General features: G+C 48.2%; 1 protein-coding gene across 1 annotated transcript; it reads right to left on the bottom strand.

The window, feature by feature from the left end:
* Positions 1–35009: 35009 nt before the first annotated feature.
* On the bottom strand, positions 35010–35655 carry LOC125518671. The gene is made up of 2 exons (XM_048683494.1): positions 35429–35655; positions 35010–35353 (listed from the first exon to the last, which is right to left on the bottom strand). The coding sequence occupies exons 1-2, from the start codon at positions 35630–35632 to the stop codon at positions 35045–35047; spliced, it is 513 nt and encodes a 170-aa protein (XP_048539451.1). The 5' UTR covers positions 35633–35655; the 3' UTR covers positions 35010–35044.
* Between the last annotated feature and the right edge of the window lie 36434 nt (positions 35656–72089).

Raw genomic sequence — 72089 nt, 5'->3', positions numbered from 1 at the left:
TTGTGTCATTGTATGCCATGATACCCAGTTGGGTTTTCTCTTCCCCTCCTTACTTCCCCACCAAAATTGGCGAATCAATTTGTTCAGGTGCTCACATAAGCCTCTGGGAAGTTTAAAACAAGACATGGAGTAGACCGGGACTGCCTGTGCAACTGATTTCACTAGAACCTCCTTTCCTGCTGAAGAAATAGTTTTCTCAATCCACCGTTTCACTTTACTCCACAATCTATCCTTCAAATATTCGAAAGCCCCATACTTAGATGCTCCTACATCAGTGGGCATCCCTAGATATTTATCCTTTAAAATTTCATTTGGCACGTTCAGAATTGTCTTGACCACTTCCTTCACACTAATTGGGCAGCCCTTGCTAAAGAATATAGTAGACTTCATTGGGTTAATTCTCTGACCTGATGCTTGACAATAAGTTTCCAACAGGTTTAATACCTCTGTCGCCCCTCCACCATTTGCTTTGAAAAACAGCAGGCTATCATCTCCAAACAAAAGGTGATTAACTGGTGGTGCCAAAGGGGCCACCTGTATCCCACCCATCCGAGATGACTGATTCACATTCTTTAAGAGGCACGAAAGGCCCTCTGCTGCTAACAAAAACAGGAAAGGGGAGATTGGATCTCCCTGCCGAATACCTCTACTCGGTTTAAATTCTTCCAGCTTCTTGCCATTTAGCAAAACCGAAAAGGGCACTGAGCTTACAAGATGCATGACAATGTTTACCCATCTCTCAGAAAAGCCCAGCTTTAACATGATCGCTCTCAAGTACTCCCATTCAACTCTATCGTAAGCCTTCATCATGCCCAACTTGAGTGCACAATGTCGGTGTTTGGCAGCTCGATTACGCTTCATAAAATGCAAACACTCATAGGCAACAATAATGTTGTCAGTAATCATAAGCCCCGGTACAAAAAAAGGAAAAACAAAAAACAGAAGAAGAAAGGAAACAGGCAGCGTCCCGGCCCGCACATGGGCCGGTCCAGAAGGGCGTGAAGGGGGAGCGGGGGGTGCGCGTTCGCTGCGTTCCCGGCGCCTTATGCGCCCTATAGGAGCCCCCGTTGCCCATACCGAGTTTTAATAGGAGCCGCCTACTGGTAAAACTAGCAAGCCGGCCCATTTTGTAGGGCGATTGCTGCACGCGTAGGTTCAGTTTGTTCCCGCTCGTAGCGATCGCCGTAGGGTTCACTTGCTCTCATTTTTTCGTTTAGTTTTATTTTTTCCTCATTTTATTTCCTTTTCTTCCTTTTTTGATTTTCACCGAGCTTCTTTTTTCTTTTTATTCTGCTATTGTGCTGCAGCCTTTTTTCTGGTTCAGGGTTTTCTTTGGTTCGTAATTATTTTTGTTTATTTTTAGGTTTCTCATTGGTCTTGTTTTTTCAATACATTTCTACATTTACTCATACAAGTTGTTAAATACTTCTATATATATTTAAAAAAATTGTATACCCATTTAACGTTTTCCAAATACATGTTTAACATTTTTACAAAAACATGTTTTGATTTTTTTTAAATGTGTTACATAATTTGTCCGATACATGTTGAATCATTTTCAAATGATAATTTTTTTGCACTATTCAAATATTTTTAGTACATTTTCCAAACTTATTTTAAAAATGTCACAAACACATTTTGAAACTTGCGAAGATTTTCATAAATGTGGCTTACATTTTTTGAGCTCGTTGAAGCTCCCCCAGTCGCGTCACATGGGCTCGAGCATCCCATTGCACAACTGCATCTTACACTCATCCAGACAAGGAATTTTTGGGGTCGTGGTTACTTCAAAAAATATAGTACTTGCAAATCCCTGGATACTAGATAAATCAAAAGATGATGGGATTCGTGTATGTAATAGACTGCATATCGATCATGTTCGATGTGGTTGTCTCCATAGACCCATGGTTTCCTTGTTTCTCAGGCCCCATATTCCCTAATGAGCTTGCACATTTTTCTTCTGTTCTTTTCTTGTTCTTTTACACAGTCACTCGTATTTTTGGTTCATCATCCACTCATTCAGAATGTGTGGTAGTAAATGTTGTAGTTGTTGTAGAGATTGGTCCTATTATTGGATTTAGACAAAGCAGTACCTTCAGTAAAGCTAAACCAAAGCATCTAAAGTCTTCATGTTGGCTTCTGCCTCTGTATATCGAGGTTCTATACCTTCAGAAAGAACAATAAAAGATCAAGGTCAATGTTTTTGAAGGGGCAAGTAACACGAAAAGGGCCAAGCAATCCTTAAAGATATCCATCAAGACGAGTGTGGCCACCACGCGGCCTCAATATCACTTGCTGCCAAAGCTTTTCGCCATGGTTTCTTCTGGCCGACTGCTCCAGAAGATGCCAAAGACTTGGTCAAGAAATGTAAGGGATGCCAGAAATTCAGCTCCAAACAGCATTTGCCGGCTTCTGCACTCAAGACCATTCCCCTTGCGTGGCCTTTTGCCGTCTGGGGACTGGACGTGGTGGGACCGTTCAAGACAGCACGTGGCGGCATGACTCATCTGCTTGTCGCTGTGGACAAATTCACCAAGTGGATTGAAGTGAAGCCAATCAAAAAGTTGAACGGTCCGACTGTTGTGACTTTCGTCGCAGACATCACCACTCGGTATGGGGTACCTCACAACATCATCACCGACAATGGCACAAAATTTGCCAAGGGCGCCTTGGCCCGTTTCTGTGCGATGTAGGGCATCCGACTGGACATAGCGTCCGTTGCCCACCCACAGTCAAACGGCAAAGTCAAGCGAGCAAACGGCCTCATTTTGTCCAGAATCAAGCGCCGATTGGTCGAGCCTCTGGAGCGATCGGCTGGCTGCTGGCTCGACGAGCTGCCGGCCGTCCTTTGGAGTCTGCGCACCACTACGAACAAGTCAACCGGCTTCACACCCTTCTTCCTCGTGTATGGTGCCGAGGCCATCATCCCAACTGACATCGAGTTCGACTCACCTCGCGTCACCATGTACACCGAGGCGGAGGCAAAGGAAGCACGAGAAGACGGCATCGATCTGCTAGAAGAGGGTTGGCTGTTGGCACTCAGCCGGTCTGCCATCTGCAAGCAGAGTCTACGCCGCTATCAAAGTCGGAAGGTCAAGCCAAGATCCTTCCAAGAGGGAGACCTTGTGCTCCAGCTGATCCAGCGAACAACCGGCCAGCACAAGCTCTCGGCCCCTTGGGAAGGCCCTTTCATCATCAGTAAAGCCTTGGGCAATGACTCCTACTACCTGATCGATGCCCAGAAGCCCAGGGTGCGCAAGAGAGACGACTCCGACAAGGAAACAGAGCGCCCATGGAATGCAAATCTCCTTTGAATATTTTACAGTTGATGCAGTATGTACCACGCTACCTTTTGTATTAAGTACGAAGACTTCGGGTCCCTCGAGGAGCACTCGAGGGCTACCCCTTTTTTATCTATATGATAAGTATTATGCTTATGAATGTGTTATTTCATTCCTCCACCTGAAACTGGGTTTGACCAGTCGCCCCAGGGGCTTGCCGCCTTGTAGTATGTCAGTGTTTTCTGCAGTCGGAAAAGTAATGTGCTGGCACCTAAGCCCTGTCTTGCCACAAGCTGCAGCTCGCAGAGAGACTGTTTGCTTGGCAAGAGTTAGAGGCAAGAAACAAGTGCTCACATGAAAAATGGCTAAGGACCAAAACATTGACATAGGACAAGCCGGCCCCTTGCCTCACCGACTGGCTGATGAACAGCCGGCCGTCCGGCTTCCCACTTAGCTTGCAACGTTCTAATCGGCCAAAGTACTTGTCCTCCCAAAATGGTGAAATACGTTTCCAGGCCACAGTCCGTAGAGCGGCTGTCCGTCTGGCAAGTAGGTAACCAAGGGAGGGCGGCAAAGGAAAAAGCCAAGGAGCAAAAAAGCAAGAAAAGTCGAAACTCGGCAAAAGCACAGCTTGTGCGGGAAATAATTTACAGACCAAAAGGCCCTCGGCCAACATTCAACATAGTTTGAATACACCCCGCAGGTGGAATTGTGCAAATTTAACAAAAGTTCGTTGAGAAGACTACTAAGCAGGAAAAACTACGATAAGTTGGCGGCCTAGACCAAAGGAGCAGCAGGCGAGTCCGGCAGGTTGGTGGAGTCGGGGGTGCTTGCTGGTGGAGTGGCCGGCTGGCGAGTCTCGGCTTGGTCGCTTTCAGCAATAGTCGGCGTGCTTGCACGTGACTTGGTGCTAGAGGCGCGGTCGAGTTGAGGCTGGCCGCCCGCTCTGACCTCCGGCGTGCCGTCTTCATCAACCTTGTCTTCCTCGTCTTCACCTTCGTCGCTCGATGCAATTTCCTCTGCCGAGTCTTCGCCATCATATGGGTTCAGTCCGAACCATTCTGGCGGCGCCTCGGTGTCGTTCTCGTTCAGCTCAGGGACGAAGACACCGGTGTTGGTGTACTCAGCGCCGATGCGCCGATACTAAGGGCACGCTCCACCGCCACCAACTCGGCGCTGGCCTCCTGCCGAAACGTGGCCAGCAGGGCTAGATCTAGCCCAGGATACCACGCCTTGGCAAACTCCAAGGCCCGCCACGCTCCTTCCCGGGCTGCGGAGCCCTTCCACGCCTCAAGACGGCCGTCGGCCACTTCCAACCAGTCGGCGGTCCGACCGGGGGTGCGTGGGGCTTGCCTGTCTGGCCAGAGGGCGGAGATCGCCTGAGCCCCAGCACGCTGCAGCCGATGGAGCATCCGATGGGCCGGCTGGAGACGAGCCTGAATACCAAGGAGCTGCTCGCCAAGGGTCCGAGGGGCGTTGGCAGCAATCTCCGCACCTTCTGCCCTTCGCTCCTCGCGGCGAGCCTCAATGGCCTGGTTGGCAGCGACGGAGTGACCAGGAAAGAAGTCTGCGCAAGCAAAATAATAAGTCAGGAATCAGAAGCTAGAAGCTAGCTCACCAAACAGCCGGCAGCTAAGAGAAAGAGAAGAAAACTCACCATCGACTATGTCTTTGATCTGGCCATAACCAGCGGTCAGCGCCGCCTCCGTCTCAGCCCAACCCGAGCGCTCGGTCTCAAACTCAGCCAGGAGCTGGGCTTTGTTGTCCTCTGTCTGTTTCAGGGCCGCCTTGTGAAGTTTCGCCTGGTCCGCTAATTCCTTGACCAGGCGATCACGCTCCTGGGCCACCCTGTTGCACTCGTCCTCCTTGGCACGCAGTGCGGTGTTGGCTTCGCCCAGTGGGCGCTGCAAGGTGGTGTTGGCTTCTGCAGGGACAAGAAAGAAAAGATATCAACAATCAAGAAGGAAGAAAAACAATTGCCGGAAGATCCGGCCCGACTGCTCCGCAGTCGGCCCGCATCTCGGGGACTACAGCCCGCGGGTGCGCGGACGCGCCTTGCAGAGAGAGAAGATGGAGTGCTTACTCCGGCTTTCCGCCAAGTCGGCGGTCCGTCGATGCAGCTCCCGGACATGGGTATTGAAGGTCGCCGCGCGGACGTTGTGGTAATCCTACAACAAAGCAACAGATAGAGAAGTGAGTCAGAAGCCCAGAATCCACTATGAAGTTCCAGGCCGCCTGCTCAGCAGCCGGCCTAGAACTCAGGGACTACATCCAGTTGGTGCGCTGACGCGCCCCTCCCCAAGATTACATGAATTAAAAGCAAGAAGGAAGTCACATACCCGAACGGTGGCCCGCGTCTTCACAAACGCCTTCATGCATTGCGAAAGGGCGGCCGCTTCGGCCCTAAAATATGCCTGGACGTCCTGAGCCGCCTTGACCAAGGCGCTCGTCCCGCCCCCGTGCACCCACTCTGTCGGCGCAGCACTAGTGGCCTCGGCTTCAGGGGCCGACGAACTGGCGCTCCCGACCTCCATCGGCCTCAGCGCCGATGCCGCTTTCTCCACATGGCGGCGCACTGGAGTGCGGACCATGGGAGCCGGCCCCACCACCAGCTCGCCTCCGGTTGGCGGCACCAATGGAGCAGCCGGCTGGCTGCCCTGTGCATCTGCGGTCGGCGGTTGCGGAGGCGCCTCCATCTCTGGCAAGACGGCATCGCTGCCATGCCTCTCCATGACCGGCTGCTCGTCGCCGGCTCCTCCAGCTGGTGCAAGGATCTCTGGTGCTGGCAGCGCAGAGCGCAGGGGGTGATGAGCTGCGGGGTTTGGTGACGCGCGGCATCCTCTGCCAGTTTCTTCGCCGCGGCGTCTGCGTCCGCTTGCGCCGCCTTGGCTGCGGCCGCCTTGTCAGCCTCCGTCTTCTTGGCGGAGGCTTCTTTCTCCTCCCACACCTCCCGTGCGTTCCTTTCCTGCGCCTCCCGGAGATCGGCGACCGGGTCTATACGTCGGGTATTGGTGGAGCCCTCCGCCGCCCTGATGACGGAGGCTGAGGTCGACCGCTCAAGAGAGAGCAGGGCCCTGCTCAAAAGAAGGGTAAAAAGGAGATTCAGAAGGAGTCGACAAGATAAAAGAATAAAAGTAAGACACAAGAAAAGTTGAGAACGTACGCCGACACCATCGGAGGCTGTTTGGGGGCCTTCTGGAACTTGGCCGCCTTCACGGCGGCCTCGCGTCGCTTGGTCATGCCGGCCGTGTTCTTGGCCGCAGCAGTCGAGTGCTTGGGCTTCTTGGGGTGGCTACCGAATAGCACCGCGCCTCATCGTTTCGGCCCACCACCTGGTGCGGTTGGTGTGGCTGAGGAGCTCGGACCCGCCCTGTCAGCAGGTGGCGGGCGGCGCGGCTCCTCCACCTCCTCCTCATAATCATCTGGCCAGTCCTCTACGCCGCCTCCTCCTACGGAGCGCCTGCCTTGCCACCACCGCCTGTGGCGTCGTCCTCCAGGGCGGCCGCCCCCAAGTCGAGGTCCGCCACGTCGCTCACCTCCCGGTCTGGCATGTAGTCGACATTGGCCTCTAGTTGAGAGGGGAGGATCTGGAACATAGTCCAGCTGGTCAGTCGGCAAGGGGGAGTCCGGCAGGAAAGAACCCAGCAAGAGGGAAAGAAAAGAATCAAGAGCTTACCATAGGCGGCGCATCTACGCGGGAGTACGGCCGCTTGCCGAACCGCCACACCTCCTCCTCGAGCTTGAGGTCGGCGATCTCGTTCACCAGGATGGCCACCTCGGCAGTCAACATCTCCTTGGTGCACATCCGGCACGGATCGCGATACCCGCTCATCTGGCTTATCATATGAGGCCGACCTTGAAGCGGGAGGACCCGGCGTACCATGAAGGCGACTAGCAAGTCGGACGCCTTAAGGTCCTCTGACTCCGTCATCACCTTGAGGCGGGCGATGGCGGCGGAGGCGTCGGGCGACAACGGCTTCGGCTTGAAGCCCCAATTGGTGCGGGGCTCGGCAGGCGGACCAGCCACATAAGGCGGCAGGTTGACGAAGTCGATCGCCGCGTTGATGTTCTTCACATAAAAGTACGACTTCTGCCACAGCTTGACCGACTGTATCAACTTTATGGATGGAAAGGCGTTTCTAGCACCCGGACGCCGCACCGCGATGAAGGCTCCGCACTGGGCCGCCTCGTCCTTGACGGCGGTGCCAAGCTTGGTGTAGAAGAAGGCCCCCAGAGCTCGAGGGTGGGGAGGATGCCAAGATAACCCTCGCATAGGGTGACGAAAGCCGACAACAGCACCACCGTGTTCGGTGTGAGGTGGTGCGGCTGGAGTCAGTAGAAGGTCAAGAAAGAGCGGAGGAAGCCGCTCGCCGGCAGGCCGAAGCCACGGAGGAAGTGCAAGCGGAAGATGACACGCTCACCTTCCTCCGGCGCCGGCGAGATCTCGTTGGCGGGCGGCACGCGCACCTTGACGTAGCCTGCCCGGGCAGCCGCCGCGTGTCGCGGAGGAATGTGAGGTGGTCTTCATGGACGTTGGAGCCGTCCCAGTTGCCGGAGCGCTCCATGACGGCTCGAGCTCGACGAAGACGAAGGGCGGTGACAAGCGCGCGGGCCCACAGCGGAGCGGAGAGAGGGCTCAGGAAGAAGAAGCTCGACGACGACGGCGAGCCGCGACAGCATTTCGGCGGAGCGCAGAGTGCGGCGGCGGCGGAGAAGAAGAAAGGGCGAGAAGAGGCAAGGGAGAGGAGGGCGCGCATGCTTCTACCACTCTCCTCCCCCTACTTATAGCTCCTGGCTGCGAAGCCGAGGGGGCAGTGCGTGGGATCGTGGAATTAACGCGCAGTAATGGCGCGTGGTAAAAGCTTACAGGATCCCAACTGCTCGCCTCGGCCGCAACGGATCCGCGCGCGTGCCGAGGCCCGATAGTGGCGGGCCCGACCTGCAGCAACGTCCCGTCGCGCGTGGGCTGGCAGGCCGGCCTGGCCCGGCCAGCTGATGCCGTGTGGCGCACGTGCCGCGGGCGGCAAGCCTAGATACCTAGCTAGCACGTGACATGGCTCCCACCGCGATGGTTCAACATTCACCAGTTGGCTTGCCGGGCCATGGCCGACTTCTGGCAGACGGCGTTCCAGAGGGCGGACAAGATAGGCAACCGAACCACACGGAGTAGAAAGCTGCCGGAGCACCCCGCCTTGTCAGCCACGGCGACCCACCAGCTTTGGGGACTACTGTCGGAGTTATTGGCCATGGGTAGCCTCATCTGGCACCCATGGCATTTCAAGACATCGGGGCCGACAGCGCCCCTCGAGCGTCAAAGACTGATCACTGCCTTCTTGTGGCCGGCTGGTCCAAGCGACCGGCTTCCAGAAGACGGCGGACCCCAGAAGACAGCCATGAGGCCTCTAGAGAGGCCGGCTCCTAGCAGCTCGGCCCCAAGCGCCCTCAAAGTCCGAGCCCCCATAAAACCAATAAGACGGGATGTGGCTGCAGAGAAGCCTGCCACCCTCGAATCCAGGGGTGGGTCGTGGCCACAGTACGCCGTACCGGCCGGAGATCTCCCGCACGGCGCGGCACTGTATCCCTTCCACCCGTGACATCACCCAAGTCGGAGGGGACCAAGCTCCCATGACGGGCTGTCGGTACGGCCCGTGGGCGGCGGGCCCTACCTGCCCGTGAGAAGCAAGAAGGCGACAAGCTTGGCCAGTCGGCTTAGGGGGAGGTCGGCTTCCAGCAGGCGGCCCTCCCCCCTTCCTAGGAGTTTGCGCGCCATTAACCAGAAGAGATGGGGAATGGCTACAGTGAACGCCCGCCAGGCGGCGGAACTGTAGCCACGCCTTCCCCGACAAAGCAAGGGTCATTAGGAGCACGGCTACAGTGCTTAGCAGCTAGCAGGACCCACGAGCGGCGGGCACGGCCTGTCGGCCAAGTACAAGATAGCCGGCGGGGGCCACTAGTCGGCGGGCCCCAGCAGCCAGCGGAGAAGCCGGCCACAAGAGACACTAACGGCCTAGGCCTACACCCGGCCATTTTACCATTGTACCCCTGGGGGAGGTCTATATAAACCCCCCAGGGCACCCATGCAAAGGGTTCAGATCTTTAGCCAAACACACACGTAGAGAGAGGAGAGAGCTAGCCTTGCCCTTCTTTCTCCTCTAGCAAACAGCTCAAGGAGCAACTTGTAGCTACCTGTTGAGATAGTGATCATGCGGAGACCCCGCAGTGCAGGACTAGGGGTGTTATCTCCTAGGAGAGCCCCGAACCTAGGTAAAGTTAGCCGGCGTACGTATGTATGCCTCATCCCGCTTCCTGGCACCGGCGACGTCTTACTATCCTCCACCATGATAAGCCATACATTGGCATATGTCGCACCAAAACCCCCAAAATGCACCTGCAGGAGTGTTGTTTTCCAAACTGGCAGTGAGATTGTACGCGCTTCGTATAGTAAAGACGTCGTTTTTTTTCCGTAGTGCCAAGCAATGCAATCCTCTATGTCAATCGAGGGTATTTTGATCTTATATATCTCCACTGCATCAAAAGGATAAAAAATGTTTCCAATCAGATTCTTATCCCACTCTCTTGTCACTGGGTCAATAAGTTGATTTACCCAATGGAGAGTATACATCTTCTTATATAGTTTGCTGATTTCAGACCATCATTCCTTGGAATCAACTGCTCCTTCTGAATTTGGATGCTCTTGCCGTTGCCCACTCTCCAAATAACACCCTTTTTTAGCAGCTCTAGTCCATGTTCAACCCCCCTCCAAACCCGTCCCAACTTGTTAGTTTTGGACTGATAGTTTACCCGTAACAAACTCAGATCACAGGCCGGCTTTGTTGCCCATGCCTCAGTCCCCCCTGTACGTGAGCCAAACTCAATGTCCGCAAGACTCGAGCGCCAGGGTTCACCCGATGTGTCTGCCTACCTCAATCGACATACGATCGCATCACACCGGCTTGACTCGGACTCGACCTAAGCTAGACCTACATACACATGCACACACAATCTGGTGACCACTGGCACACGTGCGCGCGCGCGCACACACACACACAGACGTCGTGGTTTATTTCGTAACAGATAATCCATGGAGTAACATGTGTAAACTGTAGTAGATTAAATATATATACTTCGACCAACGTTTTCTAGAGAAAATTACATGCGCATTTTTTGGTAAAAGATTTTGACACCAACTGTCCCATATATTCTTCATAAATACTTCTATGTTTGATTAGTGCAGTAACTCTTCTAATCTTTTGTTTGAGTAGAAAAGTTTGAGTTCGTTTCTAAATCTTGTAGGTGTTTCATGTCAACTTGAACCAAGGAATTATTAGAAAAGTTAGTATAGGTGACAAAGTTCTAGAAATACATCCAAGGGATATTTGGTGAAACCATTAATAGTCATGTCAGTTGCGAGTTGCCAGCAAACCCACGCCTTCCTAGAGGACCATAAGCGCAGATTCAAATGATATCCTGATAAATTTATTTAGTTGGCGACCATGATCATCAACAGTGTTCACCTTCGGTCATATGTTCCACACCATTCATTAGAAATTCACCTCATCCGCATAATTGACACATCGCCTACTCCAAGGAGTATGGTGAATTGACTTCAAGAGGATCATCGAGCATGGCGAGCACCTTTAAAGCTCAAGTTCCGCCTTTAGATGTCTTTAGGAACCCATTCACACTGCAAACATATTATTCCATAAGGGTTGGAAAGATTTCTACTCCAAATCATTTCTGATCCCGTATACATCCATCTTGAGTACTGCACGTTGCGGTTCCACTGGTCCTTTCATATCTCTGCTTCACTTGCCACACAACTCAAAGGCCTATCCCCCATCCTGAATGTTACAATGGGACATGACAACTCCATGTACCCATTAGAAGAACTCTCTTGCAATCTATTATGATTGCTTGCGAAGGTTATCATATCAGACGCTTCCCGAGCATGATGAGTTTCTAGTTACCGACCCCTCCTATTCCCTAGTGCCTTTTCACATTCTTGATTTATCATATCTTGCATGTCCATAACATTGCTTGTATTTTTTCCTCTCCTCTATCAGCTATTTTACGTGGCCGAAAATGGTTCGACGAGCTAACAGACCTTGATGCTGCTGCTTGGGTGAAGATGGAGCAGTATATGTGGACAGTAACTGAAAATACCCAAGTATTTATGGTTCGAGGTTGTTGGAATGTTACTATTTTGAATTCAATTCCTTCCTAAATTTTTTATTAGGATTAAGATAAGGTACATCTGTCCTTCTTGCTTCTTAGGTTGAACATGGAGCAGTATATATGGACAGTAATTGAAAAACACCAAGTATTTGTGGTTCGAGGTTGTTGGAATGTTACTATTTTGAATTCAATTCCTTCCTAATTTTTTTATTAGGATTAAGATAAGGTACATCTATCCTTCTTGCTTCTTAGGTTGAACATGTCGCTGTTCACAACAAGGCGTCCAAGAGAAGAAACACAGAAAATAAAGGCATATGATAAAACAAAAACTTCCATCTATGCTTTGTCTTTGCCTCTTCCCTTGGCACATGGATGTTCTTCTATTCCTTCCAGGAAGAAGTAAAGAAAAGAAACACGTAACAATGCACTAAACTTTCAAATTGAAAAGGAGAATTTTAGGGAAAAAACTATAATTTGAATCAGTCAGTCGTTGATCCATTGATACGAACAACTTGGCATGCAGGTAGAAAAGGCCAATCAAGCCTTGGTTGAACCTTTGGTGAAGCACATGTCTTGTTTCTGGGTGCATGGACTCAATCAACCGACTGCAAATTCGAGGGCCATGAGTGTATTTTACTTATTTTCTTTCCCTACAAGATTGGCAAAGAAATCATCTACCTGGTCATAAACTTTGTGATTTAATCATGATTTGCTAATGAAGAAACAATATGAAGACATTTTTTTTTCAATATTAGATTATAACCACTGCAAATTTATCTCCATTTTATTTCTAGCCACATGTATGGACATTTTTTTCTATGGCATGATTGCATAAACTTTATTCGCAGCCAATACTAGGATGGCTTGCTTGTTGCTATAAGTTTGTGTCAGAATAACTCTAGTAGAGTCGCCATATTGGCCCAATCGCCATAATGACTGTCAGTTTGGAGATTTTTGGGGAAATGTTAGTCTACCAAGGTAGCCATCCTGCTCAGGATTGCCATAATTGAGGCCGCTCCAAATAGAGCTTGCGAGTCTCCATATTTGAAGTTTGTGGGTCGTTGCTTTGGAGCACACACCACCCCCAATCGCTCGCGCGGGATAGAAGTTTCAACTCCAACCTCATCCTTCTGCGTGGCCATCCTTTCCTCCCTACCAATGGTACAGACGGTCAGACTTCCATCTCATCGGGAAGCAGGCCAACTAATGGCGGTTTTTGCATGCAAACTTCCCGCGGCAATTGCAGCAACATTTTCCGCCGCCTGCCATGTTTTACCCCTGTTCACAGCTATGATAAGGCGGTCACCAATCCGACCTAGCTCCCATCCACGTCGCCGGTAACTCCCCTTCCCTCCCTTTCACCATGCCGCCTCCCCCATGGTCGAACTTTGCACCACTGTCGAAGGACTACGAGAGGATCAAGATAAATACTGTCTTTCATTCGTTTCATGTCATGATTTTTTTCCAGGGTCGAACAATGCTCGTTCTATTTACAAAAGAATGAATGGCTGATTGACCAACATCTTTGTGCAGAAATCCACGCCTAAGCCTAATAATGAGTTGAATCATCATATGTGGTTTATAATTGATCCTTTTTTCCCAAAGCAACTTTGTTATACCTGTTAGCTCGTCTATGCCTGCCGCACCTACCTCAAGTTTCAGTTTCAGAAATAACGTAGTGTAGGTTCAGTTAGACACTCGCATGTTTATTTCAGCTAAGTTTTTCAGTCAAATTCTGTTAGGCACCAGGAGACCTGGGATGTGCGATCTCTGGCGCGTTTGTAGCTGTGACAGGAGTGTGCTCGAGGTCGTGGGATGGCATGACCTAGTAGTTGAGCTATTCTCGCTGCACGATCGTTAGATCTCTGAATAAAGGGAGCAGAAACAGAAAAGCTGCAACAGTTCGCAGCGCAAAACTTGCCTCGCCTCTTGAGTTCATCCTCGGCTTCGGCCTGAATCCACAACAACAATTGGCATCAGGGCCTTCAAAGATCCATGGCTGGAGGACGTGGGGGCGGCATGGCAATGGTAGCGGCAATCTGCAAGCCGTTGCCGGCAACGAGCAGCAGGGCAACGGTGGAAGCGCTCATCAGGGGGCGGGCGGCAACGAGCAACAAGGCAACGGTGGCGCTGGCAACGGCGCGGCACGCCTCGGTTCTAGGTCTCCCGCGCCCCATCGCAGGGTGTCGCGCTCTCCTCCGCCGCACTATGGATGGCATGGTGAACTGGTGGTGCGTGAGCGAGTGGTGAGGCCAGGGCGCAGACCCGCCAACGCAAGTTTCAGGAGATACGATTCCGCGATGGTGAGTCCATTGAGGATTTTTCTCTTTGTCTGACAGCGATCGTGAACGAGCTTGAGCTGCTGGGCGATCCCGTGACGGAGTACCGCGCCGTGCCGAAGTTTCTCCGCGCGGTGCCACGCAAGTTCAGGCAGATGGCCATGGCCATCGAATCCTTCATTGACCTGCGAATGCTCTCGATCGAGGAGCTGTGCGGGCGACTACAGTCCGTTGAGGAGAGTTACGCTCTTGACGACGTCGACCGTGGCGTCGACGAACTGCTCCTTACTGAGAGGGAGTGGCACGCCCGCCAGCAGCATCAAGACCGGGGCTCGTCCTCGGGCACCAAGGGACACTCTGGCTCACGACCGCAAGGCGGGGAACGGGCTGGTTGGCGCAGCGACGGTGGCAAGAAGCCCGCCGGCACGAAGCGGAAGGGCAAGTGCCGCTACTATAACATCCCTAGCCACTGGGCTAGGGAGTGTCACAAGGAGGAGCGCGATCACCAGAACCAAGGCGAGTCGGCGAACCTAGCCGAGGCGGACGTGGAGCCTCCAGCGCTTCTGCTGGCGATCGTGGAGCAGGGCGAGCAGCCAGTCCATGCCACGGGCGCGGCGGGCGAGGCGCAGGTGATACCTGTGCGCGCTAAAGCGGTCTTCCTCAACGAAGAGCGCATCGTCCCGGTCACCACCGGAGCGCGCAGTTCCTGGTCCATGGACACCGGTGCCAGCAGCCACATGACCGGGGCGCGAGACGCTTTTGTCAACCTCGACGAGACGGTGCACGGCTCCGTGCGTTTCGGTGACGGCTCACTCGCCACGATCTGCGGGAAGGGCTGCGTCATGTTCCGGTGTGCCAACGGCAACCAGCGGATGCTCGCGGACGTCTACTTCATCCCCAAGCTGCGGGCCAATACAATCTCACTCGGGCAGCTGGACGAGAACGGATGCAAATCCGTGATCGAGGGCGGGCACCTCTATGTGTTCGACCAACAAAGGGAACTGCTCGTGCGGGTCAGGCGCACCGCAAATCACCTGTACATACTGCGGCTGGACCTGGCCGCGCCGGCGTGCCTTTGACCAAGCTGGATGACACGGCGTGGTTGTGGCATGCCCGCCTCAGCCACCTCCACTTCCACACCATGAACGCCATGTCCGGGAGGGGCATGGTTCGTGGGATGCCGCAAGTGGACCACACCGACGAGATCTGCGACGGGTGCACGATCGGGAAGCAGCATCGCCTGGCGTTCCCGCGCGCGAGCCCGCACCACGCCGAGCGCGCCCTGGACCTGGTGCACACTGACCTCTGCGGTCCGATCAAGCCAGCGACTACGGGCGGTAATTAGTATTTTCTTCTGGTCATTGATAATTACAGGAGATACATGTGGCTAGAAGTTCTCATGTCCAAGGACGAGGCATTCGCGCGCTTCAAGAAAATTCAGGGGCAGGCCGAGGCGAAGCAGAGCTGTCGCCTGCGCACGTTCCGCTCAGACGGGGGCGGCGAGTTCAACTCCGGCCAGTTCAAGGCCCACTACGAGTAGGGCGGCATCGTGCACCACACCACTGCCCCGTACTCGCCACAGTAGAACGGAGTCGTCGAGCGACGCAACCAGACGGTGATCGAGATGGCCCGGTGCATGCTCAAAAGCATGGGCATGCCAGCAAAGTTCTGGGGGGAAGCCGTCAAGTGCGCTGTGTATGTGCTCAACAGAGCGCCCACGAGGAGTCTCAACGGGGTGACCCCGTACGAGGCTTGGAATGGGAGGAAGCCCATGGTCGAGCACCTGCGCATGTTCGGATGCGTCGCCCACATGAAGAAGACGGGGCCTGGCGTGACCAAGCTCCCTGATCGCTCGGTGCTCACCATGTTCGTCGGCTACGAGGAGGGCTCCAAAGCTTATCGGGTGTACGACCTGGTGGCGAACCGGGTGCACGTCAAACGCGATTTGGTGTTCGAGGAACACCGCGCGTGGCCCTGGTCGATGGACGGGGCGACGCCGAAACCTGGTCTTGACGCGGCAACGTCGTCGTTCACTGTGACATACACCACCGAGTCGGGGGAGCACATCATCGACAAGGGCGAGGAGTCTGCCCCGCCGCTAACCCGGTACGTTTCCCAGCCCGCGACGCCGGCCATCGCCACGCCCGGACCAGGCGCAAAGCAGTGCACGCCACCGTCACACTATAGCGCACTAGATGTTGCGGTGGACACGGATGCGCTGCGACGCTACAGGCGCATGGAGGATGTGTACGACGCCGCCAAACCAGTGCAGGCACCGCCGGAGACACCTGATCCACAGTTCAACGACGACGAGCTCGGGATGTCACTACTAAGAAAAGGCCTACTAGTGGCGCACCAGTTTTGCCTACTAATGGCACACTACTGGTGCGCCACTAGTACCACACCACTAATATTATATACTAATGGCGCACCACGCCGTGCGCCATTAGTATAGACCAACATGCGTCATTAGTATGTCTCCCAGATGACCATATTTACCCATGTGCTTTGGCATACTAATGACGCACTGTGGGCTGATGTGCCATTAGTATCCTTTGGCATATTAATGGCGCACTGTGTAGTGATGCGCCATTAGTATCCTTTGGCATACTAATGGCGCACTTTGAGGTGATGCGCCATTAGTATGAATATTGAGTTTTTTTTTATTTTTCTAATTTTTGCACAGATTACAAAATATATTATTGGACAGAATATACACAGCACCACACAGCAACAGTAGATTCATCGAATACAATAGAAGATTAGTCTCCGAATACAATTCATCATATTAGTCTCCGAATTCAAAAGACCAAACAAAGATAGAACATTACAAGTCTCGAGACCGTGAGTAGCGAGTTTGTCTTCACATTACAAGTCGATATCGATCATCTAAACTACCATCAGATAGAAGAGGGTTGCGGTCATCACGATGAGCATCATCGCGATGAAACTGGTCTTCATCCGGTTCCTCCAATGCTCCCTCCTCTCTCCCGCTAGATAGCGGGCGTATCTAGATTCCGCCTCCGCCCTAGTGGTGTACCTTTTGTAACTGTTACCGCTGAAATGGTGAACCTGTCTCCGACACTCCTCCCAGTCATCGTAGACTCCGGAAACCTTACTCTTGTACACGACATACGACGGCATCTCTATGCACAAGCCAAACAACAGACAATACATAAGCAATATATAAGTATGCAACAAAAGGATCGGAAGAGAAAAGCAAGACATTAATAGCACGATTCATGGTCCTACTAATAAATAGCATTGATTACATCTAAGTTGAACGACTGTCCAAACCAAAGAGACATACAATTCATTAAAGTTTAATTACAACATGAGTCAATCAATGTTTCAGAACTACACATGGCATCACTACTTTCGACTCGACTCATGGGACCGGAGCGTGGATGAAGCCATCTGTCGTGATGGTCATGAAATCGCGGGCGTTGTCAGCCTGCATTTGTAGCGTTGTGTCTATGTCACTGTTGGACGGTTGATATCTGAGGTAGAACTGTCCCTAGGTATGAAGGACATCTTGATGGATGATTTCCGCAAACTCCGACTGGATGCGAAAGAATTCTTGTCTGATGTCCGCGTCCTGGATTGCCGACAAGCTCGCGGCCCAATCTTTGAGATTATCTGGTAGCAGAAGGTGATGATGGTCTCGTACGATCGCACGCATGTGATGGAGGGCGTAGTAGGCATCCTTCTGACCGCCAGGCGGCTGCTTGACGCAGGAGAACGTCGTATTGTGGGCGAACATGTGCCTGCCGTACCTACGAACTGGCCTGGTGAAGGTGCCTCCAGATTTGGCATAGCCGAGGAGAACATCATCAAGAACTTTCTTGATATTTGTGTAGCCTATCTTGGAGTCATGGTTCGGGTCGAAATACGTGGCCATGGAATATTTCGGGCTTAAGAGGATGAGTGTGCAATGTGTGTCACTACACAGAACACGGAATGTTAGAAAAAAAAGAACGATCAAAATCTAAGAAATCATATGTTACGGGGCGGTTAGGGGATGACTTACTCGGGAAAGTAAGGCACGAGGAAGTTATCCTTATTTGGGTTTGCCAGAATGACGCCTTCAAGGTATGAACTCATGACTTGGCGGTCCCCAGCGCTGCCCAAGAGCTTGGCACACATGTAGAAGGGGCCGACTATCACGATGTCCGGGGTCTTGTCTCTAATGATCCGCATCTCCATACTCAGCGAAAACAGCCGAACGAAGGTGTAGTGCAGCGGATGAAGGTTAAACATAGCAAAGATGTCATCAAACCGCAGGACGATCGTACCCCCGATGGCGCCATCCACAAAGCCCTTGCCCTCCGGCACCTTGGCCACGAAAACCGGGTATGTCACATCATTCTCTCTGAGACGCTGATTCTCCAAAGAAAGAACACTGTCATGCAGACTCCTCATAGCATCGGTTGTAGTATTGAGCATATTTGTCGGTAGCGTCGCCCTACCCGCCACATGCACCCTCCTCGAGATATCCTTAGGTGAAGGTGGCCCGTCCTGAGCATGAATCGTACTCGGTGCCGGCTGGCTCGCACCGGCGCCCTTTTTAGTCTTTCGTTTCCGTCCCTTCTTCTTGATCTGCTGTAATGGGACCGAGTTATGCTCACATACCGCCTTCTTGAGCGTGTTGGGGCTGATAATATTTCGCACCTCAGCTATCTGAGGCTCGGTGAAGGCGGCAGCTGGAGGCGTCTCCTGAGAACTGAACGCCAGACGACGCCTATTGCAATTGGGTTTCTCCGCCGTACCAGCTAGATCGCGGTCGTCTTGGTTGGGTCTTGAGAAGGAGGCCCGCAGAACTCGTCACCGTACCCATGTTCGGCAAAGTACTTATGGACGTTGGTAAATGTACCGTCATCGTTGTCGTCGTCGTTCGGATCCTGTGCCATATGCATGTCCGGATCCTGTGCCATAGGGATGTCCGGCATGTCCGGTAGCGTTGCGGCGCTCTTGCCATGGCTTGGCGCCGGCACGACTGGCGATCTTGTCTGTGGGGTGGTGTCCCCCGCCCCCAACGAATCTGGCTCTTCGGCCAAAGCAGGGGCCAGCTTACGCAGGCGCTGAGGGTCATCTCATCATCTTCGTAGGCCCCAGCGGGTCGAATCAGAGGTAACAGCTCGTCGCAGCCTGGCAGCACCCGAACCAGTTCAACCCTATACACTGTGGGTGGCATCGGATTACCGTGGAACACGGGGTTGCCCGGTTGAACGATTCTGCCCTTGGCAACATCGACCAATTCGCCGCCCACGAAGTGCAGGAGAGTGCAAAGAACGTTAGCGGCGCCCTGCGAAAACATGTAGGGCGTCAGGGATGCCCAGTCAAAGGCAAGGAGATGAAGTCATCGGCCGAGAGGCTTAGTTACCGTGATGCCGCCGAGCTCGGCTAATGTCGAGGCATCGCCAACGGCGGGCGTGCAACTGACGGAGGGGCCGCTTGCTGGCGAGGTGCTGGCCGGCGTACACCTGGGTGCATTAAGCTCCAATGCCCGTGCCGGCGCCGGAGACACGAATACCGCCTCCGCCGGAGACACCAATGGCGCCGCCTGCGCATTGTGCGAGTTGCTGGCCGTGAAGCTGGGAACCGAGGGAGGCCCGTGTTGGCCGCCCGCAATCCACGTCGCCAGCCCATGAATCAACATAGGCAATGTCGTTGAGTGTCGTTCCCAGTTGTTGTTGCACTTACTCTTGGACAATCTCCGGAATATGCGCCACTTGTGCCTTGAGTGCTTCAACCTTGCGCGACTGGCTTTTCGAGCTGGTCTTTTTCTCCTTTCGCCCACCAGCGGTATAGTATGACGACCATTTTGTGGACAAGCCTTTGTCGGCCACACGACCAGCTGATGTCGGCTTACTGAGCTTATCCTTATTTTTCATTACGTTCAATGCCTTATTGAAAGGGGTGTCGAAAGGGGAGCTCTGAGACGACCCCACGCTACTGCTTTCATTGTCCTGCGGAAGGAACGTGAACCATTTAGAAATATTGGGGATTAATTAGAATGCAACCATATGGAGCTAATTACGCGGGGGTGTATTCCTTACCAGAACAAGCTCACGCGCCCTGGTCTTCAGATCCGTGGTAAGCTCCTTTGTTACCGGGTCCTCCTTGTATCGGGCCCTGAGAAAGTTCCTGGTCTGCTTGTCACGGTATTTCTCGAAGCGGGGCGGTAGGCCTTGCTCGGCACGCTCCGCGTTCTCCTTGTCCCATATAGGCTCTGTAACCGCCGGGACCGAGTTGGTGGACCCCTAAGTTCAACTGCCGCATTTCTTTCCCCCACTGACTTGATTCAGAGGTTGCGCTGCTCTCGCACTTGATCTTGAACTCCTTGTAGTCATCTTCGCTCATCAAAGGATATTTTGCCTTGATCTTCTCATAACTATCACCTTTTTCAATCATTGCCTTCACCGTGCTTCTCCAAGTAGACAGGGCCGTGCTCATCCTCGTGAGGGCGGCATTGTTCACTTTATTCCCTGAGAGGCGTGTGTTTGCAAAGTCAGCGGGGAACTTGTATCGTTCATGCAGCTTCGTGAAGAGGAGGCTGCGCAAATTCCCTCGGTCCTTATGCCTTAGGTTCTCGGTGTTGATCGAGACGGTGCTCCGGAGAATGCACCCGAGCTGAACTGAGTACCCCTTGACTACTTTTTTGGGCGCCGTCGGATGCCCGTCGGAGTTCACTTCAGTAAATTCCTCCTTGATGGTGCCAAGCACGCTCGGGCGCCGGTCCTTCCGTTGCCTCTTCGGTTGGCTGCCATCTATGCATGCGCCGCCATCATCAGTGGTGGCATCCTCGGCAGCACCATCAGTGGTGTCATCCCCGACGCCAGTAGGGCTTGTGTAGTCAGGATCGGTGTCTTCCGCGGCGTCCTCATAGCGGTGAGGTTCTTCCTCCATCTCCTGGGACAGCTCCCAGAATTGCTTGCCGCCCAAACCGCCGGCCTCATTGTTGTGGGCCATGTTTCGCTCTAAATAGGAAAAAAGTTTGATCAAAAAGTTGGTTATTGTCAAGGAACAAGATCATGGTCTCATCATTTAGGGTTTGTCGACACCGAGGCATCCTAAAAGCCAAGCTTTTATCATTTAGGGTTTGTCGACGCCGAGGCACCCTAAAAGCCTAAGCGTACATCATTTAGGTTCTCATCGCGACACCGAGGCACCCTAAAAGCCAAGGTTTCATCATTTAGGGTTTGTCGACGCCGAGGCACCCTAAATGCTAAGTTAAGTTTTCATCATTTAGGGTTTATCGATGCCGAGGCACCCTAGGTTGGGCCTAATCACTTGGCACTAATCACTTGGCTCTATTGCCACATATGTTGGGTTTATCATCTAGGGTTTATCGATGCTAAGGAGAATTCTAAGTTGGGCCTAATCACTTGGCTCTATTGCCACCTATGGTTTAATGCAGCAAGAATGGCGGGGCAGTTGATCCTACTGAACTAAGTACTAAGATACCCCGGCCCATGCATTAGTCGCAGGGGGGGGGGGCGGGGGGGGGGGGGGGGTCGGGGCGGCGGCGTCGGGGCAGCGCGCGGGTGGATCTGTCGAGGGAGAGGGACGAAGGGGATCTAGCGAGAGGGAGAGGGAGGAATTAGCTAGGGGGAAAGCTTACTAATGGCGCACCCCGCAGCGGTGCGCCATTAGTATGTTTTTTTAGATAGCAATGGCGCACCCGCGGTCGGTGCGCCATTAGTAATCTTTTTTATATAGCAATGGCGCACCAGCCAGAGGTGCGCCATTAGTAATCTTTTTTTATATATATAGCAATGGCGCACCAGCCAGAGGTGCGTCATAAGTAATTTTTTTTGTTGCATCTAATAATTTTTTAGAAAATGAATATGAATATGAAACAGTAATATTTTTTAATAAAAACAGTAATAATTTTTTAAAAACTATCATCAAATTTGTTATTTGAAAATATTTATGAATATGAAAAAATATTATCAAATTTATTATTTGAAAATATCATCAAATTTTTTATTTGGAAATATAATCAAATTTGTTTTTTTTTTGCAATTTTAGTTGCATTCATTTGTGACGGTGGAGCGGGTCGGGGAGGGTGCGGGGGGTCATCGGCGGCAGTGGAGCGGGGGAGGGGTGCGGTGGGTCGTCGGCGGTGGTGGAGCGGGGGAGGGTGCGCGGGGGGTGCTCGGCGGCGAGGGGGACCGGATCTGGCGAGGTGGGATAGCGATCGAGATGGAGGGAGATCGAGATCGAGTGTCCATGAAATTTAAAAACATTCATGAGTTCAAAAAGTGCCCATGAAATACAATCGAGAAATGAAGGCTACAATTTAAATATAATCGATCTTAGCTAGCTATCTGTTCACAATCTTCTTGCCCTTATTTTTCATAAATGGAGTTCTTCTCTTGAACGGACGTCCTTTAGGTAGGGTGGTCCTGCTTCTTCTTGTGGTGTATGCTGATACTTCATCGTCGTCGTCATGTTCCATCTTCGGGTCGCCGTACTTGTCGAAGTCTTGCTCATTGGCGACTCCATCCATTCCGATAATCTTCCTTTTGCCTCTCCTCACGACAACATGACTGGGCTTTGGCGGGTCGGTAATGAAGAAGCATTGGTCCACTTGGGAAGCCAGTACCCATGGCTCATTTTTCGCGGTGACGTTTGCGCCCACGGTCTTGGATTTGGTTTCGAGTATAACCATGGTGGTGAAATACCTGTCTTCTTTTATGACGTTCTTGTCCCATCTGACATGGAACATCGAGACCTTCTCTCCAGCATAGCTCAGCTCCCAGATCTCCTCGATCCTTCCGTAGTATCTGTCCTTGTCGTTACCGGTGTAGGATTCCATCGTTACCCCGGAGTTCTGATAACCGTCGCTCTTCATGTCCTTTCCCTCGGTGTAGAATGTGTAGCCGTTGATATCATACGCCTCATACGTCATCAGGTTGTGCTCGGCACACCGTGACAAGGCGAATATGAGTTGTTCTTCCGCGGAAGAATCCTCATGTAAAGGGTATGATAGAAGCTTCTGCTTGAACCAACGCGTGAAACATGAGTTGTGCTCTTTGATTATATCTCCGTTCGTCCTCTGTTGGCCTCGGTCATTGTACGTCTTCTCAATAAAGGTTTTGTGCTCTACCACCCAAGGATCGACCACGTCTATGTGTTGTAGCACGACTAGGTTTGCTCTTTCAAAGCCAGCGAGTCGACCATCGAAGTCGACATGCATTTCGCGGCGACCCTCACGGTGACCCCATCCAGCGAGCCTGCCGAGGTGCCTGTTGACGGGCAGACCAACGGCGTTCTCGATGCCTAGATAATTCGTGCAGTAGGAGATGCACTCTTTGGTCAGAAAGGCCCTGGCTATGCTTCCCTCTGGACATGACATGTTGCGAACGTATCCTTTGATGACACCATTCATCCTTTCGAACGGCATCATGCTGTGCAAGAACGTCGGCCCGAGTTGGATGACATCCTCCACGATATGGACCAGCAAATGCACCATAACATCGAAGAATGCGGGCGGGAAGTACATCTCAAGCTCGCATAGTATCACCACGATCTCTTCCTGTAGCCTTCTGAGTTGCCTCACGCCAACTGACTTCCGAGATATGACGTCAAAAAAGTTGCATAGGCCAAATAGCGTTTCACGGATGTGCGCGTCCATGATCCCACGGATTGCAACTGGAAGTATCTGCGTCATCAGCACGTGACACTCGTGAGACTTCATCCCGCTGAACTTCTGCTTCACTGGGTCTAGGTATCTGCTTATCTTCCCCCCGCAACCGTAAGGAAGTTTTACTCCTACGAGGCAGTTGAAAAACTGATCGATCTCCTCCTGACTTAGAGTGAAGCACGCGGGAGGGTAGTCATTTCCGATCTTCTTGGCCTTTTTGCCTTTGCGACGACTTTCTGTGTCCTGCTTTGCCTCATCATCATCATCATTAGCGTGAAGCTCCTCCCTGATGCCCATTGATTTCAAGTCTGCCCTTACTTTCGGCCCATTTTTGGTCCTCTCTGGCATGTTGAGCAGGGTACCTAGCAGACTCTCGCACACGTTCTTCGTGATATGCATGACATCAAGGCTGTGGGGCACACGGTGGATATTCCCGTACGACAAGTCCCAGAAAACAGACCTCGTTTTCCATACCTTCAGCAGCGGCTCTGGCGCCTTCGCTTCTTTCTTGGTTTTGGCGCCTTTTGCTTCTTTCCCGGTAGTGGGCAATCTTTTCAATTTTTCAACAGCTCGTCTATTTCCTCGCCGCTCCTCATACGCGGGCGTCTTCGGGGTTCGGTTTCACCATCGAACAGATCCTTGCGTTTCCTCCACGGGTCATCGTCGCGAAGCCACCTTCGATGTCCCATGAACACAGTTTTCGAAGACCTGGGATCTCTATCTAGCTGGCGATACGTTGTGTCATCCATGCACCTGACGCATCCAGAAAATCCGTGGACCACCTGCCCCGCGAGATATCCGTAACCGAGATAGTCGTGCACCGTCGTGAGCAGTGCGGCTCTCATAGGGAAATATTCTTTCTCTGCGGTGTCCCACGTATTGGCTGGCGTTTTCCACAGCGTGTCTAGCTCCTCTTTCAGCAGCCCCAGATACAGATTGATGTCGTTCCCTGGTTGTTTCGGCCCTTCAATTAGCATACTCATGTGAATGTACTTCCTCTTCATGCACAACCAGGGGGAGGTTGTACATCCACACAAACACAGACCAGGTGCTATGTGTGCTTCGCTGGCTACCAAACAGATTGACTCCATCGGTGCTCGCGCCCAGCACGATGTTCCTTGGATCCTTCCCAAATTCTCGGTGTTCAAAATTCAACGCTTGCCACTGGCTCCTATCCTTAGGGTGACTCAGCATCTTGTCTTTTTTATTTATCTCTGGATCATTTGCGTCATCTTCTTGCTTCTTCTCCTCCCTATCCACGTGCCGACGCAGGAGCTTTGCTACCTTAGGGTCCGCGAAATACCGTTGCAAACGAGGAGTGATCGGAAAGTACCACACTGATTTTCGAGGAGCTTTCGTCCTCTTCTTGTATCGAGTGACGCCGCACACCGAACATATGGTAGACTCCGCGTGCTCGTCCCGATAAATGATGCAATTGTTCATGCACACATGGTATTTCACGTGCAGTAAATCCAGAGGACACACGAATTTCTTCGCCTCCTCAAAACTGGTCGGGCACTTGTTCCCCTTGGGAAGACGTTCATGCCAGAATGACATGTTCTCGTCGAAGCATGTGTCGATCATTTTGTGTTTTACCTTCATCTCCAGAGCCATGAATGTTACTTTCAGGCGGGTATGCTCGGGCCTACATCCTTCATACAATGGAGTAACCGCGTCTATCTCCAGTTGATCCAGCTTGGCTTTCTCTCGGGCGGCAGCTCTTGCGTTATCCGTCTGCTTGAGAAGCAGCTCTTGAATATGAGGGTCCTGCACCCAGCCCATCGATGGTCCATCATCGTCTGCTCCGCCGGCATCTTCATCTTCATAATCATGCCCTTCGTCTGCTCCGACATCTTCCTCATCATCATGTCCGGCATCTTCTACATGATGACTGTGTACAGCATCACCGTCGTGATCATGTCCTGGAGCAATGTTGGGGATATCGCTTATCGGGAACTTATCGGTTGACCCATGATAAGGGGTAAATCGGCCAGTTTATTGACATATCGGCCGATTTATCGCCATATCGGCTAATTTATCGGCCGATTTATCTTATCGGTCTGTCAGCGGTAAGCGATAAATCGGCCGATTTATCAGCATATCGAAAGATATCTTGAACAGTGTCCTGGAGATTCTTCGTCTTCTCGCCCGCCCGAGCCGCGGTGGTTGTCTTGCTGCCCTTCCTCATTTCTTGCCCGGCCCCCATGGACGACTTCATAGTCATCTTGATCACCTTGCCACCGATAGCCATCCATGAAACCAGGCAAGAGCAGGTGGTCCCACACCTACCCGGAATCCGGATCCGCAATAAGGCTCTTCAGCTTGCATCTTCGACATGGACATCTTATCTCCGTCTCGTTCTTTTGAAGCATCTCGGCCTTCGCAGAGCTCAAAAACCTATTCACGATGCCTTCGGTCATCGTGCGGACCATGGTCGCCTGCGGGGTAGAGCAAAACGATATTTTAGAACCAAGAAAAAATTTGACATGACTTTCCCTAAAAATAGGACCAAAAAGAATGCATAGTGCCAAAATTCTCGCCGCAACAGAAATGAATCAACATTCCGGCAAAATATTGGCAACTATCGCATTTCAAATACCGGTACCTGCAAACACAAACATATATGCAACACCACCAACATACATAGATCTAGCTAGGCCACAAAAAGTGCATGTGCACGTTGTTGGAGGGAGAACAACATAAAGATAGCTTCCCCCCTTACTTACCTATCAAAAAGAGGTAATTTAACCACTTAATTTGGATGAAATCGATGGTGCAAATGAGGTGAGGAGGAGGAGGCAGCCGAGACAAGTTTGGAGGAGGAGGTGGAGAGAATGAAGTGGGGAAGGTGAGTGGGTAGGTGTGGCTGTCCAGAATATCTTGTTGGTCCCAGGTTACTAATGACGCACCACCTGAAAATGCCATTAGTAACCCTGGTTACTAATGGCGCATCTGCTGGTGGTGTGCCATTAGTAGTTTTGCAATATATATATATATATATACTAATGGCGCACCGTGGCATAGTGCGCCATCACTAGTTTCGCCATTAGTAGTTTTGGAAAAAAAAAGAATAAAAAAAATACAGTAGTGGCGCACTGTGTGGCTGGTGCGCCATTAGTATGTTTGAAAAAATGAAAAAAATTGTTACTAGTGGCGCACCATGTGTTTGGTGTGCCATTAGTGTCTTCCACACTAATGGCGCACCTGCACATGGTGCACCACTGCTATATAGTAGTGGCGCACCACATGTCAGGTGCGCCATTAGTATCCATTTCATCTATAGCCCTTTTCCTAGTAGTGTGTTGTGCATTGTCGCAGCAGACGAGCCGGTGGGCGTGGAAGAGGCGCTCACCTCCCCAGAGTGGAGAGCAGCGATGCAAGAAGGGATGCATGCCATCATCAACAACAACACATGGTCGGTTGCCGCGACTCCTCTGGAGTGCCGTGCGATCGGTCTGAAATGGGTCTTCAAGCTGAAAAAGGACGCAGATGACAACGTGGTCAAGCACAAGGCCAGACTCGTCATTAAGGGGTACGCCTAGCGACAGGGGGTGGACTTCGACGAGGTGTTTGCACCGGTGGCGCGAATGGAGACGGTGCAAGTGCTGATCGCGCTCGCCGTGCACGCTGGCTGGCAAGTCCATCATATGGATGTCAAGTCAGCGTTCTTGAACGGCGACCTGGCGGAGGAGGTCCACTTCCAGCAGCCGGAGGGTTTAGTCAATCTCAATGATCCTCGAGCCGTCCTCAAGCTAAGCAAGGCCCTGTATGGGCTGCGACAGGCGCCGCGTGCATGGTATGCCAAACTCGATACCTCTCTCCATGAACTTGGCTTTGCGCGTAGTCCTCTGGAGCATGCCGTGTACAGACGCAGTGAAGGCAGCTCGCTCCTACTCGTGGGGGTCTACGTCGACGACCTGGTCATCACTGGAGCTGACGGCGACGAGATCACGGCGTTCAAGCCCGAGATGCAGCACCTATTCCAGATGAGCGACCTTGGGTTGTTGTCTTACTACCTTGGCATCAAGGTGAAGCAGGAGCGGGGCAAGATCATGCTTTGCCAAAGAGGATATGCTGAGAAAGTACTCGAGCGCGCTGGGATAAGCGGCTGCAACCCATGCAACACACCTATGGAGGTGCGTTTGAAGCTGAGCAAGGAGGACGACGCACCTCCGGCGGACGCCACTGAGCACGCGCCACTGGACGGTGGTGAAGCAGATCCTCAGGTACATCCGCGGCACTCTTCACTATGGCTGCAGCTACAAGAGGGGGTTGGGCGCGCCCTCCCTGGTTGGCTACAGCGACGGCGACCACGCCGGCGACACGAACGACCACAAGAGCACCTCCGGCGTGGTCTACTTCCTCGGCGGCAGCGTCGTCACCTAGACCTCACAGAAGAAGGTCGTGGCGATTTCGTCGTGCGAGGCCGAGTACATTGCTGCTGCGGCAGCGACGTGCCAGGGGGTGTGGCTCAGCTGCCTCCTTGCTGACCTGACGAGGCGATCAGTGGAGAAGTTTCAGTTACTCATCGACGACAAGTCTGCGATCGCCCTGAGCAAAAACCCAATTCACCATGACCGGAGCAAGCACATCGACATCAAGTATCACTACATCCATCAGTGCATCGAGGAAGGAAAGGTTGAAGTTGATCACATTGGCACTGACAACCAGCTCGCTGACATTCTGACCAAGGCATTGGGAAGAGTCGGGTTCGTGGAGATGAAGGACAGGAGAAGCTTGGTGTCGTCGCGGTGCAGCAAGCTTAAGGGGGTGAATTGTTAGCTCGTCTAAGCCTGCCGCACCTGCCTCAAGTTTCACTTTCAGAAATAACGTAGTGTAGGTTTAGTTAGACACTTGCATGTTTATTTCAGCTAAGTTTTTCAGTCAAATTCTGTTAGTGTTAGGCACCAGGAGACGCGGGATGTGCGATCTCTGGCGCGTTTGTAGCTGTAACAGGAGTGTGCTCGAGGTCGTGGGATGGCACGACCTAGTAGTTGAGCTATTCTCGCTGCACGATCGTTAGATCTCTGAATAAAGGGAGCAGAAACAGAAAAGCTGCAACAGTTCGCAGCAGCATCTCGGCAGATTGGTCCAGTGGCGCAGCGAAGAGTTCTTGCCAGTTTTGATGGATTTCGATCAGAGGCGATGTATGGCAGCTGTGTGCAATATCATTCTCCAACCGATCAGAAGCATGGCAGCGGAACTACATTGGCGCCTACCTTGCACAGCTTGTACTACATTTAGGATCAGAGTGTACCTCAGTAGAATTCGGTTCATAATTTAACAGCAGCAGCACCTACCCCTTGCATAATCTCTCAGATAATCTAGCAACAATGCTCCAAGGAGGTTCAGATGGCTCGCCACACGAGTCTGATGGTTCCTGATGTCTTCTATTCCCTAATGCATTTTCACATTGCTCATATTTTTGCCTTGTCTGCCAACTATTAAAATATGTAGCGAAAAAGTGATTTGAGATCGATGCTACTACCCATGCATGGCATCCTTCCTTGTTGAGAGACGTTAGTAATACAAATTGGAGAGAGAAAATGTCCTTGGGTATACATAGATTTTTTTTCATATTTGTATGATCTGACGTATGTTGCATGGTTGGCTGGACACATACAACAATTTTATTATTCCAAATTAAGATAGCATTTTCTTTCCTACGATTTTATCACTTCCGATATTAGATACCTATGGATGCCATATTTCATGTACCGAGGTATATACACAATCAGATTTTTACTTTCTACATGTTGACGGGGTGCCTAAAATATTTTCCTACCCTTTTTCACGTAGGTATATATACGCGCATACACATTGGGTATACTGTTTTATTTTTAAGTTTGCTGGGTATATACAAGGAGATTTGTGAGTATATCGTACATTGTGTCTCATTAGCGGGTATTTGATACCTCGGCATGTGTCAATGATTTGAAGTACGTACACCATTTAAGTATATACATACCAGATTTACATACATACTCATGATATTTTTTAGGTATCTACATACTCATGATATATCTAGATATATTCATTACGTCTTGTTAGTAGGTATTTGAGATACCCGAGGTATATCCATAATCTTTTTGTATAATACAGCAGGTATGTGTATATTCTTAGTACATATAGTACGAGGGAATATGTATATTTTTCATTACACAATACTTATGGTACGTATATATTTTTGTTAGATATAATAGTCCGAGTATGTGTATATTTATATGAGGTATAATACGTCAACATAATATTTGGAAAGGGATTATTGCTAGGAAATAAACATAATATTTTTTTGGAAAGCAATTATTGACAGCAGTGCATGCAAATAAAAAATGGAAAGCTAATGTTTCATTGATTGCATGTCATGCACTAATAAAAATGACTTGCCATAAACGGCCTAGGTGCCCATGCACCTAGGTGCCCCAAACATTTTACACACACACACATATATATATATATATAGGAAAATGGTTGTGTACTCTTGGGAGTACGTACTCCCGCTTCTCATATACCACATAGATGAATCTTTTATACCATTTTATTATTTTTAATATACTTCATTAGTAATTATTAGATACCCCAAAATGAATTCCATGAAAAAATTCATGTGAATCTACATATTTTTAAATGTTTACGTATATACTAATGTGTTTGTATGTGAAAAAGGTATATTATAAAAAGTACATCGCAGATGATATTTTTTCAACAAAACTCGTATTGAGGTATTTTAGAATATTTAATGAAGTATATTGAGAATAATAAAGAGGTATAATTAATGCGTATATGAGGTATATTGAGAATGGGAGTACATACTCCTAGGAGTACAGAAGAGGAGTCCTATATATATATTATACATATACTAAATCTGACCAGGTTTCTTTTACCCTGTTTTTTTTTTGACTTTTTCGTATCAGTGAAAATTTAGCCAATCGAGACATGACACGTGCTTTACTGAGGGACCTGACGGGGTACGCACCTGTGTGCAGCTAGCGATTGACGCAGGGAGTTCTACTTTAGTTTGGTATTGGCGGACAAAATTACTGTTCTGACCTATAAGGCTAACTAAATCCCGATTTGACCTCGTTTCGAAACAAATTTCGTTTCTGACCTTTTTTGGTGACGCCAAGATCCCTGGCGTCTGGGTTATGAAGCAGACGCCAGGGACCCTGGCGTCTGGCCCCTGGCTCGCACTGCCCGCGTGCTCGTTGACTTGCTGACGTGGCAAAGGGGCCAGACGCCAGGGACCCTGGCGTCTGGCCCTGGTAACTGGATAACGCCGCGGGGCCAGCCCACCCACCCATCTGTTCTTCTCCCTGCGGCACACGAACAAAGGGGGTTATCTTCTTCGCCCCTCTTCTCCCTCACACCAATCCCCCCCTTGATCTACTTCATCCTCCACCCAAATTTGTGGATCTGAGGCCCCCAAGCTTCTTTGAGGTATTCTCCCCCATTCCCTCCAACTTGTTTTGCTTTCCCCCTCTCTTGTTGGATGCATTATTTCACATTAGGTGATGTTAGATTAGTAGATGGTTTCTTTGTTTTAGGAAATAGTTTGTAGTTGATAGATGATTTGGTAGGTAGTGTAGTTGGTAGATGTTTGTAGTTGTCCACCAATAGACATAGTTTGTGATTTTTTTTTGAATTATAGATGATGTATGCATGTGCTAGTAAATTAGCTATATGTTGAATATATAGATGGCATAATCTTTGTTTGAATCTGAGAAGACAACTTTGGCAAGCAAATGTATTTAGAAAAAATATTATATGTGTGAAGTGGTATGACAATATAGTTGAATATATAGATGGCAATTTTTTTTCAAAAGAGATGATGAAATTTGATTATTGTGTGTGACATGATTTGTTCAATAGAATGGCGGATGATGATTATGAAATTTATTTGATGGTGAAATTTGGTACTCTAGATGATATGTGTGCATATGTAGAAGAAAGAAATGATGTGGTTATTTTTGAGAAGAATGGTGTTTTCATATGGCATAAACTTGGAGAAGGAAATTGTTTGATATTGTTCATGTATTCATAGATGTTTGTGATTTGTTTTGTAGGATGGCGGATGGTGATGGACCTTGGTATGACGGATTAATCGATGAGTGGGATAAGGATCATCGTGCTCGTGCCATTGAGAATGGACAGGTAAGAAGCAAGAGTGGGTCAATTTTCGTTGTTTCTCATTTGTGTTCTTGTATTGATTATTAAAACATCACTTTATTTGCAGGTTGTAGTTGCTATGCGCATGAGGGGTCATTCCGCTGATGACGTGGTTGTGCAGCAGTACGCGCGGGCCTATCTTTGGTATGTACTAACCAAGGTAGTCTTCTCAGATGCAACCGGGAACTCAGCCCTCTGGATGTTCTTGGAGCTACTCAATAACTGGGATACCCAGTATAGCTGGGGTTCAGCCGCACTAGCATATTTGTATCGTCAGGTAAGAGATATTTGCAACCATTTATCTTGCATTTGTCATGCGCCTCCATATCTAACATGTTTGTTTGATTGCAGCTTGACTTGGCGTGTCGGAGAAAGGGAGATACATCCTCATTGTCTGGGTTTGTTTGGAGCCTATCCGTGTGGATGTGGGAGCGGATCCCGGTTGGACGGCCCGATTTAAAGAACCCCCTCATGGCAAACCCATGGGGTAATCATGACGGGTTGCATGATGATGATCCATATCGGCGCCCTACGCTTGCTTACTATTGGGAACAAGTGACAGTCTACACAGGAAGCTCGCATGTGCGATACAAGTGCTATATGAACGAGCTGGACACCTTGACTGCTGAGCAGGTTTTGAGAAGTTCGATGAGATAAAATTTAGTCAAGAATAAAACTTATGTAGCTAACAATGTATCTCTTTGTTTTGCAGGTATATTGGTTGCCTTATGTGGAAGATCGTGACTTTGATCTTAATGAGATGTGCACGCGTGATAGCCATCTTTGGCGGGCGAGGTGCCCAATGATATGCTTCTTCGCAGTCGAGTGGCACTTTGTAGACCGTGTGGCAAGACAATTTGGAAGAAGACAAGGTATTCCAATTGAGGAGAGCAAGGAGGAAATGCTATCTCTGCATCGGTAAGCAAGCATGCCTTGAGTATGTAGTAGAGCATTGAATAAGTCAATGTTTGCTAATGCTTTGTCCCGTGCATCATTTGTAGGTTCGATCGAAGGAACAATCAGGATATATCGGATTGGGCAAACAAACACCGTGCATGGATAGAAATTTGGAATCAAAGAGACACACTAGTGCAATCAGAGAATAGACCTCACAATCAGTTAGCATATCAGAAGTATCAAGTGTGGTATGCGGATCGTTACCGGTTAAAGCTGAAGCCAGGTTGGACTCACGAGGAGTGGTCGGAGTTGGTGTCTGAAGAACCGGAGACTGCAGAAGGTTATCATACCTTCAACATGGGTGTGAGAGACACCAGAGGGGCTCATGTTGACTACACACCGATGCATGACGAAATGGTAGTCTGTTTGACCTATTACTCTAACATACTTGCATCATGTTGTCTTCTTTCAAATACATAAGTTTGGTGTGTTCATGAATTGCAGGGCAGAGAGTTGCTTCTGTGCGTCAACGATGCCAATGTTGCACTGAGTCATCCACCTGGTGGTGCATTATCTGAGAGGACTCTTAGGAGCACGATGGAGGTGTGACCAATATATTATAAAAGTTTCTTTTCGCGGATTATTTATTTGCATCTCATATCATAGCATATTTTGTGTTGTTGCAGAAGTTCAAGAAGCGGTTTCATAAGATGGCAGCAATGCTTTCTTGCCATGGTGCTCAGTCCACTGACGTGTATGCACCTGGTAGCCGCGCTGCCACAGCTAATAGACGGCGTTATCTCTAGAACGATGAGGACACGGAGGAGTTCCATGAAGAGGAGCCAGCACATCAAGAGGAGCCAACACATCATGAGGAGCATGAGTATGATGCAACACATCAAGAGGATCATGAGTATGATGTTGATGCCCCACAACCATCACAGGTTACACAACCGACACAAGGCAATGCTCGCTCTAGGAAAGGCAAAGCCATAGCTAAGACACCAGGCAAGAAAGGTAGAAAGAAGACATGGAACACACAATTCCATTGTCCGGAGTATCCTCATCAGCTTATCCCAAGAGGAATGCAAAGATATAAGACCAACATTGAGGCGGAGGAGGAGGCATACAACGAAGAGGAGGAGGAGGCATACAACGAAGAGGAGGAAGAGGCTAGCGAAGAGGAGGAGCCTACACTTGCAACCATTGCGAAGAGAGGAAGGAGGAAGTGAGCTTCTTGTTTGGAAGTGAATGAACTAGGTGGCGTTTGTATGCATGAACTTGGTGTTGTGGTAAAAACTTCTTAGGTTGTCTTGAATTTGGTGTCTTATGTATGCACTTGGTGTCTTATCTATGCTTGAATTTGTCGTGATGAAAAATCCGTGAACTTGTTCTCGTTTGTATGCAAGAATTTGTTGTGGTGAAAGTTCTGTGAAATGAGCCATAATCTGTGTTGTATGAACCTGTCATATGAATATATATGTGTTATCTTCTTGTATCAAACAGCAAGTTCAAGATTACAGGGGCCCAGACGCCAGGGTCCTTGGCGTCTGGTTTAAGCCAGGGGACCAGACGCCATGGTCCTTGGCGTCTGGCTTCAAGTCAGGTGACCAGACGCCACAGTCTCTGGCATCTGGGGGTCGACTGGATTTGAGGGGGGTTAGGGTGCTGGATGAGGGAGTGACGTTGGCAGGGCTAGAGGTGAGAGTGGGTGGATATGAATGAAATGAGAGGGGTAGAGGTGGAGATGAATGGATGAGAGGGGTAGAGGTGGGCCCAAAGAATCTTATCCACTCGAATCTTATCCATCAGACAGATAACTGCAAAAATGCTAGGGACCCAGACGCCATGGACCTTGGCGTCTGGGTGTCCATCAGACACATCAGGCATTTGTCTGGTCTCCTGCGTGAGCAAAATGAGCCAGACGCCACGGTCCTTGGCGTCTGGTTGTGGGAGCCAGACGCCATGGTCCCTGGCGTCTGGGGTGTCCATCAGACACATCAGGCATTTGTCTGGTCTCCTGCGTGAGCAAAATGAGCCAGACGCCGCGGTCCTTGGCGTCTGGGTGTGAGAGCCAGACGCCATGGTCCCTGGCGTCTGGGGTGTCCATCAGACACATCAGGCATTTGTCTGGTCTTCTGCGTGACCAAAATGAGCCAGACGCCATGGTCCCTGGCGTCTGGGGTGGCATTTGTCTGGTCTTCTGCGTGACCAAAATAAGCCAGACGCCAAGGACCAAACTAGATAAGGACCCAGACGCCATGGACCTTGGCGTCTGGGTGTGGACCTGGTGTTTTTGCACACACACTAGTGTCTGTTGTTAATGTTTTTTCTTAGCAACTTATTGCACACACTGTTAAATATGAACAAAGCATGCTAGTCTCAACCAAAAATATGAACAAAGCATACTAACTACTCTCGAATGACGAACATAGTTTGCACATAATCTCAAATAGTCTCGAATTACAAGTTCATCACACACGATGTGTCAAATGACATAAATAGTTCATGATCACGTAAGGTCTCGAATGACAAGTTCATCACACACAAAGTCTCGAAAGTCCATCATCGATGTCGGTGCCTTTTCCATTTGTCTACTGAGTAGTACGGGGCCACTTTCCCTTCTTGTCACGTGCCTCGTCCTCCTCTTGTGCATCGCGAGCCCTTGCAAGTTTTCTTGCCCTCTCTTCTTGACGAGCCTCCTTCTCTTTGCGTGCCCTCTCTTCCTCACGCTTCTTGCGCTCACGAGCCTCCTTCTCATGACGCTCCCGCTCCAATCCCCGTGCATAGGACTCCTCGAATAGGCGCTGCCTCCGTAACCAATCTCGACGTTGGTCCTCTTGGACATCTTTTGGTACCTCGTGATCTATCCAAGTGAAGTACTTGCAAAGTGGAGGAGGGGACTACATATAAACCATGTTTTTGTTAGACATATGAGTGACAACTTGTTGATGTTTTTGTATGTACACCTAACATACCGGTGGTATGTCATATGCGTTAGTTGGCCTTCGACGATCATGTGCATAGTTGGGACACACGAAAAACCTTCTACCTTCTGTCCATGACTTGTTGCGGTCAGTGGACACCTTCAGCTTGCAAACATCACCACACCAACATGATGGTGTGGGCACATCCTTCTCCTTTTCCTTGTCCAAACTGGTCTCCATCCACGTCTTCGGCATGTCCTCTTGGTCCGCGCACGCCGGCCTTGTCATGGAACCGGATGAAGCCATGCCTACAAAAAGAACAATTGTTAGCACAAGACATAAAGAGAGTAAATGCGTAAATACAGTAAATGAATAAATGCTAGGAATTGTATGAACAAATAATATACCATTATTATTAGATCAACCATATGGATTAAGCAAATAACCGAAGGCCGATCCATTATCAACCATTCCTCTACGACCACCACCACCTCTAGCACTTGTGCTTCCTCTCGGACCACCACCACCTCTAGCACTTGTGCCTGCTCGGCCACCACCTCTAGCACTTGTGCCTGCTCGGCCACCACCTCTAGCACTTGTGCCTGCTCGACCACCACCTCTAGCACTTGTGCTAACTCGACCACCACCTCTAGCACTTGTACTCCCTCTACGAACACTAGCACCTCTAGCACTTGTGCTCCCTCTACGACCACCACTACCACCTCTGACACTTGTGCTTCCTCGACCACCACCACCGTCACCTCTTCCACCTCGTTCACCATCGGTGCCGCCTCCACGACTTGTTTTTCTTTTTTTGGTTTTCTTATTCTTGCATGTCCGCTCATTGTGTCCCCCTTCACCGCACACCCCACAGTTGATAGTGTCAGGAGCCTCCATGAAATGACCGCTACCAAATTGTTTCATGCTAGTGTATCCAGCCAGGTCATCCATATCACCCCTGAACCTCTTAGTTCTCCTTCTACCCTTCGTCTCCACCTTCAGAAGAGGGTCTGGCCTAATATGAGGGCCATGGTACTCAGGCCATTGTGATTGGTCCAAGAAAGGGTGAAATCTTGGCACCCATGTCAACCTAGTAGCTTCCACATGAAACTTTTGCATCCTCACGGTTTTTCCATCATTAACATGTATGTTTCTCACCTTCGCCGCCGTTATCAAATGCGAGCATGGCCAATAATACTTACTAGGCCTCTCGCACTGGCACCACCGAGTCTTCAGTTTCACCTCAAATGCAGCACCACCATATTGTCTACCGTCTCGTGTTGTGCCACCTGGCTCATCAATTTGATAGATCATTTCAAGTCTACCGAATATGATAACTTGTTGCCGTGAAGACTTGCTTGCTTGTAACTGCAACCATTCATCAACCTTTTCCGGATAATCCTTTTTTTCACCTATCCATTTTGCAGTCTCTTCAGAATGCCTCTGAAAGTACTCATTAAGCTTGAAGAAGGTGTACTCCACTATTGCAGTCACCGACAATGCACGAGCACCCTTCAACACATTGTTGAAACATTCTACGAGATTGCTCGTCATGTCGCCATATCGCCAACCACCATCGTCATGAGCGCGTGCCCACTTGTGCTTCTCGCTTAAATTCCTAGTTAAGAACTCTTTTCCCCCTTCGTTCACCGCTGCAAAGAGTTTGTTGTACCGAGCATCGAAACCTTGGGTGGTGAAGGCCACACATACATGGGTAAGGTCTTTGCTGAGCTCCTTGCTCTTACATGCCCGGTAAAAGTTGGCCACGAAATGCCTCATGCACCATCTGTGGTGAAGCTTTGGAAATCCTGGAATAACAATGTCCATTGCCTTGAGTATGCCATGATGCCGGTCCGATATGATGCATACCTCCCTAGCCCCAATCACGTTGTGCCTAACATGACCCACGAACCACTCCTAGTTGTCTTGGTGCTCGGAAGGCACCAAAGCAAATGCACACGGCAACACGTTGTCGTTTGATGAGTGCGCCATTGCTACAATTAGTGTGCCCTTATATTTACCGGTCAAGAACGTGCCATCTATAGACAAGACCGGACGACAATGCTGAAACACCTCCACACATTGTCCATAACTCCAGAAGGCACGGTGGAACACTCCCTCGTGATCCTCGACCACATGAAACATGCCCGGGTTCCTATGTACAATCGCGGCCAACAACCTTGGGAGCTGGTTGTATGCTTCTTCATAACCACCATACAACACCCTAATAGCATTTGCCTTTGCCTTCCATGCCTTCCCATACTTGACTTCATAACCAAATTGTTTTTTCACCGTCCGCATGAGAAACCTCACTTTCACAGTGGGATCAAAGGCTATGTCTTTCATCCATTTGTATCTGAGATACTCAGATGTGAGTTGACGGTGTGTCTTTCTAAGTCGTTTCGATGGCGGTTTGCATCTATGAGTGGTATCACAACTTTTCAACACCCATTCTTCGGTTTCTTTAAGCTTTCTTGCACGAACCTTCCATGTGCATTCCTTTTGCTCACACACCACGGTGTAACGCAACTTCATGTCGGAGTGCTCAACATAAATTGGCCTATGGTTTCGAATGGCATAGTCAGCCAACCAAAACTTCAGCATAGGCAAGCTCAGAAACTTCAATCCTTTCTTCAAATAAGCATTCTCGTCCTCATTCTCCACCCTTGGTTCTCCTGGATCCGGGCATGGTGTTGGCTCAATCGCCGTCATTCTCATTCCACCGTCAACAACAGCTTTATGGGCAAGGCTGAGATCTTTAAACAAGTGAGTTCTTTTTTTGTAAGCCCGTCAGCTCAAAGTGGATTTGGTTCTCCTCCTTTGTGAATCCATCCTCGTCCAACTGTTCAACTGGACCCTCGTCATCCGAGTCATACGCATATTGACGCCTAAAAGGCAAGTCACGATCCATGTCCTTTTGCGCTATGTACGCATCCAAGTCACCAACATCATTACCATGAAACCCTTCCTCTTGCTCTTCGTCGTCATCATAAACATCTTCATCCTCTTGAATTACTTCGTCACTAGCAATCACCTCAACTTCATTTGCTTGGCTAGTTGGTGGTTGGCTAGAAGCATTGGGGGCATACAACTCAACCTCATTTGCTTTGATAGATGGTACAGGGGACGTGGTGGGGGATAAACATTGAGGGCATCAACCACAACCCTATGCTCAACAAGTGGCACCATTGTCCTCTCGCTCATGTCATCCATTGGGGAAGAGACATGCCGGTTCAAATCAATGGTAAACCGAGGAGATTCAACCTTGGTCGCAAACAATTCAAGTGACTTGTCTTCCGATTGGGATACTTTTTCCTTGTATACATCCCAATGCAAATCCGAGGTGATAGGCATACTTTTCAAGCGAGATTTGGCTCCAACTCCAACATCATACCTTCCTATTAACTTAACATCAACATTGGTGTCCATCCACTCTAAGACTTGTCTCACTTTTGCAACAACATCCTCATAGCTAGGGCTTGTATCAAAAACCAATGGTTCCTCACCCGTGTCGGCATTGTTACTCAAAAATGCCTCCTTGTCCATGTAATGAACATTAACAAGTCTCTCCATCTAAAAATAACATGAATGGATTTAAGACTTCAATGAGAATTGGTGTGTTTATCCAAATACATCTAATTCTATCCAAATCATATCAAGACTAAATTATTGGTGATGTCCACAAAAGTATCACTAATTAGCACACACTAAGCAAAGTTAACCCTAATCACTAACTAACCCTAACCCCCAATCTTTCTACTCAACAAGCATATATTCCTACTATACACCATGCATAGCACTATATTATCAAAGTTAACCAAGACATTCACACTAACATAAGGGAGAAAACATGAACTAGGGTTCCACCAACATGTATAAAATGCAACCAAAATAACAAGATTTGACAAAAAATAATTGGATGATTTGGGGGAGATTAACAAGAGCAACAAAGTGATGGAAAGATCCACCTAAGGGATGTACCTTTTGGAGAGGATTTGAGGGGGAGCTTGAGGGGTAGGAGAGAGTGTAAGAGCTCCAAGTGTTCTTCAAGCTCGGGTTGTGGATTGGGGAAAGTGTGTGGGGTGGGTCCCACACACTTTCCCCAAAGGTTATTCTGTTACCAGGGCCAGACGCCAGGGTCTCTGGCGTCTGGCCCCTTTGCCACGTCAGCAGGTCAGCGGGCAGTGCGGGCCAGGGGCCAGACGCCAGGGTCCCTGGCGTCTGCTTCGTAACCCAGACGCCAGGGATCTTGGCGTCACTGAAAAAGGTCAGAAACGAAATTTATTTTGAAACGAGGTCAAATCAGGATTTAGTTAGCCCTATAGTGAGAACAGTAATTTTGTCCGGTATTGGCTGTATGTGCGCGCACGACGGCCGTTGCTATTGGATTGCATGCATGGTACGTACCAGAGATTGATTTTCTTACGTCTTCCTTTTCTGCTTTCCTTGCGGCACGTCGCATTTGTTAAGTCGGCCGCCGTTTTCGCCGTGCTTTCCAGGCTTTGCACGTCGGTTGCCGCTTTTCTCCACTTTTCTGGTTGTTTCTTCCTTAAGTACGGTGGCTGTCTTCAAGTTGTTTTCCGTTTCGTGGCTGCATGCTATAAATACGGGCCCTTCTATCCGTCCTCCTTCCATTCTGGCTCCAGCAGTTACGCGCTCTCTTTTGCGTTTAGTGCTCTCGTCGCCTCCATCTCCGTCGTCTGCTGCCGTCGGCCACCGCTGTTGTCTATAAGCCATACGGGAAGCGAGCAAGAAGAGCACGAGGAGGAGGCGGCGGCTGCTTCTCGCCAGAGTGACAGCGCAACACGGCCCAACCGACCCAGCCGGTGACGAAGGCGCCGGACGTGACTCCGAGGACAGCTGCATGCCGGCCATGGTGAAGGTTGGTGGCAGCGGCGGGCGCCGTTGCAGGACCCTCTCCGACCTGCCGACATCCTCCTCCAGCTCCCGCACGTGCCACGGCTCCAGCCCCGATGCCAGCAGCAGGGCCGGTCCTAAGATTTTGAGGGCCCGGGGCGAAAGTGGCGAAAGTAAAATTTTAGGCTTATTAATACTCGTAATAATATGTGGATTGCATATGACTATACAATCATGTCACGGCACATAATTCATAAGTAAATCTCTAAAATAATTTTTTGAACTTTGGATCGTAAAATGCACGAAGACAAAAATAGGAAGTACATAATATAGATTAAATGACTTTTTTAATTGCACAAGAGTTTAAAGCTCTTGAATTTGCAATGATGGGAGTGAATATACATGCAATCACATAAGACAATTTGTAAGGGCTGTAAACTCAAATCTATTGAAAATAAATTTGTGCCAAAATACCGCAAAAAATCCTATGAAAATATCTCATTCCAATCTAAGAAACTTTCAGCACTAAAGTTCTACAATTTACTTAAAGTAAAAGCAGCTTCACCATTGGTCCAATTAATTAGTTTAACAGAAGTGATATAATTTGTAAGTATGATTACAAGCATGTATACCTCACAAATGGCTGAATTTCAGCACGGTAATACGATACACCTTGGATTCACATCCGTTGATCGATAATCTGGGGCTTGGCCATGACACGATGTGGAATGAACCGGCGTCTAGCGGGAGGCGGGAGGCGCTCGGCCATGCGCCCATGCGGTCTGGCCGTGCATGCCCATGTGCGTCCGGCGCATGGAGACTGGAGTCTCGCGAGAGGAGTTCGTCGGCGTCCGAGCATGGGCACTCGCGATCGGAGCGCTGGATCTGGTGGAATTAGGGATAAGTAGCGATCTTTTTTTTACGATAGTAGTAGCAATGTTGTTAGGAAAAAAAATGATTGCAGCGATCTTGTTGGAGAAAATTGTGGCGATCAAAACGAAAACAGGGCAGGCCCCGTGTACTGAGCTATCTACGTCATTGTTTTCCTATTAAGAGAAGAGCGTCCGGATGCCATGAAGGACGCGGGCTGCTTGCTGGACCAGGGAATTTTTTTCACGATCTGCACTTTGGGCTAGTATATACACCTGGCTGGGGAGGGGACCCTGGGATGTTGGGGGACCCGGGGCGGCCGCCCCTTCGGCCCCCCCTCAGGACCGGCCCTGGCCAGCAGCCGCCGTGCGCGCAGCTCCCGCTGCCGTCGACGCCGCAGCAGGCGGTGCTCCTCCGGGCCCAGGTCGTCGTAGTAGTCGTCATCTCCGTCGTCGTCATGGTAGACGACTTCCTCTGCCGCCGCCATGATCACGGTTGTGAATATCAACCGATCCATCTTTCTTGCGACGTGGCCGGGCGCAGGAGCGAGTGGAGCAGCAGCTGGTTGCTGGCCGTGGTAGGGCTTTGGTGCTGACGCTATTCTGGTGGTGCAAGACCTCACCTGTCCTTCTGACCATGCCGCCGGCTCCCCGTGCCCCTTTCAGCGCAGCACCAGCCTTCATCTTCGCTGTAAGCAGCCAAGGTGAAGCAGGAATGCAGGATCGCGGACCGTGAAGAAGACGGAACTCAGGCCGAGACGGCGCGAGGTCGACGCAATGGCAGCGGGCTCGAGCAGCTGGTGTGTGCGGTGCCGACCAACGTCAGAGGTGGACGCATCCAGGCGGTAGACGGTGCGGTGGACAGCCAGCGGTGGCCGAAGTGGGAGGCCCTGTGGTGCCGGCGGGCGCCTTTTAATTTTTTTAGGCGGTGAGCCTTCGCCCTCCGTTGCATCTGCCGGCGCCGATGACCCCACCGTCGTCCAGTGGTTCTGCCGGCGCCAGCATGGCGTGTCTCGAGGCGTGCCTGTGTGCCAGTAGCAACGCGGGGAGCCGAGGAGCATGGTCTTTCCCCAAGCTGGACGCCGGCCCGCAGCTCCGCGACGCTCTGCTCGGACGAGTCGTACGCGTCGGCGAGTGTAGGGAACCAATCGCATGCGGCTGTGTGGTCGTGCGGCAGCGGTGTTACACTGTGTATATACCGTACAGCGCATGTATATGGTCAACTGATGTACGTGTGATCGTGGCACGCGATCTGTGCGTAGTGGTTCATGGACCCCATAATTCCTCCCTCCCTCCTCAAACAAGCGGCAATGTAAGGAACTTGCCGAACGTTGCAACACACAACTGCTACCATCGACAAGGCGATGATTCCAGAGCTTTGCACTCCTATATGTCAATAGAAGATCTATTCACATAAGTGGGCACCTAGAAATATAATACATTTTTTCAGAGATAAAAGTTGACATGATTTCTTACAAAATATCCTGCTGACGGAAGCAACAAACGAAGACAAACTTCTGCCCAGGAAGGGAAATCCAAGGTCAAGGAAAGGTAAGGTAAAAAGATGTTTCCGTAAATAACAAGACGAAGGATCAAGTTTTGGCCCTTGGCTATCAAAATGAGAATCTAGACTATATATTTCAAGCATGTACAAAACCATACATGGAATCGGTTAATTAAGGAAAACCGACGAAGACCACACACACCGAAATAGCACTTAAGGGACGTCGTCCGAGCCAGATATAAGGATGCCGAGGTCCAAGACCATCGTCAACACAACATACCCGACCAAGACAACCACCACAACCTCAAGAACATAACTGCAACTAGATGAGAACTCGCACCTAACTTTTTGAAAAATGAGATCAACCATTGACCTCCACCTCTATGTGTGCAAATTAACCCGCTCACATTTGTCATCGTCGTTTACTGAGGAAAGAATTAAGTATTCTCATGGAAAAAACCACCTAAATCACATTTACTTTCAAAATTTAGCCCTCTTAAAAACTACGTGTACACGTATTGAATGCGGATAGGCAGATCATTGATTGCTCCCAGACCCCCACTTTTTGAAAAATGAGATCAACCATTGACCTCCACCTCTATGTGTGCAAATTAACCCGCTCACATTTGTTGTCGTCGTTTACTGAGGAAAGAATTAAGTATTCTCATGGAAAAAACCACCTAAATCACATTTACTTTCAAAATTTAGCCCTCTTAAAAACTACGTGTACACGTATTGAATGCGGATAGGCAGATCATTGATTGCTCCCAGACCCCCACGTACGTGCAACTGTATGCATGGGATTAATAAACGATGTGACTACGTGCATGAAACTTTCATGTGGCAGCACGGAGATTTTACAAGCTTTGTTTTTTGGTTGATTAGTTTGCACATTTTTTTATGCACATGATGCTAAAGATTTTTCCCTTCATCCATTTTACACAAACATAAGTAGTAATATCGACATGTCGTGAGTTAGTGTCGCAGTCCAATGACACTTATTTAATTTGATTACGGCTCCAATCTTAACTTCTGATGAACTAACTAATCATATTTTCTGTAAAAAAAACAACTTCTCCGCTGGCACTAATCTGGCAAGTGGCCATACAAATTAATCTGAATCAGCAAAGATCACCGAATCAACAATTTTGGCGCTTGGTATTGAAATTTAGTTACTTCCTTGGAATATACCTATTGTTTTTATGTAATAAAATCTTGCTTTTCAGGATGCCTTATCGTCTATCCTAGCTTAACTCCACTATAAGATATCCATCCAAGTTTTCCATCATTTACATACGCAACTACCGTGTGTAATAAAAATAATAAAGAAAAGAATTACTAACCCAATGATTCTTGAAAGCCCGAGCAAAGAAATGATAGCCAATCTAGCATTCAATCAAACAATCAAAACATTAACAACACATGAGTATCCACTTTACCACTTCTGAAATCTCAACACAAAGTATCGATGTTGTATCGATGAGGTGCGGTGTGCCGCCGCACGGGCATAGCTAATATATATATATAGAGAGAGATCATCTCGACAGCACATGCAGTCAGCCACTGACCATCTCTAGTCAGCTGGCACCGCTGCAAAGTGCAGATTGGCCACAACTTGCTACTCCTGCCGTGCACCTCCCCAAGATGCTCAGTCGCCGTCCGGCGTGGCAGGCTTCTTATTGCTGCCTTGGTTCAAAATAAAATATGTGGAGATTTTGTTCTCAATTGTATGTGTGAATGGGCAGGCAGGACAACTTTTGACTTTTTTTTGTAAAAACAATGGCCGAAGTTGTCAAATAGAATATCAAGATATTTGTCCATTGGTATCCGATGCCGACGCATTACACCTTGAGTTGAGATTAAATTTTAGATTTGCTGTGCAACTTAGCAATATTTATTATTTTATAGAGCAGTGGCAGGGGTACGGTGGGAGAGAGAGAGATGAAGAGGGAGAAGAAACAAAAGATGGGATGCTGACAGATGGGTCCCTTTACAACCTCACTGTATTTTCCATGTAGGCATGCCAACTCAGCCCAATAGGTGGGCCCGCTAATTAATTTTAATTTTTTTGTGAGCTTAACCATGTATCAGTGTGATGTGTTTACTCGTTAGGCTCAATGTTGGTGGTTCTTTTCGATAAAGAGTGGATTTTATTGACTCAAAATTGAGCATTAAGACGATACAAACACAATGAGCACACGCACGGCCTTTGCATAGATAGAATGCACATATCCAATGACAAGGCACACACACAAAAAATTCTTGCAAATATCAGAGTTATATAAGACTAAAGCTATGTGTAGACAAGGAAAATAAACCAAAATGATCAGGTCCGCGATCAACAATAACTATATCCGCACCAAACGTCTCATGACACCACACAGACGACAATGTCGTTCTTCTACAACAACGCCTTTAAGAACGGAGCACACTCAAAAACCGCCATCGTCCGATCCAACCACCCAAGGCAAGAACCTATATTTTCACCCTGAAGAACAAGTTCGAGCATATCCAAACAATGCCTTCAATAAGGTAATGACGTAGTAATATCGCCATCGCCAGCTATAACCAAGCTCAAGTCAGACCTAGTCTTTCACCCAGAAGCTCGAGACTGGATGCATCACCAACATCGACGTCACTCATGTGATGTCGCCACCACCTTTCTGCCATCCCGGTAGCTACTTGCAATGTGTGGCAGCCGCCAGTGCACAACCATACCTCTGCATGAAGCCTTCATACATAGTTCGCTTCTCATTGCCGAAGTCAACACCAGGTGTGAAGAAAGGAACCCTCATGAACACCTTTTGATGGACACCGCAATCTGCAATGAGGCCACCACTATAGGTCGGCGATCCGGGAGCCGCACATCTGGCCAAGGCCACGCTGATATGAGGAGCAAGGCATGCTAGCGGCGCGAGGTCTACCTTCCTGTGCATGGCCGCCGCATAAGAATTAGGCGCCACCACGAGGGATCCGGGCGCGACTGCATCGGCAGTAACCAGGAGTGCGGACCTTGTTGTAGGAACCTGCCCTGGTGCAGCTCACGGAAGCCTCGCCACACATGCATGTCCCTAGACGTCGAAGCCTCCACACATGCGTGCCACAAATCGTCTTCCTATGGCCTGGTCCAATCCAATGGCGGGCAGAGACATGTTACTTGAGCATGGGAATACTGTGGACTCAAACTGCACTAATTCCTAATTAATCCGTTTGGTGGCACACAAGCCGCAAGCAATTCACATTAGACTGATTGAGGGTCTGTGATACTTTTCGCCTACTTAGGTCGTTGAACAACCGACGGATCAGTCATCAGCTAGGCTGCCGCTTCCTCCCTCCAAATAAGAAATCTTAGTGTATCTTAATTTGTCGTGTTTTCATCAGCCTATACCCTGTATCACGTACTTCGGCGGAGACGTGATGGACAACCTCAAGGCTCAAGCAACTACTCCGTATTTATTATCATTGATCGGAGGTTTCCCGTATGTACATATGTGAAGGAAGATTTGGGGGAGGTGGTGCATACAAGCATTGTACTGCGCGGCCACACAGTAGTACTATGTCATAGCTAGCATTAGAAAGCATACGATACACATAATATTTTTTTCAGGGAATATTGAGAGCTTTATTCAAATAAAGGCAACCTAGTAAATGTACTTAATTAGCTTGACTATAGGGTTCCACCTATAAGCAAAACAGCCCGTGCCTTGCAACGCGAATAAAACAAATTTCATAGTTTGTGTCGTATTCAAGTGTTTTTTTTCGAAAAAACTTCCAATCTATTCATCTTCAATCATGGCAGTACAACGAACACCAGAAATAAAAATTACATCCAGATCCGTAGACCACCTAGCGACGACTACAAGCACTGAAGTGAGCCGAAGGCGCGTCGTCGTCATCACCCCTCCATCGCCGGAGTCGGGCACAACTTGTTGTAGTAGACAATCGGGAAGACGTCGTGCTAAGGCCCCATAGGACCAGCGCACCAGAACAGCAACCGCCGCCGATGAAGAATAACATAGGTTGGAAGGATTCAACCCGAAGACACATGAACATAGACGAACAATGACGAGAACCGAGCAAATCCACAAAGATAGATCCGCCGGAGAGACACCTCCACACGCCCACCAATGATGCTAGATGCACCGCCGGAACAGGGGCTAGGCGGTGAGACCTTTATTCCATCTTCAGAGAGCCGCCGCCGTCTCGCCTTCCTGAGCAGGACACAAACCCTAACAAGACAGGAAAAAACGACTGAAAACGGAGCCCTCCCGCCGGCCCTTGACAGGATCCACCGCGCCCACATGGCCCTAGGGCCACCGGAGACGAGGCGGACCTGCGGCGGCGCCGGCGAGGGGCAGAAACCCTAGCTTTCTTTCTTGAAGGAGGAGGAGCGACTTGGCGGCTGTGGGTCGTTAAAGGCCTGTATTCAAGTGTTTACCTAGTGCACTACTAACTCCAAATACATCCGGATCAAGATAAAGACATATATTGGCTTTAAGTAAGCCGTGAGATAGATATATTTGCTCATGATATATAGACTTCCAAGTTTTACAGAGATGATTACTGTTGTGAGTAATTAGTCCGTGAATATATCCAAAGAAAATGATCATGCACATAATTAGATGTGGCACTAAAGAGAAACACAAAGCAACTTGAAGTCTTAGCTCAAATTAGTTAACCCTAAAAAAACTTAGCCCTAAAAAAAAGATTGCTCAAAAGTGCATGCCAACCATACGATTTTAATGCACGTAATGGTCAAGGAACTTGAGTACCTCTCAGGTGTGTTACATACTTGCTAGTACGATTCTCTCCACTCGCAATTTCTTTATGCACATGTTCAGCAATGCATGGACCCAGCTGATTGCCATGTCCATAGTTTACGTGCAAGGATTATGATCAGTGATTCCCTAATTCCTTCTTCCAGATCCACAAGCCCAGTCGATCTCAATGGCATTGCTGCTAGCTCAAGATTGCTGTGCTCCGGTGCAACCCTTTGGCCCGGTGGACCGAACCTTGCCCAGCTTACCCTTGCTTCTTCGTGTTGTCGCGCCGCCGCTGGCCATAGCTCGCTGGACATCCACAACCACTCCCGTTGCCCTCGCTACAGCTTGTGCAGTGCAGCCGCGCCGGCTGCACGTCGGCATGACAACCACCGCCATACGCATGCTCGGCCTGCAGCTCTTGACGCTGCGTCGGCTGCACGTCCGTCTCAGTGTCGTCTACTCGTCCGTGTGACCATAGCCAACGTCATGTGCATCGCTGCAGACGAGCTGGAAATTAGAGTCATGCTCATCGTGCTCTATGCCAGCACCGTTGCTGGCGCTGCCAGGAACACGTCGTGCACGCTCAGTGCCAAGGCATCTCGCTGGTGCATGCCCGTCTACGCAGTCCGAATACAGCTGTGGAGAGAATCCAGCTGGCAACCACAAAATAGACACATGGGCCGGGGGCTTGGTTTCGTTTGGTAACTGAATAATAGAGATATTGGCCGGCTGGCCCGTCGGCTGCTTTGATTGGTTTTAAGTTTCCTTTACAAATACGTTCCTGTTTCCTTCGTACGTCCAGTTTCCTTTGTACAAAATAGCGTGCGTAATATTAAAAAATACTTAAAAGGGGATCAAACAAAGCGGAATCAAACCAAGAATATATATTCCCTTTAATAGTAGGTATAGGTATAAATATAGATATACTTATATGCCCATCAACCTGATTTACACGAACCAGATTGCCTCTGCACGTGATGCAAATTAACGCCTACTCCAGTTTAAATAAAGAATCTATCTATTATCTAGTAAAAGGAAAATATGGAGGACAATTAGAGATATCCGCTAGAAAATCCCAACTTAATCAGAAAATAATGACCCTTCATCTTACGGACAAAATATTATAATCGTTAGATCTTTGCAACAAGATTAAAAAAATGAAATTGTACGTAACAATCCAAACTGAACATGCACATAACAGCTAAAAAAAGTTTCCGTGACCATCTATCTAAACAAAAACCTGAACTTGTACAAACGAACACACGAGATCCATAACCCTACAAAACCTCACAAGATCCATCTAAAAAAAATGTACGTGACAATCAATTTTAAAAATATGCTCCCTCCGTCTCAAAATTCTTGTCTTAAATTTGTCTAAATATGGATTTTATTTTATTTTGAGACGGTCCATATTTAGACATCCATATATCACATGGGAAACTTATTTTATTTTATTTTTATTGACATTTCCATCATTTTCTTTTGTTTTTTCTAAAACTGAAAAGGCGGTCCACGGGACGGGGGGTGGGGGAGTTTGAAAATGAGACCTTTAGTACCGGTTCATGCCATGAACCGGTACTAATGCCTCAAAGCCCATTAGTCCCGGTTGGTGGCACCAACCGGGACTAAAGGTCTAACCTTTAGTACCGCTTGGTGCCACCAACCGGGACCAATGGGCATCGCACCCTTTAGTCCCGGCTCGTGGCACGAACCGGGACTAAAGGACCCAGGTGAACCAAGACTAATGCCTTAGCCGCACGAACTGGGATAAATGCACCCATTGGTCCCGGTTCTGGACTGAACCGGGACTAATGGGCTTACCCGGTCTGGACCAAAGCCCCTTTTTCTAGTAGTGCAAAAAAAAGGTGATGCAACTAGAAAAACTGTACGTGAACACCCATCCTTTTTTTAGGATCAAGAATCCATCTAAATAAATTAAACACGCACAAACAAACTCACAAGATCTATGTAAAAGCATTTGTACGTGTTTTTTGAAAAAAATTGTATGTGATAATCCATCTCAAAAGTAAATAAATAAACCGAATGTGCTACCAATCGATGAGCTCGATGCCTAATTTTTTATTTTCCCTGATCGAGAAAACACACCTCCCGTTCTTCCTACTACACATTATTTTTTGTGAATCACCTGTTCTTCCTACTACAGCCAGCCAATACATGCCCTTGATGTACCTGCCTCGGTCGCCCCCCTTGATTTAGACTTGTGAGTCATATAGTTTTGGGATTTGCATCCTACGCTTTGTTCCAGCGATGGAACTTGGGCCAATTTAGGGACCCAAATGGGCGTGCTCTTTAAGCTCGCTGATGCATAACGTACGAGGGTGACTACGGAGACACTCAAACTGATGACTCTCTGGTGAATTTGTTTTACTGTCCTAAGGAGTATGTAATTTTTTCCTTTTGCAGGACTGGGGAGTATGGAGTTAATTAAGGTTTCTATGTTCGATTGATAATATAATGCACTGGAGTTTGGCACTCATCATATGATCCCCTTTTCTTTGCTAAATTGACCGTTGCCCTTGTCAATTACTTCAATCATTTTCAAATTTTTGAACCTAATATTATCAAACGAACACATAATCTGACCCTTATGGCACCTTTTTAACTTTTTTATATTTTGTCCACCTGACCGAACAGATCCAGCCGGTTGTGAAAGCTGTGTAGAGTCTAGACCAATAGACTGCCATCCACCCTGTTGCAATGATGACCATGCCAGAGTTGACCAAAGCTAATCAAGTCTGCGAGCACAACTTGGTGCCGCTAAATGGACCATCTAGCATGGATGTGTTCAGGACTTTGTTGCACAAGTCAAGCCACGTGTGTTCTACAGACCGATCATCAATGGAAAAGTTTTTTCGTTTCCAAAATGTCACTACGGCTAGAGCGACATGGAGAAACACCGTGGGTACAATGCTTGATATTTAGCTAGCCTGAAACTTTGGTGGTAACGTATCTTTCCCAAAGCCTCATATTCCCTAATGCAATTGAATGTCTCTTGGCTAGCAATTCTTCCACATGTATGACCTACCTAGTGGCAGCAAAGAGTTTGTCAACTTGTAGGCCGTTGAGCGTGCTAGTGCAGGAATATATATATATATATATATATATATATATATATATATATATATATATATATATATTCTGTACTCTTGGGAATATGTACTCCCATCCTCAATATACCTCATATACGCATTAATTATACCTCTTTATTATTCTTAATATACTTCATTAAATATTCTAAGATACTTCAATATGAGTTTAGTTGAAAAAATATCATCTGCGATGTATTTTTTGTAATATACCTTTTCACGTACAAACACATCAGTATATACGTAAATATTTAAAAATACATAGACTCATATGAATTTTTTCATGAAACTCATTTTGAGGTATCTAATAATTACTAATGAAGTATATTAAAAATAATAAAAAGGTATAAAGAATTCATCTATATAGTATATGAAACTCATATATATGCATGCGACTGTAAGCTGGTTGATAGGCTGTGCTTTTGGGCAAATATTGAGTTATTTGTAGTGTGCTTGCAGCTTAAATATGGTGTGAATTTTGCCATTGTCTCGTATTGGTTAGAATGCAGATAGATCCTTTACTATAGAATTATTGTGTATCTCTGATGTACTCCATTTAGTGATCCTTTTTAGAGGCTGCTCCCGGACATAGCCTATATCCTATACGTGGATGCTTACTGTCGGTGAAAGCGTGAATGAGCTATGCTTAAAAGATGTGCAGAATATCGATGAAAAATTTCACATACTTAGACCAAAATATTACTAACAATTAGCATAACATTTTTTTCTGTAAAACATTGTCAAGAAACAATAAGTTTTACGTGATACTGTGTGTAACATATGTAGCTACAAAATATTTGTATTTGTTCACAAATTTTTTATTTTGTTTGTCATTAAACCCATTAACAGTGGCACAAAGGGCGCACTCTGGGGTCATCCACGTGGCAAACCGTGAAGGGCAGGAAAAACAAAGACGTTGTCCAGTAGGATTTGGAGGGTTGGCTTCCTCGCTGCCTAACCACTGGTCGTTTCCTTCGTCCAGAAGGAAGAAGTCGCCAGGTATGCCCGCCCGGCCGCCCCGCTCCAACCCACTTCGCCTCCCCACGCACGTCACCTCCTTTCTCTCCTCTCAAACCCACTTGTGGTGGGGTGGGCGTCGCCGCCGCTCCCTCTCTTCCTGAGCCTCCTGCCCCCTCCCTCTCCTGTGCTCTCTCTTTCCGTCGCTGTCGGGTCCATGCCCCTGCCGCCACCGCGTGCGCGCGGATGCCGGTGACGAGGATCATTGGGAGGCTGCCGCCGCCATGAATAAGGATGGCAATGGGTCGGGTTTGGATCGGGTTGAACAATCTCAAATCCATATCCATGTCCATGAAGACAGTCTTTGCCCGCCCATGAAAAAATCCATGGGTGAAAAATTATGTCCATGTCCAAATCCGATGGATATCCATACCCATTGAATATCCATTGGGTCCTCTCGAGACATATAAATAAGACATAACACAATATTAACATAAACACTTCCATTCTTCAGCTCGTGGTAGGCTAGGCTTCACTTATGGTAAATCAACATCCACTAACAACCTAAGATCATTTAGTATTTTTCTAACAGATGAGAATGACGAGTCATTTATGAAGGAGGTAAAAATAAGGGAAGGGGTGTTGGAGTATGTTACATAGAGGATTGAATGTCAACTAAAAAAAATTACGATGGGGATTGTGTAATTTTTTATGCATGTTTTAGATTAAAAAAGTGTAAAATTGCTGTGGGACATACGACCGTGGGGCAGGGATAGCAGATTGTCCCCCATTAAGTCATACTATCGGGTCGGGTTTGGGTATATCCATGGGTACAAGATTATATCCATGCCCTATCCACGAACAATCGGGCCGGGTTTGGGCGCCGCCCATGGACACAAAAGCATATCCAAACCCTATCCATTCGGGTCAGATATCCATGGATATCCATGTCCATGGATAAAATTGCCATCCTTAGCCATGAAGTCTCACAGGATCCAGCTGTGCTCGTCGTCTCCACGGAGGTCAAAGGAGGAGGAAGGGGAGGCGCTTCTCCGGCCAGATCCGTGACCCCCACGTCGCCATCGACGTCCACCCTCCTTGACATGATCGATCGAGCAGACGTCGCTGAGCTCCACGGCTTCCCCGTCTCCCTCTCGCCAGATGGTATCAAGTTCATCTTCATCCTACAGATGGATCCAACAAGTTCGCTTGAGTGATGCCCCTGTTCTTCTCTTGGGTGGTGTTCTTGCTCTGCTTTTGGGCATTCTTGTTTCTAATTTGGTGTTGGTGCAGCAGCTCGACACACATAAGAGCTAGGTGCATACTCTTAGAGCTCTTCTTTTGAATCTATTCATTCTCGAAAATTGCTTAAGCCTTGACTTCACAATATCTCCAAGATGAACATTTGGAGCTTTCTTAGCATTTTGAAGCCAATGGTGCTCTGCGAAATAAAAGTTGATGTCATGAAATTACTTACACGGACGTATAACAAACCAGGGGAAAACAGATGAATAAGAATTCAGAAATACTGGCAAAAAGACAAGATGCTTAAGAAGCGATTCCACACTCGAAAAGAATACGAGTTAACGGAACTTCAAGTTACAAAGCAGACCACAATTTTGACCCTAACATTCTTTCAGGTTGTAACACAAATAATAAAATGCCCGAGCTCATCCGAATGACTAAAATTTGTCTATGTTTTGAGTAACAAGTGCACTTAGGTGAAGAAGTTTCTGATCTCAAAACTCTGAATTCTGAAATAACAGAGTTGATTAAGCACAAGTTTTAAGATGGAGAATTTCATATGCTCTTCTGTTCAAGTTTATGCTTATAGATTCTGCGATGCAGAAAACTATCTGACACAAAAAAACAAAAAAAAACTGTAATGGGTGCTTCAGATAGGCAGATAAAATCAACACACAGACTTCAGGGTTGGTTACCAAGTCTGTGTGGCAAACAAGTCTGTATGTATGAAGTAACTTGGAACTCAAAGTACTTCAAATCAGCCGCACTTCTCCTTTTTCTTGTTTGCTTAGGTGTTTGAAATCTCGATTCATCGATTTGGATGGCAGTAACCCTCAAAGCTCGTCTCTCAGTCCTTACTAGGAAATTCCAGTTTGGTTTCCTTATGATCTTTTACTCCTCTGAATTTTCTCTTTTGCTTGTTGGTTCCCAAGTTCCTCTTCCACCGTTGCTCTGATAGGCCGATTTCCGCAGCGCCGCAACGTAGTACAGAGGTTGTGCACCCAGTATCCCCTTGTTTTTCATGCTCAAATTAAATTGTATAAATGCTGAGGGGAGGACATTTATGTTTGAGAGAGAGGGATGGAAAAGTGGGGATGGAGTAAGAGAAGAGGAAGGAACACGTATGCTGCAGTTCGAGCCCCGTCTTCTATGCTTCTGCTCACTGTGCCAACATCCTCATGGCAGGTCCAAATCGCTGAGGTATTTTTTCTGTCTCCCCTGAACCTGCATGAACCCTGTCTTCTAGCACAATATTTGGCACACAGTATTACCTCATAGAAACTGCTATCCTCTCACTTGAATTGATGGTCTGATGGATATCATGTATATGTCTGTTTGTTACATTTTTCAGATGCTTATTTTCTTAGCTCGGAGTGTCCTCTTAGAAGCGCGGGTGTCGACCCCTATCCACAAAAGTTCAAGGTTGCGATCTCCATCACGGACTATGTGGCCAAGTACAATAGCTTGGGTGCAGGCAGACATTTGCTGACCGCCAGTGAAAGCTTGGCTGGTATTGATTATTTCTATTTGAAAGTAACTGTAGTTAGCACTGGCAAAATATATCTGTGCTACAGGAAGAAAAATGACTGACAAAATTTATACTAGCATACAAGGTTAGTAATTCTAGCAAATACGTTTTTACCTTATTTGATATCATTATTAAGTTTTTTCTGTCATGTGCATTTTGCCATTTCCCCAATACGTATATTGGCCATCTGAAGGAAAGAAAGCTCAAGGGCCAGATGGCAAAAGACCCAGCTAAAGTGGTATGTAAAGCTGTCATGCGCATGATTCCCCGCAATAAATTGCGTGATGTAAGTGAACAATTGTTCTAAATGAAATCTGTTTGTTTGTTTGTTTGTTGCTATTTCAAGTCCTGCCTAATCTATAATGGTACTTGTGTGTGTGTGCGCGCGCGCGTGTGTGTGTGTGTGTGTGTGAGAGAGAGAGAGAGAGAGATAGAGAGAGATGAACTACCCCTTATTTCAGAATCCGCCCGACTGCAACGAATCGGCTCCTTCCTGCCACCACCAGGTACTCCTCTCTCCTTGATGCTACTGTCGTGCTCGCCCCTACTGATGTTCTTTGCATTTCTTCTTATACTGTGCCTTCTTTCTTTTGTTTTCTCATGCTGCCAATGGTGAGAGGTCCTGTGAGCAGCAAGACAGTGAAGAGGGGATGTTTTTCTGCAGCCTCTGTGAAGTCAAGGTATCTTTCTTTCATCTGTTTCTTTTTATGCAAGTAATTTGGTGTTGCAATTTTTATGTAACCTCGTGCCTGGACCTGCTCAGGATGTTGTGATGGTTTATTTGGTGGTCATCTATGTTCACTGTTATTTGTTGATATGGGGGAGGTGGGCAGAAGAATCTTAATTCTTGTTAGGATTACACCTATTAGTTGCAGTTCATAAGCTATGTTGACCTGACTAATGATTTTTTTATTTAATTATTTTCTTCTATGAACCTGAATGATAGCAAGAAATAAAGCCTCTGTTAGGCGAAGTTGATTATGTTGTAGTACACACTGAGTGCCTCCATAAGAATCTAGATAAAATGCCATAAAAGGTGAGATTAGGCATAGTCTTGATATAGTTTTGTTAAAAGATTTTCATTGATTTTCTGGTTTGGATATACTTATGATTGTTTTCTTCTAACTGCATCTTAATATATGCTTTCGTAGACTGTTCATGATGAAATGATGTATATGAATGTGTGTGACTGAGCTTCCACTTCCAGAAAATGCACACGTACAACCACATGTTTGTTATGGTGCAACTTTAGCTGCACTTGCTATGCCTACTCCTTGCCCTTTTTTCCCCAAGTAAGGATATGCAGGCCTATTTTCTTCTCTAATTAGTACCTATATCTCACATACATTTTGTTTCCTAACATATGTCCAAAGGAGTCTACTTCGATGAATAGTCTTTGATGTGCTCGTAGCTCACTGTTTTAAGATTAAAATAAGCTACTTTTATTCTTCATCACGCCTAAGCATAAAGATATTGTTGGAGTTGCTTAATACATGAAGTAGCAATGATTCCTATATCCTGACAGTGAAAAGATGCCCATGGAGAGTAAGGGTTTAGAAACTATAGAAGATCTGAACATGAAGCTTAATGTGCTAAAATTTGGATTAGTTAGTCCCTCAACTTCTAGAGTGTACAAAATATCCGACTGTCACTTCTCAGTGATGCTACCAAAAATTGAAGCTAAGATATCAATTGATGCCATTTTATCATGCATGTACTGAATATGTACATTCAGTCAATGAATGATGGTTGCAATGATTGGTTTGTGTACTTTTTATTCAGATCAATGCGTAGGCCACGCGCTGAGTAATCTAACCTCTGAAAGTTATGTGTGAAGTTAAAAAGTGCGCAACAACATATTGGTTTGTTTTTCTTTTCCAGTGGGTTTATGTCTTCATCGTGCTTCCCAACATTTCTTTTTGGTTACTTTCGACTGGTTAATTATTTTGCAAAATGGTCATTTCTGGTTCCCCGAAATGATTAGGGTCAGTGGGAGGATGGCAAGAGATCAACAAGCATGGGCAGTTACGAATCTGAACATTATATGTGTCGGTCGTAGTTTTGGTTTATATCTTGATTAAAAAAATCTATTGTTACTTTTTGGTTGTGTACTCCATTACTTATATATCATGTGCATGCTAGGTATCTTGCCTTTCAGGTTCAGCGTGTCACTAGGCATCAGTTGGTGCTCCCAGTGTGAAGTGAGAAGTGGAGAGTGCAGCTAGCTGTAGCATGCATATGGGTGTGCATGTTAAACGAGTAATGAACTCTGTACGACTTAGATATGTGCTGCTATGCAATATATGCTCTCTCGAACCATACCTGTCTACAATCTTTTCTTTTGTGGGTTATCTACAATCTGTATTACCTATTTAGAAATTTGTTTGCTCTTCACACCATTAAGCTATACGGACAAGCCATGGCCTCTGCTGTCCTGCATGTGTGGCTGGACAGTAAATCAACAATTCTCCGCAAAAAAAATTTCAACAATTTATGTCATAGAGATGTCACGCCAAGAAATTAACTCAGGTGCTAATATAGAACGTACATGACCGTCAGCTAATCAAGGGCGCACATGACCGCCCAGGAGGCGCGCCAAGGCGCGCCCCAGCCTCTAGTTGAGATAATTATTTCCCGGCTTGTGTACGTACCTTGATGCATACCTTTGTGGAAAGTTTTTTTCAGCTATGTGCATGTCATGTCCGGTGGATTTTCGTGTTTTAGATGGGTTTTTTTCGGACTTGCAGTTGTCTAATGCTCGGATGAACTACCATCGATCAAACTAATATGTCCTTGTAGGGACTTCCAGGGTCCGTGGCCTGGGAGCACGCGGTGTGGTGCGTCCAGCCGTTGGCACATGTCACGTCCTAGGCGGATCCTCTGCATTTTGCTTTTCACGTGTTTTCGTGTTTCAGACGTGTTTTTTCTGGGTTTTATTGGGGGTTTCGGTTTTCATCAGATTTTTCCTATGATTTGGAGAAAAAATGTGCGATTTTTTTATGCTTCCACGAGAAGCATAAATTTGCTTCTAGTGATTCACCCGCGCGTACCCTACCCAAAAACAACGGACTAGACTTTGATAGATTTTGTACCCACGGGTAGTGGGTATTCATACCCGCAAGCTATACGGGTAGAGTATGGGTATGAAATTATGCCCATGGGTAATCCAATGGATACCCAAAAATTTAATAAACAAAAATAACTCCTATGACATGTGAGGTCAACATCCCACTCCTATGGCCCAGCCTAAATCTAATTTTCCTTAAACCGACCTTAGCTCATAGGCCGCCATTCCTCCTACGTCCTATGTGACTCCTAGAAAATAGGGATTCTAAACTCTTCGCTAGCGTACTTCCCTTCACCTCTCGATCCAGCAAGCCCCATTCCCACCACCACCTCTGAATGCATCAGGCTCCCACCAACAATTGATCATACTCCCTTGATGCCTCCAAGAGGGCACCCAATGTAGGAGTTCGTGTTGGTGCTATATTGCTTGCACATCATCACTTGAACTTTGAAATCATTTCTCCGCCTTCTACAAATTTACATACTATATGTTGTACCTACTGGATACCCATTGGGTACAGGATACCCGATGGGTATGGGCATGGCTACCAATTTATACCCATGGGTATTGAAGTAGGTGGGTATAGAAAATTTCTGTGGGTATGGGTTTGGGCAGAAGGAGGTCATACCCACCCATATCATACCCATTGCCATCTGCCATCCCTCAGATTTACTTCCGCAAGACGCACATCTATTCTCCACGTGGAGGCACGGATTTGCTCCCACGAGAAGCATTTTGCGCTTCTCGGAAAGGAAAAAAGTCAATGTTTTAGTGAGAACGAGAAGTACCGTTCTGTTTCCAGGAAAGGACAAAATATTATGTGGTTTCACAAGAAGCGCAAGAAAAAAATATGGTTCCCCAAGAAGCAAATCTTGGAAGCACATATTTGCTTCCGCGAGAAGCACAAGAAAGTGAGAACCTGCAACAGTGCCTCCGGCGCCTTTTTTACTTCATTTTTATGTCATTCTTTTTTTCGGTTGCTTGTTCTTTTCGGTTTGCGTTTTGTATCAGTTAATATATTGTTTTCCTAAATTTTTCCGTTTACGGTTTTTTCCCTTTTTCTGAGAAAAATAGTTTGTCAAAACCTATAAACATGAGATCTAGTTTTGAAGATCTCAATACGAGAAACCCAACAACGAAAATAATTCAGGATTTGTACGCACAGTTCAAGAGGTAAAACATTCTGATTACATGAATCTACGAGAATAGGGAAAACTCCCAGTTGCGACAATTGGCACACTCGTAGTGCACTACTTGTTAGCACTTGGGAAGGGGGGATTTTCCAGGGGCTAATTCTTAACTAGTGATTTCGCTAACTAGGCATCTCGTCCTATTCTTTGCGAATAATAGTGAGCAGTCCGTATAAATCATCCACGCGAGGAGAAATATGGGCCAGCCCATTAGACAGGAGCAAATGTTGCTTTCCGCGGTTTCTATTTCCCGGACTTTTCCTTTCCGTGTGTATCTCTACCGGTTTCGGCTTTTGTTCTAGATTTTCTAAATTCATGAATGTTTCTAAATATCACAAATAATTTTAAAATGTTATGAAATTTTCAAAAATCCATGAACATTTCGTAAAATACATGTTATTTAAAAATATGTGATTTTTTCTAAAAAAAAACTGAATATTTAAAATAGCGATTTTTAATTTTTTGAAAATTTTGTGATTAGTGATTTTAGACATTTTGTGAACATTTTTGGAACTCAGGAACATTTTCTTTGCGACAATACATTTAAAAATATGTTTCTGATTTTTCAGTGGTTCTTAGGGTTTATTTCTTGTTGGAAGACATGCCCATTATCTTTCCAGCCCAATCTTTGGGTGCACACATATACTGCATGCTCAAACGTTCATGTTGGGAGACATGTTCATCATATCGCCTAGCCCAATATTTGGGTGCACCAAAACATCGTTTGAGGAGGTTGGACACGTGCGGCCTAAACCCACACAGGACCAAATTAATCTAGTAGGGCAGTCTACAATTAAGTAACGTCGGTTATTTAAAAAAAATACGTCGGTGTGGCCAGTTGTAGCACCAAAGTTCAGGGTTGTAGATACATAAAGAGCTAATGTGCTTCCTTCAGATATTAGATATCAGAAAATCTCTAAGGGTCGATATGGGTTATTGGAGCTTGAGAAGAGAAGTCGTTCCCGCGCGCTCCTCCTCCGCCGCCGTAGGTGCCAGATCCCTGCCAACCGCCACCATGGGAGCCAGAAGGTCGCCCATGACCATCGTGGGAGGAGGAAGTGATGCAACACGAAGAAGAAGCGTCAGCTGCCGTAGCACATGCCTCGTGTGGGATTTTAAACATCCAGTGTGGCAGGATTGCGATGTGTGGTTCAACCAATAGGTTGTGTCCCTCCGGAGCGGCTACATTGTCTCTGCGAGGGCAAGTGATGGATAATGGGGAGACGTTGAGGGGGGGGGGGGGGGGGTTGCTCTTAGGATTTCAGTGATGGGGACTTGTCGCCATGGGATTTTTCTAGCCGTGGATGATTCTGCATGTTGGCTATTTTAATGGTCGCCTCGGGCATGTTGTCCATTTGCGTGTTTATGAGTGACACGCTACTAAAATCCTTGTGCTGAAAAGAGGAAGAAACTGAAACTTCCCTCAAGTGCTGGCTGTTTTATTGGGAGCGAGCTCCAAATGGGACCTCCACAAACTCCTAACAGGGAGGCTATGAGCTTGTCCTTGGACTGAGCTTCATAAATTATGACGATCCGGAGGCATATGGAGACTGTGCTATAATGCCATATTGAACGAAAAATGCTAAATTTCCAGTTATAATGACGACTCTGCTAGTTGTTCTTACAATGGGCCAGAAGTGCTTCTGATGGGTTGGTTTTTGTATATGTCAGTGTTGCTGCACATTATTTCTCCATGATGGTATTGTTTCTCTAAAACTCAAAACCACTTGAAGTCGCCACACCCGGCTCACTTAACCACCGACTGTTCTTTTTGTGTCAGTGGACTATGTTCGGGAGAGACCGAATCCGTAGTAGTGCGAAAAGAGTACACTTGCACGAGAAGAAAAACTAAAATATTCTCAACCCGTACACATACCCTTAGAGAGTTATTACGATCACTGTGACTAAAAACTAGAAACACCTAACTACCCTAGTCAACTCACGTAAAGTGGTAAAGACCAGCAACACTTAATTTGAACTTCCAAGCTCTTTGTGTTTCGTCGCCACTAGTTCCATCAGATTTGGCCTTCGGTTGCCATGTGTCTCAGATATCCTTTGCTCGTTCTGAATGTTTCCATGGGAAGAGGCTGCTTGGCCTACAATTTCAAATCTATCTTTTGCAATCTACAACCGACGTCTGGGCATCATAGCTTGTAGCTCACTGTCCTAGTCTGATGGTTTTTTTACTCCCAGTGCCTCCTACTCCCCAACACCATTCGTCATATCGTCTTGACTTGTCTGTAAACCATTGCTTTTATTTGACTCTCATCGGCTAACTATTGGACTGTGTGTCGCAAACTGTTTCGACTAGTAGAGTTTCATGCTACTACATTGGTGAAGATGGAGGGTTATATATGCACACATGACAGACGACTGTTAATGGCTGGAGGTTGTTGGAGCCTTATTGATTTACTGAAAAGGGATTTCGCCCCACTTTATAGATAAAGCAACTTCCAATCCATACAACCGATCCAACAAGAAAAAGAAAAAGAAACGAAATGGCAAAAGATACAAGATGCTAACTACTAACTACCAGCTAACATGCTCCAGATACACCAACAAACACTTGAGCATTGGAGCCCTCGGCAAACACGAGGTCAAGCTATCGAAGAGACGAAGTCTGGAGAGTTGTCCACCGCCGAAGGAAGACCTCGCCCCATCATCTCCTAAGAGGCCTCCTGATTTTGCTCCTCCATTTTTCTCTACCTTCGAAGAAGGGCCCCTGCCCTCTGTTGCTGGATCAGAGGGCGTTGCTCCGTCCACGGGTCGAATTGCTCACCCATGAGCAAGAATGGATAGGGCCAAGTCTTTACAGCGAAGCAAACCACAAACATGGCCACCTCACCTTGAGAAGCAAAACTCCTACATAGTCACCACCTCCAGCAAAGATCAACATGTGCACTGCAAGATGCCGAAGGGGCCAACACATATATCGTCAGCCAACCACCGATACTGAAGCCCCGCCACTACTCCAAAGTCCCAAAGGCGACATCTTCATGAAGAAAAACGACGCCGGAGTGCCACCGCCGCCCAATCCAAGGGAATTAGAGCATTCACCCAGGACATGGAGGAAGCAGACAAGGGTCAGACCTCGATGCCTCCTACAGGAAGAAGACTAACGCCCGGAGCATCACTGGCAATGTGACCGCAGCCTGCAGGTCAAGGGTTTCCCCGAATCTGAGCCCCCACCCCCAACCACCACACCAACCGCTAGATCGATCACGGTTCGATGAAGCAGCCCAAGGAGTGAGAGGGGAGGCCATCGTCATTGGCTGAGATCCACGCTGGCCACCGCCTCGCCGCCCACGCGGCCGAGGGAAAGTGCCGAGCAGCACCCATGCCGACCACCTGCCGTTGGGATGGAGGCACGCCACCATAGAGCCCGCCGCCTTCGATCCAATGCTGCACGCGCAGCACACCGCCGTCCAATGCGCCAAACCCCGCCACCGCATGCCAGCCCGCACGCACGAGGTGGCCCCGCGGACCACCATTGAGAGCTGCCCGGCGCCAAATCCGAACGCAAGAGCACCAACCGCCCAGAAGCACCTATGCAACTGCCGCTGCGCCATCAGCCCAGCCAAGCGTGTTGCAACCACGAAGCCCCGCACGACCGCCATACCCCCCGCATGCGGCTGCATCCCACTATGCTCCGTCATGGTTGGGGAGGAAGAAGGGGCCCCGCCACCAGCCACCGCGAGGGGCTTTGCCCCGGTGGATCCGGTCGACGGCGGGGGGAGAGAGGATGAGCGGAGCGGAGAAGGCACTGGCTGGTAGGTGCAGCCACCCGAGTCACTGGGGGGGGGGGGGGGGGGGAGCGGGGGGGGGGGGGGGGGGGGACGACGTGGGGGCAAGGAGTGAAGCCACTGTCAACCTTAATTTTTTTTAAAGGAGGATAACCCCCCACCACTGCATGCATGTAGCCATATTTTATTAGAAATGAAAAATCCAGCAACCAAACAAGGTCGACAAGCAAATAAAACGGAAAACAAACCCTAAAGGCGTATACCTCGCGACAGTAACTTCTCCATATAGCCACTAACCCTATTTTGGAACATACCTCAGAAACGAAAAATACACAAGTCCTAGGCTAGGCCTTCAAGATGGAATCGCCGCATGTACGCCGTTGGTGGCGAGTCGACCACAAAGCTAAGCTTCAATCCACCACCTTTAGCAAGGACACAACCCATACGCACGTCGACACAGCACGATCAGAGATCATGTCTTTCCACCAGGGTGCATAAACTCATCGTTGAAACCGTCTGTACCATTTGCACTTATCCATCTACCGACACCTCGATAGTCGGATACCTCTGAAGAAGACAACGGAAGACAAAGACGTCCCATATCGCCTGCCTTCCGCTACTATCACTCCATTTTTGATCCAACAGCAATAGACTAAATATTACACCTTCGCCACAGCCACCGTGCACCACCTATCCGTAGCAGGCATGATTTGACGTCTTCGAATAAGACATCGTGCGTAGCATCCACTGATGGCTTCAGCCTTATTGATTTCATGCAATAACTTCTTGTACGGATCAAGATGAGACTTCTCTCTCCTTGCCATTTCTTCTGTAGTTCAATATGACATAGTTGGATGTCCGAAAACTAAGGCTATGATAAGACAGTACATCAAAATATGAAATAGAAATCAACATGAATAGCAAATCCTGTATGCAGCTTGCCCTTTACATTTTAGATGCAGATTGACTTTCCATTTAACAATGTCTACGAAGCTTGAATATTCATATAAAAATCTATTAACGGAATTGAGAATAACAAAAAGTAAAACAGAGTATCTCCCTGCTCTGTTTTGAACGAACATTGCTCGCTGCATTTACAAAAGAATGCATGTCTGATTGTCTACCATCTCTGTGCGGAAACCATGCCTAAGACTAATAATAGATGAATCATAATATGTTGTTTAAAATTGATCTTTTTTTTTTCACAAAGCAACTTTGCTATACCTTGTGCTGTTGAACTAGTACTAGCTGCTGATCTTTACCAACGTCTTTTTTCTCGAGACTTCAGCCCTCGTGCTGATTCCCTAGGGCTGCTACCTTGGGCTCTCACATGCATGTGCTCTCCCTCGATTTGTTCTGGCTTAGCTGGGTACTTGGAGTAGTAGCAGTGCCAGCAGTGATTCAAGTACGTAGCAGCATCTCAGCAGGTTGATCAAGTGGCCAGCTAAGAGTTCTTGTCAGACTCGATGTATTTTGAGCAGAGGCACCGTTTGACAGCTGCAGGAAAAACCAATCTCATTTGAACTGACACAGAGGCGTAGCAGTGGAACATGACGGTCTCGGCAAATCACCAAAGTCTATGGCTGAAGAAATACTTGGTCTCAGTTTAATCTCAGGAACTTTGCCGTACATAGCACTTATTAGATGGAAATTAGACGAGAAACGAGATACACAATTTTACGTGAAAACCCCAGCGGAGAAAAAACCACAGACGCATGAGGAAGTACTTTCACTATGATGGATGAGTGTAAACGGAAGATACCGTCAACGCTCCTTACACCACTTGCACTACATATGTCTGAGACGCGCCACCTGTAGAACTCGGATCACAATTTGACATAAGCACCACCTACACCTTGCGTTATCCTTCAGAAAATCTAGCATTGGCGCTCACAAGGAGGTTCAGATGGCTTGCCACCCTAGTCTGATGGTTCCTGATGTCTTCTATTCCATAATGCCTTTTCACATTGTTCTGTTTTTTCCCTCTCATGTCTCATCTACCAACTATTAGATTATGTAGCGAAAAAGTGTTTCGAGATCGATGCTACTACTTGGCTAAAGGCGCGGAGGTATATATAGATAGAGATGTCCAACGAATAGCTGCACCACCTACATATCATCATTGCAGAACTACCGAAGAGCAAGGTCAATATTTATGAACTGGAAACTAATAAAAAGGTGCATTCTCAACCGCTGTACAGGCCCTTACAAAGCCATATGGGTCACACGGACCAGGACAACCTAAAAGCAAGCCAAACCGGATTTGCACTTTCGATTTTATAGCATGTGGAACTAAGAAGACGAGGCTTAAAAGTTCAAGGACCATGGGTGCATCTAGTCTTCTTGCTGCAGTACGGTGTCTATCATGTTATACAATTTCGAATTGAAACATGATTTATAAAACACGAAACAGAAAAGGGGCAGATATCTGAATATGTGGATTAGCTGCCGGTCAGTGTAATTAATCTTTTCTTTTCTGCGTACCAAATCCACCGTAAGGGCAGAGTGCATAGGACGTCGTTGACATGTTATATAAGCATGTTTCCTTGGCGTCACCACAGCGTGTTATGCCATCTCTCTCCAAGTGCCTTCATCCATCAGTTTATGTAAACGATCATCAATGAGAGAACTGCCAAAGCCAGAACCATCTTAAAAGAAATCCAAGCCTAAACTAAACTTGCCAAGTACCTGCTCTGACTTTGCCAAGCCATGCCAATGCCGGCACACAAAAAACATCCGGTAAAAATGAGAAGGGCTTTTTCACCATATATAGACTGATAACGACTTGCAACAACAAAATTAGGACAAAATGGGAATATTTATTTTTGGGCCCATAGAAGACAACGCAGTGTGTCTATGTGTAGTAACGCAAATTTGTGGAACTCGAAATTGTAAGAATATTTTATGTGGCCAATGTAAATTATAGTGAGATTTTAATTAAGAGTTCTAGTATGATGGTTGCTAGAAATGATAGATTAAAATCTGGGTTTCAACTCCCTCTTTTCTCCCTCTGGTAATCTTCACAATTGAGGTGTATGTCAAAGCAAACTATATGGCGTGTATATTCATGGTAGTTATGTACACAGTGCTTTGCATGCAAATGTGTGTGTGTGTGTGTGTGTGTGTGTGTGTGTGTGTGTGTGGCGAAGTCACGCGTTCCTAGTGCATGGACGTGTACTAGTGCTCATGCATGCATAGATGGCTGGCCAATCAGAAGCGATTGCATGGATCGTTGTGTAAGTGCATGTGTGTTAATGCACGTGTAATCAGCCGACGGTTGATGCATGCACGCGCGTACAAGTACGTGCAGTTGAGGCAGCGAGAGGCATCGTTTCATCTAGGAGACGTATCCCTTGGCGCGGATGCATCGGTTGACTTGTGACCACTGTTTTAAATAGCTTGTTATAGCGTTTACAAAAGGTAAATATCTTGTTATAGCGTTTACAAAAGGTCTTACGCTAAGAAACTTTGGTCCAAACAAATGAATAAACATTTTAAATAGCGCGCTATAGTTCCGCTATAGCATGCTATAACATTTGAAAGAGGTCCGCCGCTAAGATGCTTAGCGCGCTATTTAAAAATATGCTTGTGACTAACTAGGACGTGTCCGTTTGCTCAACCGACGGCTGCGTTGTTCGCTCAAGATACACGTCCGGGGGGGCGCTATAAAAGGGCCATGCCCTTCGCTTGGGGCCATTTGTTTGCACTTCGCTTGGGGCAATTTACTCCGTATTGCACAGCGGCAACACTGCCGCATTGGAGCGACATATACACACACAAAGGTCGGTTCTTCATCCATCAGAGTAACTTCTGAAGTAAAGAGGCAGAGAAAAAGAAGAACGTTTGACGACGACGGAATCGACTTCGAAAGTTCTCATGATGGAACAAGGTACACTCGGATCATGAATAGAAAATCTCTCGTATGTTTTGTTGAATCATTTGTATTGCAAACATTCCGCACTTAATGAAATTTTGCTTACAGAAATTACTTCCTAAAACTTCTCAACTTGTCTGTGATGTTGTCCAAACAGTACCACATGTCATCTGTTTTTATTGTTTTAATTTTTTTAAATTTATGACTAATAAAACGAGAAACAAAAGAGAACACGTTTCTAGACATCGATGGAAGGGCGGGCGATGGTGGTGGCGACCCAGGATACTGCCGTGAGTGGCCCGAACCTGGCGCGTGATCTGGCAGGAGCCTTTGATGAGTATGGTTCCAACTTGTCGCTTCAGTTTCCGGCGCCTCGCCCCTCCCTGGCGTTAGCGTCAGGGGCTGATGCTGGTGCGGGGCTGGTGGGGGGGAGGACCTCAATCCCCTCCTCCCCGGTGGCGGCATAGGGTGGGGCTGCTGAGCTGACCAAGGATGGTGCCACCCCGGCCTCGGGCAAGCGGGGCTCGGGGGGAACGGGCAGGCCGCCCAAGAAGACGGCGGGCAGGAAGCCGGGGCCCAAGACCGTGGCCCAGTCCACCCCAAGCATGGCGGCTTCCCTGCGTGGCGAGCTGGGGACGGAGTTGGCGGCGGGGGATGTGGGCTTCAAGGCCAAGCGCTCCAAGGCCACGCCGGTGGCGACGCGGGAGCCGAGTACCAGGGCGAAGGCCAAGCTGGGGGATCTCTCATCCATGGAGAGCGCGAAGCTGCGTGCGGCTGACAAGAACTTGGACGTGTCAGGTAACCCCCTCTCATCTTTTAAAATACTCAGCGCATTCTCGGATGAGCATCTTGCTTTGATTTTACATGATAGTGGGGTTGAATTGGGGACTAGCCCTACTGCTATTATTCCGTTAGTGCGTACGCGCGAGGAGGCACAAGCTGCCTTGGCCGAGGCGGCAGCGCGGTGCCATGCCTCGGATGCACAGAACAACTGCCCAGGGGGTCAGTTGGCAGTGGTGGTGCCCGAAGGGGAGGCAGAGCCAAGGGAAGGCTCTGACATCCCCTCTTCCAGCCGTGCGCTGGCTAGGAAGAGAGTGCAAAAGGCGGTGAGCTCGCGAGGAGTTCGCCTTCATAATCGGGTGTTGTAATGCGGTTTTTGCTTTGGAATATTCGGGGCTGTGGGCACGTAGGGCGTCGCACGCAGCTCAAGGAATACATGGCCAAGGAACGCATTGACGTGGTTGCGTTACAGGAAACCATCAAGGCTGACTTTTCATCCCGTGATTTACTTGCGATCGACCCGTTACAGAGATTTGATTGGCGTTGGGTTCCTTCTTCGGGCCATTCGGGTGGCCTTCTCATGGGTTGTAAAAAGTGATGTATGTGATGTAATGTTGTGGGAATTTGGTGTATTTTGCATTATGGCCACGATTAGGCACCGTGCTTCGAACCTGGTTTGGGTAGTTATTGGTGTCTATGGGCCTGCGGATCATTCGAAGTCTGCAGGTTTTCTAGATGAGGTCTCGGTGATGGTGGGGGCCAAACAGGCAGCTAACCTCCCGGTCATTGTGGGAGGGGATTTTAACTTGATCCGATCGGTTTCGGACAAGAACAACGACATTGTCGACTGGGCTAGGGTGTCCCTTTTCAACAACGCAATTGCGGCGGCCTCGTTACGTGAGGCTGCCCGGACCGGGGCGAGATATACGTGGACCAACAAACAGCTCCGTCCGGTTAGGTCAGTTCTTGATCGTGTATTTTTTACCCCGGAGTGGGAAGCTCTTTTCCCGATGCGCTCGTTAGTGGCAAAGACTAGGATCGGATCCGACCACATCCCGCTGATCTTTTCCTCAAGGGAGGAGCAGATACGTCGTAGTAGTAGATTCTTTTTCGAAACAGCCTGGTTTGAAGCAGAGGGCTTCGAGAGCATGGTGCACGAGAGGTGGGATTCTATTGTGTCTCATATGGGCCCCCAAAGGGGCCCGGCCGAGTTTTGGTCGTTAGCCGCGGCTAGGCTTCGTGCGTTCCTCGGGGGCTGGGGAGCCAATTTTGGTAGCGAATCCAAAAAGGAATGCGTCAAGCTTATGGATCAAATCACGACGCTTGATGCGGAGGCGGACGTGCGATCCTTCTCTGAGCAGGAGTGGGCGCAGAGATACGCGCTGGAAGACCAAGTGCTTTCCATCCTGAGAGTCGAAGAGGAGTATTGGCGCCATAGGGGCGGCATCAAGTGGGTGACTAAAGGCGACGCAAATACATGTTACTTTCATGTGTACGCCAACGGAAGAAAACGTAAATGTGCTATCCTTCGCCTTCACCATGGGGATAGGGTCTTGGTCACCCAGGCGGAGATCAGTAAGCACATTTATGACTTCTTCATAGGGCTGTTAGGGACGGCCAAGGAGAAGCGGCGCTGTCTTCGGGAGGATTTGTGGGAGCCTTCCGAGCGGGTCTCTCGGGAAGAAAATGCAGGACTAGTCCTGTCTTTTCTCCCGGAGGAGATTGATCGTGCGCTTGCCTCCATGAAAGCGGGCACGGCTCCGGGTCCTGATGGGTGGCCGGTTGAGTTTTTTAAAAAAAATTGGCCGAGCCTGAAACATGTGTTTCACGCAATCGTCAATGGCTTTGCGCTGGGCCAAGTGGATCTGGCCTGTTTAAACTTTGGGGTGATTAGTCTCATCCCCAAAGTTAAGGGCGCGGATTGCATCAAGTTATTTAGGCCTATCATGCTAATTAATGTTCCTTTTAAGTTGTGTGCCAAAGCCTACGCCGTCCGGCTGACACCTATTGCTCAACGGGTGATTAGTAGGTGTTAGACCGGGTTCATCAAAGGGCGCAACATATTGGAGGGACCAATTGCACTCGTGGAGATCGTGCATGAGCTAAAATGATCAAAAGAGCAAGGGGTTCTGCTCAAGCTAGATTTCGAGAAAGCCTATGACCGCGTGAACTGGGAGTTCGTGCGGGAGGTGCTGCTCAAAAAGGGTTTTGATGCAGGCTTTGTTCATAGGATTATGCACCTGATTAGTTGTGGGCAAACAGCGGTGTCGATCAATGGGGAGATGGGCAAATTCTTTCGAAACAAAAGGGGACTCCGGCAGGGAGACCCTAGCTCCCCTTTGATATTTAATTTCGTGGCCGACGCGCTTGCTGCGATGGTGGCAAGGGCTCGAGGGGCGGGTCATGTGAAAGGCTTAGTGTCACACCTCATTCCAGGGGGGGTGACGCATCTGCAATACGCGGATGATACGATGTTGTTGTTCCAACCCGATGAACACAGCATTGCAACTATCAAGTTGCTCCTCCTCGCCTTTGAAATGTTGTCGGGGCTCAAGATTAATTTCCTCAAAAGTGAGGTTTTTATAATGGGAATGGATCAACACGATCGTGCCAAGATAGCTAACCTCCTTAATTGTAAACTAGGGAGTTTTCCAATTAAGTACCTGGGGCTCCCGATCTCGCATAAAAAGCTTGCCATCTCCGAATGGGAACCGTTGTATGGTAAAGTTGCTAATAGGGTTAGTCCGTGGTGGGGACGTTTTATGTCTTCTGCGGCTAGATTGATTCTCACCAACTCTAGTTTGTCCTCCCTCCCTCTGTTTACGATGGGCATGTTCTTGTTGGCAGATGGGGCGCATGGGAAGTTTGATACCCCGCGATCCAAATTCTTTTGGGAGGGAGCGGGGCTTAAGGAGGGAGCGTGGCTTAAAAAGAAATACCATATGTTGAAATGGGCGGCGGTGTGCCGTCCTAAGAAGTACGGTGGGTTAGGGATCACTAATTCCAAACTTATGAATGTGGCCTTGCTTACCAAATGGTGGTGGAAATTAGCTTCTAATGAAGGCGGTCTATGGGCGAACCTCCTTCGGGCAAAATACTTCTCGGACGGGAATGTGTTCACTGCCAAGGCATCGGGCTCGCCGTTTTGGAATGAGCTCCAGGCGGTTAGGCCGGCCTTCTCGCTAGGGGCGAGATTTGAGGTGAATAGCGGCAGGTCTACCAGGTTCTGGTTGGATCGTTGGTTGGGCGACAGGCCACTTTGGCAGGAGTTCCCGCTGTTATACCAGGTGGCAGTGGACCCGCTAATTCTGGTGGGAGATGCTTTACGCTCGACGCCACCTGCTATTCACTTCCTGAGACAGCTGAACGCGACGGAAATAGCAAGTTGGGACTTGCTTCAGGCGCAAGTGGGACACACTACTTTGAATACGGATGACGATGTGGTCTCTTGGGACCTGGCGGCGTCTCGTAGATTCTCGCTGAAGTCCCTGTACAATAGGTTGACGGAGGGTCCCGCTATAGATATTGCTAGGAACCTTTGGAAGGCTAGGGTGCCGCTAAAGATTAAGATTTTTCTTTGGCAATTGTTCCGCAATAGGTTACCGACGGCTGATAACGTAGCTAAACGCAACGGGCCCTCGGACGGGACGTGTGTGGTATGTGAGTCGCTGGAGGATGCGAACCATGCCATGTTCCAATGCGCATTGGCTCGTTTTGCCTGGAGCGCGGTGCGCCAGGTCTTCCAACAGAATTGGAATCTAGATCGGGGACTGTTAACTATATTGCATGCGCAGAGGGGTGCCAAAGCCAGAATTGTGTGGACTTGCGTGGGTGCATTGCTTTGGTCCCTTTGGACAGTGCGTAACAAGATGACTATGGAACATAAGTTTCCGGCTAATCCGACTGATGTTATTTTCAAATGCCATCTATTTTTACAGATCTGGGCGCCGCTGGGGAAACAATGTGATGCCGACCTTATGAGGAGCACAATGGAACAGATCGCTACAAGTATCCCAAGACTGCGGCAAGTGAATTGAAGCGTCTTCTGTTTCCTTTTGGGGTCTAGCTTTTGAGTTAGAGTGGGTCGAGTCCTACCTTAAGAACTTTGTGATGTGTTGTGCGTGGCTGATGTGGCCTTTTGAGACTGTTGTGTAATGTGTGTGATGTGCAACCCTTGAATGCTGCCTTTGTGGCTTTATTAATTTAAAACCGAACGCGACTAGCGTCTACGTTCCAAAAAAAAAAACACGTTTCTAGATATATGGAACAGCTGCTGTGCAGTGTGCACTGCGTCTTCTGTTTTTTCCTGTACTATTTCACACAAAGTGCAGAGTGCACGTAGAAAGCCGTTCACTTGTTCTTTAGGCCAACCAATAAAACAATCTTGCATTGCTGTCGTCATCAGAGTGTGTTTTTCCATCTTTCTCTCTCCAAGTTTTCCCATCCAACAATCACCCATCAACGACCGTCGATGAGAATAATCTATCGCCTAAGGCCTGATCTAACTTATAACAAAAGCCAATGCAAGCCAAGCCTGAACTGAACGAACTGGTCAAGCACATTCTCTGACCTCGTCATTTCACTGCCATTCCTATGCCACACATCTGCTACTATCAGGTCAGAGATATCCACGTAACAAAACAAACAACGTTTTCACAAAACACATGTGCTACTATCTGCTACTATAATACCGCACAGCTGGCGCCGGCAAACACCATCCCCCCCCCCCCCCCCCCCCCCCCCCCCCCCGACTCCCCACGCATTCTTCCTCAACTTGTTTTATCGGCTATTCTACTTACTCTTTTTTCAGTGTTAGTCTTAGTATTGTATACGAATAGGACTTTACATACCGTATATGACTTGTACCTGTATTGTCCTCTGCATATATATAAAAGAGCTACGCCGCACCCGTCAGGTGTGCGAGTCCCTCAACCCATCGTAACCCTAAACATTACATGGTATCAGCCTAGATTGATCCAATGTCTTCCGCTGCCTCCTCCGGCGCCTCCACTGCTGGCAGAATCTTCTCCACCACCCTCGCCTTCCTGCTCTCCAGCCACGGCAATGCCATGGTGGTGAGCACTGCCGCCGGTTCGTCCAGTACCAGCAACACCCTCGGCTCCTTCATGGCCGGGGTTATGACTCCCGCTCCTCCTCCACGTTCTCCTGCGGCCGCCGCGGTGCAGCCTGCTTCCATCCGTCAGCCCGCGGTGGTTGATGTTTCGTCG

This window comes from Triticum urartu, chromosome 7 (genome assembly GCF_003073215.2).
Source record: "Triticum urartu cultivar G1812 chromosome 7, Tu2.1, whole genome shotgun sequence".
NCBI lineage: Eukaryota > Viridiplantae > Streptophyta > Magnoliopsida > Poales > Poaceae > Triticum > Triticum urartu.
Note: the sequence above shows the minus strand (reverse complement) of the source record. Positions and strands in the feature narration are given on the sequence as shown.

What these genes read in the sequence shown, in the direction of transcription:
- LOC125518671 (XM_048683494.1), bottom strand. Translation starts at nt 35,632, where the DNA reads ATGCCGAAGACGTGGATGGAGACCAGTTTGGACAAGGAAAAGGAGAAG. An exon ending in ACGCATATGACATACCACCG is followed by an intron (nt 35,354 to 35,428) that starts GTATGTTAGGTG and finishes GTTTATATGTAG; the next exon opens with TCCCCTCCTCCACTTTGCAA.